The sequence below is a fragment of the Rattus norvegicus genome, chromosome 1 (genome assembly GCF_021556685.1).
Source record: "Rattus norvegicus strain SHRSP/BbbUtx chromosome 1, alternate assembly SHRSP_T2T, whole genome shotgun sequence".
NCBI lineage: Eukaryota > Metazoa > Chordata > Mammalia > Rodentia > Muridae > Rattus > Rattus norvegicus.
This window is the reverse complement of record NC_141534.1, coordinates 63,469,693-63,541,781: the sequence shown is the minus strand read 5'-3', so window position 1 is coordinate 63,541,781 and position 72,089 is coordinate 63,469,693. Positions and strand designations below refer to the sequence as shown.

Here is a 72,089-nt window from a genome sequence, read left to right as displayed (position 1 = left end):
AGCTGTACACACAGTATGCAAGCCTGACCAGGTCTAACAGGGCTTAATAAGATACAAAAAATGTGTTTATGTGTATTTCTGTACACACACACACACACACACACACACACACACACACACACACACACACACACAGAGGGGTGGTTTAGTGGTGCTGACTTTTAACCCAGGATCTGATTCAGGTGGACCTCTGTGAGTTCTAGACTAATCTGATTTACACAGCCAGTCCCAGACTAACCAGGGCTATAGAGTCAAAAGGGGGATTCTGAGAGGAATCTTTTAGAATTTGGAGGAGAGAAGTTAGGGTTGATAAGACCATATTTTACTGTATAGATGTATGGAAATTTAAATAAGTGAGAAAATACATGAAGTAACTGAGAGGAAAAAAGTACACTCAATAATGGCAACTTTTTGAACTGACTTTTGTCCAGTTACTTGGCAAAGCAGAAATAAATATGCCTTTAACTGATTTCATCTATGGCAATGCCACTTTCCTTGAGTCAAAAAACTTAACATAGATGATTGGAAATGACCTTGAAATCACAGTTACCCTCAGCATCCATGGGCTACATTGAAAATTTATAGTTCTGATTAAGAAGCTGGAAGATATTTCATAACTTTGTATTATCCACTGCGGATTATTTTATAGATCTATAGAATTCCACAACTCAGCTGTTAATTCATTCAATTCTCCCAGTAAACATCCATGATACAGGAATGATGCCCCAATCTCTTTGAACAGGTGCTCTGGTGCAGAGTTTGCCTGAGATAGCCCAACAGCTGCATCCTCTCTTGTCTCCTTCTAGAGAGCTTCATGACTCTGCTGAACAGATTATAAAGTTGGTTATTTGTTTGGATTTTACTTGGGATTTTTGTTTTTAGCCTTTTCCCTGATATCTTTCCATGATATATATTCTATTTTTCTAACTTTGATTTTAGTTCATTTCAAGCACATTATGCTACATGCAATTTTAAAATAACCCAGCACTAAGTCTGGCTAAACACAGGCATCAGAGTTTCACGCAGCCTCCATGTCTACTTCTATGCACTTGTTACTCTGCATCCTAAGGCTCGATTGCTAAGCCGATTGTGAACCAGTTTAACATAAAATACCTTGACTACTCAAGATGAAATTGCTCTTTGTTTGAGCATGTGAAAAGATAGTCTTTTTATGAGCCAAATTTAATAATAACCAATCATAAGTCTTTGCTCATGCCTTGTGAAGGATGGCATAAGGAATCTTTACCTTTCTTGTTTGGTTCTCTAGAATTTTCTAGTTCTTCAGGGTGGCTCCCTCTGCCCTTTCTGATCCAGAGAACTCTGGAAGGAGTCCAGGGCCTAATTACTTTTCCTATAAGCAGAAACATAAGGTCTTTCTCCCAAACTAGCATGTCCTTTAGCCAGTAACCAGAAAGATTTTTAGCTTGACATCTTTCCCAGAAAAATAGTACAATAACCAGAAAATTCAAAATCACACACATTTTGAAAATTAACTTCTCAACAAAGTAACTAAACCAAACAAGCACAGTAGAAACCTTACTTTCCGGCCTTTTCTAATCTGCCAGGCCAGGATATTGAACCCACTTTTGAGAGAACAGGAGCATCCTGTGAGACACTGAGACTTTCCTAGAGGATTTTATCCTCATCCAATCTCTGTTGTCTGCTTTGCAGGTTGTAGTTTTTCTGTTAGCTCAGCTTCTCCCTGCACAGCAGGAGCTCCCAGATAATCTGGGCCCATTTTCCCTGAGTTAGCTCTGAACCTCAGGAGGAATTCCCCAGGTGACTGAGGCCAAAATTGTGTCCTCTTCTATCCAATTAAACCAAATTAGCAACAACTAAACCAAACTTTATTAAAAGCAGGCACCCTTTACTTTCCCTCTCTGCCTGGAGCCATTCACTATACTGATTCTTTTTACAGGAGGAGAACTCAGAGCCTGATATGGGTCTGTCTATCCCTGTGTTTAAGATTCCCATGTGCTGGAGTCCCTTGACTCATCTCTGCTCATTCAGGAATCTAATTCTCTCATCCCTAGGACAAGAATCCTAACTCCCTAGTGAATTGTTGACTACCACACTCGACGTCATCTATTGCATGTAGTTTTAAATTAAACCCATGCTAATTCATTCTATGCTCTGGTATCAGTGGTTAGGTTCACCCTACATGGCTAGTTCTATGCAGCCATCTTGTCTTGGTTCCTGCTGTTAGTTTGCTACTTTAACCAAACAAATTTTAACTGAAGTGCCTGGAGTGCTGTTGCATTTCTCATCCCACCCACACCCTCTGGCTGGCCTGCAGAAGGCTGGGTAAAGTTCCTCTCACAGGACTTGCCTTAGTCATTTGAAATGAAAATACCAGAGGTTTATACTAACCAGATTTACATGGGTAAATCTCCAAACCAAAAACGCCCATGCAAGGAACAGAAAACTCAATAATATAACGACAAAGTGTGCGATTAGATTGGACAAATACACCTCTACAGCACTCTATTGCCCATTTATGAAATCTCTAGCTACTTGTGGCTCCTCCAGGCCACAGGGGTCTGCTCCATTTTCAACCTCTTCCTCCTCCATCTACTTCTTGCCCACATCCTCCATCTCTATTTTTCTTTCTCTCCCTTTTCCAATGCATTCTGCTCTACCTTTTCCTTCCATTGTCCAATCAGAGGAAGTAACCTTTATTTGGCTAATTACTATTTCACCTGACATCATCTGAATATGTGATCTATTGCACTACAGGTCCACCCTGTTGGGAAAGCAAAAATACAAAGAGCAATCCACAAGACATTTTGCTCATTTTGAGTTAACACATATAGTAATTTCACTACATCTTTTTCATCATTTTTATTCTATTCTTATTAAGTTATTTCTAGGGAATATTTGTAGTTTTTAACTACAATGCTTACACATAGTAAGGAGGAGTTACAACACCCTAGACCTGAGCAGAATCTCTGAGGAGGTATACTTCCACTGTCAATACAAAGCCTTAAGGACCATGGGACACAGGAGCAACGCCAAGGTCCCAATACCACACCATCAGCTCCCTGGCAGCCCCATGACCATCAAACTGCTTCTAAAGAAGCAATGGTGCCAGCCACTCATGACCAAGGCAGAGACAATGATGATGGTCGACCACCTGAACAGCATCTTATTTCCCCAAGTAAGAGCTCATTGAAGGACAACAGTTTTATGAAAACACCAGAAAATGGGGGTAAGGTAGAGGAGGATAAAGTCAGGCAAATATTTAGGCAAATTAGAGCAACTGTGAGCTAATGCCATGAGCACGGTATAGTACACAGGGAACTCAAACCATATAAGATTATGTTGGACATAAATGGGTAAGTTAAAATCATAGACTTTCTTTCGCCTTAGAACACAAGTTGAACCAGGGCAATGCTGAACTGGCACTGTAGTGCTTTGTCATTTGGAATTCCTGAACTCTTGCCCAGCAAACTTTATGATAGTCCACAAAATGACATTTGGACCTTAGTTTTACATGGTACTTAAAAAGTTAAGATCTTTACTCTGTATTCATACTAGATTTGAAAAGACTTGTGGCAATTGTATTCTGCCACCTGTTGGGTGTTAGAAGAGATGGATAACCTGCTTAGCCTCTTAATGATACTCAACATGAAATATATGATGACAGCCACTGATGTGATGATGTACCGCTGGTTAAAGGAAGACCGGAAGGCTTTCTCAAATCCCTATGAGGACTGAGCTCCATCACACAAGACCCTGTAATTGTGGACGACATGGAACATATTGAGTCCAGAGCCTAAGATATTACAATGTATAATCAACCCATGGGATCATGTTGCTTACTGTCCTGGCAAGTTCTCCAGGTGCAAGGCTGAACAACAGAGGCTCACACATTGAGTTCAGTTATTCCCTACCCTTGATGATAATGATTCATTCCCTTTGGGCTCAAGGGAGTGTGGAAGCTACCCCACCCTAAGCACACTGGTCTCATCATCCTCCAATGGCTTTCTGTTTCCCTGCGGCCATAAACTGGTCCATGATTAGACATAAGAGCCCCTGGTGCTGCCCTTCTCTCTTCAGGCCACTCCAGATGACACCCACACTGGAGAAACATGCATCCATGCCTCCAGTGTCGCCTGAATACACTAAATAATCAGCCTCACTGAGAAGAACAATGGCAATAAGAACACAGAAGCCAATCTACTCTCCTGGTATGCCTCAGTAGGGAGAAAGTCTGTCCTCAGCTAGTGCCAGTCCAGAGGTTATAGGGACAGACCAAGCAAAAGTGGTGTTCCTGACACAATGAGGTCCATTGTCAATGGAGGTCCTGGGACAGTGGATGTGCTTCAACAGTTGAGGTCCTCAGAATATAGAGTAGAAGCTATGGAGGTCCCAGGACAGGGGAAGTGCCATATCAATGGTGCTTCGACAACTGTGGAGGTGCTGCAACAGTCGAGTTCCTTCAAATTGGAAGACTTGTGACAGTGGAGTGGCTGAGTTTTTGGAGGTACTGCAAGAGTGGAGGTACTGTGACAGTTGAGGTGCTTCATCAGTTGAGGTCCTGTAACAGTGGAGTTCCTAAGACATTTCAGGTCCTTTGACAGTGGAGTAGCAGCTGGGACAGTGGATATGCTGCTACAGTGGAGGTCTTGAAAAACTTCAATTGATGCACGAGTCAGGATCTTTGACCTAGGAGGTGATGGGACAGTACAGGTGTAGGAGAGCCAGTAGAGGTGTGGCGACAATAGAAATGCTATAATAGTGAAAGCCTTGCAGCACTAGAGGTCCTGTGATAGTGGAAGTGCTTCGACAGTAGACGTACTGTGACAGAGGAGGTCCTGCCAATTCTAGTTTCAGAGGAAATAGATGTCCTGAAAAGTGGAGGTCGTTCAATAGTGGGCTTCATGTGATAGTTGAGGTGCTACCACAGTGAAAGTCCAACATCAGTGGGTGGACATGCTGTGCCAGTTGAGGTAATGGAACTTGGATTTCCTGAGTTATTGGAGGTCCTGTGACTGTGGGGTCCTGGGAGAGTAGAGGTGCTGAGACACTGCTCTGTGACATTGGATGACCTTGTGACAGTTTAGGTGCAGTGACAATGAAAGTCCAGCAACAGTACACACACTGTGACAGTAGATGTCCTGAAAATTGAGGGTCCTGACAATGCAGCCGCTGTTAGTGAGAAGGTCCTATGACACTGGAGGTCCAGTGATAGTGGAGGTACTGGGACAGAAGCCACACTGGAACAGTGGATGTCCTGCTACAGTGCACATCAAAGTGCTTGTAACGATGATGATTTTTGACCACTCTAACTTCATTTCACTACGCAAGTAATTGAGTCTGAGACAAGATAATACCTTGTCATGGTGCTACTTGAATGCCACTAGTTTTACAGTTAAGTCTGAAGGTCTAGGCTGTGACAGAGGAGGTCCTTTGACAGTGATGGCCCTGCAAAATTGGACATCCTACAACACTGGAGCTCCTGCAACAGTGGAGGTCTTGAGACTCTAGATTTACATTGACATTGCAGGTCCTGCAGCAGTGGAATTTCTCTGCGAGCTGAGGTCCTGCAACATACTAGTTGCTGAGAGAATCAATTTTCTGCAACAGTGAAGGTCCTACAATAGTTCAGGTCCTGAAAAGTTGAGACTCTGTGAGAGTAGAAGTACAGGGAAAGTGTATGTCCTGTGCCAGGAGAGGCCCTGCAATTTGGAGGCCCTGAGAATGTGGAGTTGATTTGACAACAGAGTTTCTACCACACTGGTGTTCCTGTGACAGTGTCCAACAAAGTCCTTGTATTAGAGAAGAAATAATGCCAGCCAGCAATGACCATGGAAGTGATGATGATGGTTGATCACCACAACATCATCTCGATTCTTCAAGTAATTTAGACCAAAACAATACATCTATTCATGGAGCTGGTTGAAGGGCAACAGCTTTACAAATACACCCAAAAGTATGGCTACCTAGAGCAAGGCAAGGCCAGCAAAATATTGTGTAAATAATAGCTGTGATGAGCTACTGCTATGGGCACACAATATTTCACAGGCACCTAAAGCCAAAGAATATTGTGTTGTACATCAATGGGAAAGTCAAAATTACCAACTTTGGCCTTAGTATCCCATTCCAATCAGGGTAAATGATGAACCAGCACTGCAGTACTTATACTTTTTGTGTTCCTGAACTCTTCTTTGGCAAATTTTATGACGTTCCAAAGAACTAAATTTGACGCTTATGTGGAGTTTTATATTTCATGGCAGTCAGAAAGTTTCCATTTGACTCTCTCTTCATTCTAGAGTTGAGAAGACAGGTTGTAGCAGGAGTGTGTGGTGCCTCTGGTGTGGTGTCAGAAGGACCTACTTAGCCTCCTAATGACAGTCAACCCTAGATATAGGCCAAAAGTCACTGTGGTCATGATGCAACCCTAGTTCAACTAAGGCTAGACGCAGTTCCCAAATCCCTATGAGCAACTGATCCCCCTCAGGCCAGACCCTGTAAGTATAAGAGCAATGGAATATATAGGATTCCAAGTGCTGGAAACTAAGGACACTTCAACTGAACAAAATTATAAGCAGACCATGGCATCCTACTTCCTTCTGCAAAGGCAGGAATTTCACAGGCAAGACAGCACAAAATAGGCTTGGACAGTCAGCACAGTGGAGGTGTGGGGAAAAAGCAGGTGCTAAGACAGTGGATGTCCTGCTACAGTGGCCTCCAAGTCCTTAAGAGGAAGAAGCACTTATGCCATCCAATAATGACCACGGCAATGATGACAATTGTGGTTAACCACTCCAACATCATCTTCAATAATTGAGACGAAAACAAGTAGATACCTTGTCATGGAGCTGTGTGAGGTTCAATGTCTTCATTAATGTATCTGAAAGTATGGCTACATAGTGAAAGACAAGGCATGGGAAATACTTATGCAGATATTAGCAGCCTGGATCTACTGTCAGGGGCACAGAATAAATACAGGACTTCAAAACAAATAAAATGGTGGATAAGAACAATAAAGTCAAAATCATCGACACTGGCCTTAGTACCCAAGACAAACCAGAGCAAATGCTGAACCTGTACTATGGTGCTAACACTTTTGATGCCCCTGAACTCTTCCTGGGTTATACTTATGATGGTCCAAAGAACCACATATGAATGTTAGTCTTACATTTTATGGTACCTGAAAAATTTACCTCTGTTTTCATATAAGAGCTGAAAAGACAGGTTGTGGCAGGTGTGCATCTTGACCACTGTGGGGTGTCAAGAGAGCTAGATGACCTGCTTAGCATTTAATAACAGTCAAACCCAGAAATATCAGTCATAGACATGATAATGCACCCCTGCTTCAAAGAAGATTGGGAGCGTTTCCCAAATCCCTATGAAGAAATGATACCTCTCAGGCCACACCCTGGAATTTTGGAAGTAGTGCAACATGTTCCATTCAAAACACAAGACATAAAGATTCTTTACATCAAAGAAAGTCTAAGCGGATCATGGCATCCAACTGCTTACTGGAAGGACAGGCTATTCTGATGCCTGGCTTCATACCCAGGCTCAGACAGTGAGTCTAGTAATGGCTCCATTCCCTACCCTTAATGATTATGCTGCTGTCCCTCTAGGACTGGACTGCAGAGGAGTGGAAGCCAACCCACCATTGACACATTGGACTTGTCAACCCCATGGCCTCATTTATGCCTTTGTCTATATTCTAGTCATAGAGCTTTCAGAAGAACCACTGGGACTGGCTTTCTTCACAGGTCACTACAGATGACCTGGACAAAACATACATGCCAGAGTGTCTTCTTCCTTCATTCAACAAGCAGCCTCAGGCCGAACAGAAGCATCAATAAGAACACAGAAGACAACCTATTATCTCTCTGTGCATGAGGAGAGGGCGAGTCTGTCCCCATCAGTGGCTGGCTAAGAGGATTCAAGGGATGGTCCAAGAAATTAGGAATATCCAAATGAAGAAGTGTTCCTGTGCTCAATCAAGCAAGAAAACTCTCCTGGGCAGGACAGTGTCTCTCCTGAGAAATGAGGGCTGGAGACAGCATCCAAAAAATAAGCGGCAGGCAGGCAAGGACAGGTACCTTTGTGCTTTGTTCTACCCAGTTTGCTCTGTGTTGCTTAGCTCTGTCTCTGGTATCCATTTCTGCAAAATCGTTTCTGTCTTAACTTTTTAAGTACTGTATGATTCTTCCGCCAATTCTTCTCCCTCTTCTAGATTTCTCCTCTTCCGAACAAGGACTCAATATGACTGATGTGTACCCCAGACTTCAGAGTTGTCCTGTTACCCCATGCCTTTACCAGGACGGTATCACCACCAAAAGGAAACGGTTCCCACAACGTGAGGTCTAGAGGCCTATGGATTCATGCAATCTTCTAGGGGCAACTGATCCTTGCACATATGGCAATAAATCACAAGCGATTTGGAACAAATTCTTATTTTGTCAAAAGTAACATCATTCTCCATTAAGCTTCAAAATAACCAGCAAAGCCTTGTAATAAGTGATAGTGGTGTTGATAAAACAGTGCAGCACCCGTGACATTGTAGGTCCTTCAACAGTGGAGGCACTGAGAGACATTGTAGTTCGTGCAACAGTGGAGGCACTGAGATAGCGAAGGTCCTTTTACATTCAAGATCATGCAACAGTGGAGGTCCTGAAAGAGTGGGCGTCCTGAGACATTGGAGATGGGATTGGTACAGTGGAGGTCCTGAGACAATGCAGGTGTTGCAAGAATGGATGTCCTGCAACAGTGGAGTTCCTTGCACAGTAAAGGTCCTGCAATAGGGGTTGTCTTTAGACAGAGGAGGTCCTGCTACAGTGGAATTCCTGTGATAGCTGAAGTTTTGATACAATGTCAGACCAGGCACAATGGAGATGCTGTGCCAGGAGAGGTTCTACACAAGTCGAGTTGGTGATAGAGTGGATGTTCTAAGACAGTGGAGATCTGGTGACAGTGGAGGTCCTGCACTATGGGAGGTTCTGGAACAATCGAGGTCCTGAGACAGTGCAGTTGCTCGGACATTGGAGTTTATGCACCATTGTAGGTCATGTGAGAGTGGAGGTGCTGGGACAGTAAAGGTGATGGGACAATGGAGGTCCTGTGACTGTTTTGGTGCTGCGATATTGGAGATCCTTCATCAGTTGAGGTCCTGGCACATTTGAGGTCCTGAAATATTGGATGTCCTGCATTATTGGAGGTCCTCAGTCAGTGGAGATGGGCCTGGGACAGCTGAGATCTGGTAAAAATGGGGGTGTTTCCACACTACAGGTCATGCAACAGTAAATGTCCTGATACAATGCAGTTGTTCCAACACTGTAGGTTCTGCAATAGTTGGTTTGCTAGAACAGTGAAAGTGGAGATCCTGCATCAACAGAGGTCCTTTGACAGGGAATGCCCTGCAACAGTGAACATCCTTCAACATTGGAGGTCCTGCAACAGTGGATGTCATGAGTCAGTGCCATTGAACTGACGGTGGAGGTCCAACAACAGAGGAATTATTGTGCCAGTAGAGGTCCTGCAAAAGTCTGGCTGCTAAAAGAGTGCATGTTCTAAATTGGAGGTCCTGCAACAGTTAAGGTACTGCAACAGTCTAAGTATAGATACTGTGCATATACTGTGCTAGTAGAGGTCTTGCACATTGGTGTTGCTCACCGTGAAGTTGATGAGACACTGAAGGTCCTGCCACAGTGGAGGTCCTTATAACAGTTGAGGTCCTGCAACAGTGGAAAAGCAGTGTCAATGGATAACCTGTGCCAGTAGAGTTCCTGCAGCTTGGAGGTCCTGAGAAAGTGGAAGGGCTGAGACAATGGAGGTCATTTGACAATGCAGGTCCTTATAACCGTGATATAGGAGGTCTTGCGACAATAGAGGTCCTTGAAACAGTTGAAGTGCTGTGACAGTGGATGTTCAGGGACAGTAGAATTCCTGTGCCAGTAGAGATCTTGCAGTTTGGAGGTACTGAGTCTGTGGAGTTTCCTGACAGCCGAGGTACTACCAGAGTGGATGTCCTGTGACAAGGGAGTTCTTAGGGTAGTGCAGGTTCTGGGACTGTGGAAGTACTGCTACAATGGTTATCAAAATGCATGGAAAGAAGCAGCAAGGATGCCACCCAGACCAGACCATGGCAAATATAATGAAGATATTAATCCACCCCAAATTCATATTGCTTCACCAAGGAATTGAGTCTGAGACACGTCTACCTTCTCATGGAGCTCTTTGAAGTTCTACAGCTTTACAAATTCATCTGAAAGTCTGTGATAGTGGAGGCCTTAGACAATGTAAGACCAGCCACAATGGAGATCCTGTTCCAGTAGAAGTTCTGCAAAGGTCTAGTTGGTGATAGAGTGGATGTCCTGAGACAGTGGAAGTCTGGTGACAGTGGAGGTCCTGCACCATTAGAGGTTCTGGATCATTCGAGGTCCTGAGACATGCAGGTGCTCAGACAATGGAGTTCCTGCAACAGTGTAGGTTCTGTGAGAGTGGAGGTGCTAGGAAAGTGAAGGTGATGGACAGTGTAGGTCCAGTGTAGGAATATTGTGTTCCTACAACATTGGAGGTCCTACAACAGTTGAGGCTCTCATACCGTGCAGTTCTTCCAACTTTGGAGGTCATGCAACTGAATAGGTCGTGGGAAAATTGAGGTTCTGGGACAGTAAGGGTGTTGGGACAATGGAGGTGCTATGTCACCTGAGGTCCTGGGACATTTGAGGTCCTGCAATATTGGAGGTCCTAAGACAGTGTAGATGACCTTGGAATAGTTGAAGTCTGGAATAAAGGGAGGCTCTGCACCAGTAAATGTCCTGAGACACTGGAGATCCTGCAGTTTGCCTGGACAGTGAAGGTCCTACAAAAGTGGAGGTCCTGTGACAATGGAGGTCATGAATCGGTGCATTGGCACTGACCGTAGAGAGCCAGCAGCAGTGGACTGTCTTTGCCAGTAGAGGTCCTGCAAGATTCTAGCTGTTGTGAAAGTGGATATCTTACAACATTGGAGAGCTGGCATTAGTGAATGCCCTGAGACAATGGAGATCCTGCAGGAGTTGGTTTGCTTGGACAGTGAAGGTGCTACAAAAGTGGAAGTCTTGCGTCAGTGGAGGGGCTTGGCAAAAATGGATGTGCTGCCACACTACTGGTCCAGCAACAGTGAATATCATGAGACAGTGCATTTGCAGTGACAGTGGAGCTCCAGCAACTGTGGAATTTTTGTGCCAGTAGAGGTCCTGCAAATTCTAGCTGCCGAGAGGGTCTATGTCCTGCAACCTTGTTGGTCCTGCAACAGTTGAGGTACTGCAACAGTGTAAGTCCAGCTACAGTGGATACCCTGTTATAGTAGAGGTCCTTTAAATTGGCCTTGGTGAGACAGTGGACGTCCTGTGATAGTGGAGGTCCTATGACACTGGAGGGGCTGGAACACTGGAGGTCATGCCAAAATTGCAGTTCTTGTAATGGTTGCGGTGTTGTGACAGTGGAAATCTAGCGACAGTGGACATTCTGTAGGACAGTAGAGGTCCTACTATATAAAAGTCCTTGGACAGTGGAGGTACTGACGCACTGGAGGTCCTGTGAGAACGGAGGTTCTTATAACAGCTGTGACACTGGAAGTACAGCAAATGTAAATGTCCTCTGATAGGAGAGCTCCAACAAACTGAAGTTGCTGAGAGACAGGAGGTCCTCCAACAGCAGTGGTCCTAAGACAGTAGAGATCCTGTAACAGTGGAGAGGCTGAGACCCTGGAGGTCCTTTGACAGTGGACTACTTTGTAACAATAGACGTGCTATGACAAGGGGGTTGTACAATAGTAGAGGTCCTTGTTATAGTTGAGGTACTCCAACAGTGGAAGTTTATGGACAGTGACTTCCAGTGCCCGTAAAGGTCTTGCAATTTGGAGGGTCTGAGACAGAGGAGTTGCCTGACCACAGACGCCCTACCACAATATTGGTCCTTTGACTGTGGAGGTCTTGGGATAGTTCAGGTGCCGGGACAGTGGAAGTTCTGCTACAGGGGTTATCAAAGTGCATGCAAAGAAGAAGCAATGGTGCCAGCCAAACATGACCATGGCAAATATAATGAAGTTTTTCATCCAACCCAACATCATCTTGCTTCTCCAATTGAGTCTGAGACAATTCTAATAACTTATCGTGAAACTGGTTGAAATTTTAGAGCTTTACAAATACATCTGAAAATCTTTCCACCGAGAGGAGGAAGGAGCCAAGGAAATATTTAGGCAAATGTTAGCAGTCTTTATCTATGGCTATGGGCACTGTATAAGTTCACAGTGACCTGAAACCAGATTATATTCTGTTAGAGAAGAACGGAAAAGTCAAAAGCATCGACTTTGGTCTTCAACTCAAGACAAACCTGGGCAAATGCTGAACTGGCAGCATGGTGCTTACCCTATTGGTGCACCTGATCTCTTCCTAGGACAACTTTATGATGGTGTAAAAAAATAAACAACAACAACGTATGGATCTTGGGAGTAGGCTTATATTTCACTGTTGTATTTGACTCTGTTGTCATACAACAGTTCAGAAGACAGGTTGTAGCAGGTGTGTACCCTGCTCACTGTGGGGTGTCAGAAGAGGCAGCTTAGCCTCTTAATAAAAGTCAATCCAAACTATGGGCTGACAGTCTCAGAGGTGATGATGTACCCCTGGTCAATGAAAACTGGAAGAGGTTCACAAATCCTTATGAAGAAGTGATCCCTCCCATACCAGATACTCCAAAAGAGGAAGAAACGTAATATATTGAGGTTTTAGGTAAAATATTATAGATTCATTGCATCAAAAAGGTATAACCAGAACATGGCATCCTATTGCTTAATGTAACAGCAAGTTATACACAGGAATTGCTTCACAACACAGGCTCAGCAGCTTTGTCCAGTTACGGTCCCATTCTCTACCCTTCCTGATTTCCCTCTAGGACTAAATAGGAATAGAAGTGAACACAACATAGACACATTGTTCTCCTCATCTTCCAATGGCCTAGTGTATCTCTATGATCATAAGGCTAGTCAAAGAGGAAGCAAAGAGTCATTGGGCATGCCCTTCTTCTTTTCAGGACACTCCCGACAACAGCCACAGTGAACAAAGCATACATACACACCAGAAGTGTCCTGTGTCTTCACTCAACAATCATCCACACTTAGAAGAGCTGTAGCAACGAGAAAACAGAGGACAACCTACTTTCCGGCTGTCTCTCAGCAGAGAGCAGGACATTCCCCAGCTCGGGATTTCCCAGAGGCATTAAAGGATGAACCAATTACAATGGGGAAATTCACTGATGAAGTTGTGTTGCTGCTTTCCTTCAAGATGAAACATTACAAGGGGGTGGAGGAAGAGTTTTCTCCCAGAAATGAGGCCAAGGGAGATTGTCCAGAGAACACGCAGATGGCAAAACCCACGTGCCTTTGTACTTTGTCCTTCCCAGTTTGCTCTGTGCTCATTCTTCCTCTGGCTCTGTTTTCCAGTTCCCCATAATTCTTACCTTCTTATATCCTCTAAGTATTTTATGATTCTTCCCCCAACCCAAGCCTTCTCCCTCTTCTGGATTTCTTCTCTTCCCAGCAAGGACTCAATATGATTGCTGTGTAGCACACTATAGAGCGTGGTGCAGCTGAATGAATCCATTCACCTGAAGTTTATCACACTCTAAAAACACCAGCTTCCACAAAGTGAGGTGGAGAGTGGTATGAGCTCATGAAGTCTTCCATAGGTTACTGGTCCTAGCACACACGGCATTTATCACAAGAGCTATAGAACAAATTCTTATGCTGTCAAAAGTAGCATCACATTTCATTCAGCCTCAAATCTAATAACCAGCAATGACTTTGAAAAATTGAAATTACAGTTGCTGCAACAGTGCAGATCCTGTGAAGAGGTAGGTCCTGTGACAGTGGAGGCACTGAAATAGCGCCGGTTCTGTGACAGTGAAGGTCCTTTGAAAGTGGAGGCACTGAGATCGTGGCGGTCAATCTACTTACAGGGGAGCTGCTGCACAATTGAAGGTTCTGCTACAGTGGAGGTCCTGCAAAATTGGAATTGCTGATACAGGGGTATTCCTGTCACTGTAGAGATCCTGTGGCAGTGAAGTTGCAGAATCATGGGAGATCTTGCTTCAGTTGATGTCCTGGAACACTTTAGTTGCTACGGGTGGTGCTACGACAGTGGAATTCCTGGGATAGTGGAGGTTATAGGACAGTGGGTGTCCTGAGACAGTTGTAGTGCTCCTACAGTGGAAGTCCTGCAATAGTAGTGTTGCTTGGACAGTCCAGTTCTTGGACAAAGGAGGTCCTGTGACACTTGAGATGCTGAGACTCTTGAGCTCCTGAACAGTAGAAGTGCTGTGATAGTTGAAGTGCTGAGACACTTGTGGTCCTGTAACAGTGGAGTTGACACACAGACAGTGGACTTCCTGAGGTAGTGATGGTGCTTAAACAGTGGATGTCCTGTGACAGAGGAGGTCCTGCAATAGAGGAAGAACAATATATGCTGGCTGATGACCCAGAGCTTCCAGAAAATAGACCACCAACCAATATATATCAGAGGATGGCATTATTTGAAACCAATGGGATGGAAGGCCCTTGGTCCTGTGGAGATGTGATGCTCGAACGTAGGAGGAGGCTGGAGTGGTGGGTTTCAAAAAGTTGGGTGAGTTTAGGAGCAGAATCATAGTGGCAAAATGGAGGGAGGAGGGAGAAGATGTAGGAGTGGGCATTTGTGGATTGGCACCTAGAACGTTGGACATCATTTGAGATGTTAAAAACAGTGGAAATGATAAGGTTTACATTGTCTGACCCAAACCTAAGGGATACTACATAAGGAACACAAAAACCCACAGGTGCTCACCAACAATCAGATAAAATTTGGCCTTTGGCGGTCTACTCCAAAGAAACTCTTCCAAGAACACTGTTTAGTTTTTTCAAACAAAGTTTAAAACTCTTAAGTGTACTCTCAAATCTGCCCTAATTTGCATAAATCGGTCAAAACTGTTGGCTTTGTAAATACTTCTATCTTGTCCCAATAGTCACATGCTGGTCATCCCAACAACAAGATACTTGTCAAGGTGGGAGTCAATCAACATGGGATCATTTTTCCAACTCAGCATGCAGACCCTCAGCTCACCTTCACACACACACACACACACACAAACACAAACACACACACACACACACAGAGAGAGACAGAGAGAGAGAGAGAAAGAGAGAGAGAGACAGACAGACAGACACACAGACACAGCTTCACAAACACATGCACACACACACACAGACACACACACACACCCATGAGAGAGTGATAGATCGAAAGTGAGGTAGAGAGAGAGAGAGAGAGAGAGAGAGAGAGAGAGAGAGAGAGAGAGAGAAAGAGAGTTCTTATCATCTACTTTCTAATGCATATTGTGTGCTCTTGGAGTTGAGCACAGAGACTTGCACATGTAAACCAGTCCTGTACACCTAGGAACATTTTCTAATCAGTATTTTCTCTTCTTCATGCAGTTCTTAAATTATCTTTAAGAGAGTGTAGGGCATTGACCTACCATGAAATCTTGGACCTAAAGGTACACTTTAATACAAAGCTTACATATCACTTACAGATGACTCTAGTAGGAAGTACATTAAGTTCAGAATCATTCAATCAGAAACCCTTAATGTATATACCCCATTCTAACTGCCTTCACTTAACCTCATGTTTGGACCACTGTTCCTAGCTGGAGATTCCTGTTTATCTCCCAGAATAAAAGGGAGTATCCATGCTTAAGTGGAACAGGAGATTCAAGGTGGGACTGTTGGGTGACATTACAGTGAACACCAGGGACTGCGCCACAGAGGCGGGTAGTGGCCCTTTCTTTCCTCCTGGGGAATCATTTTCTACATTGTCCTGAGAAGGGAAGGATCCTCTCATTCTAGCAGATATTCTGGATGACACAAGGAATGTGAATAGATTATGAGATCACTTTTCCACATTTCTTTCTGAGGCAGAGACCCTTGAGACCCTTGGCTCAGGAATAACAGTTCCAGATAGCAAGGTGAGGTCAGTGTGGGCCCTGTGTTGACCTATGAATAGTTATTTATGTTAATCACCAAAACTTTCAAACTTACAGCATGTGAGAGAAAAGTGTCCCAGGAATCTCAGCTAAAACTAATCAGTGAGTTTTTAAGAACAAGAACAAGTAGGAAATTTAAATTCATGTGATTGCTACAAATAAAGCAAGACACTGTCACTAGATCACCTTTGTGTAAGGGCCCTGACAACATACACAACTTAAGATGTGAAGTGCTCAGCTAGCAAGCTTCGTGGCATGAACCCAAGACACAGTTTCTCTGTGTCTCATCACCTCTGAAGCATGGTCCACAAACAATGGCAACAAACCTTCTCTTCCTCAGAGTTCAAAGTTACCTTTACTGTTAGTGATAGTTTCACAGTTAACTAACCTCTACTGGATAGACAGGTTTGACTAACCTTCTCTGAGCTTCTCCCAACCATGTACAGATGGTACATCCCTCTGCACATGAGGCCTGTTCCTCTCAGGCCTGCTGGTCTCCTTCCCAGATTAGAAACTGGATACCTTTCAAGCCCACATTCTTAAGTTCTATCAACTTTGGGTACATGATAAGCACAGCATGACATTGGGTGCCAAATAACACTTTCCTACCTGACAATGAATATGGTCCAGGGGTACCAAACATGGAAACTGGTCAGGTAAGGTCAGGTAACCCCCATGCTATCTCCATGTGGAGATGAAGATTGACACACCTTCCCAAGCACACTTTCTCAGCTGTCTCAGCCCACACAGCAGTCTTTTGCTGAGCTTCCTTACTCCCAGTGACTGATGAGAGTACATGAGAAGATGCCTGATTTCTGGAAAGCCCTGGGCCCTATGACCCACAGTAGCAGCAGCTTCTGATCACAGGTGATTTCAGGAACTGAAAATGCCTAATATTCCTGTGTTGATTTGAATATGCTCAGCCCAGGGAGTGGGACTATTTGCAGATGAGCCCTCATTGGATAGGTGTAGCCTTGATTGAGGAAGTGTGTCACTGTTGATGTGACCCTTATGTTTCTTGTCCTAGCTGCATGAAAATCAGTTTTCTAGTAGCGGCCTTCAGATGATGATGTAGATCACCCAGCTCCTCCTGTACCATGTCTGCCTAGATGCTGCATGTTCCCACCTTGATGATAATGAACCAAACTGCTGAACTTGTAAGCCAAACCCAAAGCAGTGTTCTTCTTATAAGATTTGCATTGGTCATGGTGTCTGTTAATAGCAGGAAAACACTAAGTAAGTCACTTTCTACCACAGATTACGAGGTTAATTGAGTCATGTCATCACCTGAGGAGACATGGCCTCTTATTAAGGTTCTAATCTCCTAAGTAATTGCAGGCTCTCTTCTGTCCTAGGCATTGGCTATAATATTAAACTTCCCAGTGTCTTTTTCTCTGTAAACTATACATTTTGCATTTCTATTTGCCCCATTTGCTCTTTTTCATTGAAGTCCTATAACCTCAGTATAACAGAGGCCATACTGGGCTCTCTTCAAATTTTCATTGAAGAAATTTGTTTATTACTTTTTAATTTAGCCTCAGGTAGGTTTTATGATGTGGGCGGAAGGAAGCCACATTTTTGTAAAAGCATCATACTAATTATCCCAGACCAGTTACAAATATTATTGCCTTCTGAATCCCCTTGTCCTGGGCTTCCACATTCTGGATAGGTCTTGGCACTCCTGACTCCCAAGCTCCTGCCAGTATACCCCATTAAACTCTTCTTAGAGCACTGGGCCACTTCTAGTTCAAAGTTCTGAATTCTTGCATATTTTCCAAAACAAGTAACAAGCACAAACTGGCATGGTCAGGTATCACACAGCTCTATTACATCCCCTTCTGCATTAGTTACCTTTGTATTTCTGTGACAGAAATGCCATGAGCACAGCAAACTATAAAACATGTAGGCGATTAGTGATCCTATTTCACAGACCACCTGTTACCATAGGTTAAGTTCTATGACGACAGGGCACAGTGGAAGGAGCAGGAAGCAGAGGACTCACATCTGGAATCACAAGTACAAAGCAGAGAGTGCACAGGGAGTGGTGCAGAGCACTAAAACCTCAAAGCCCAGCCCCACTGGCATTCTTTCTCCAGCAAGGGCACACCTCCTGAATCTTCCCAAACAGGGTCTACAACTGGCAAAGGAGTACTCAAATGCCAGAGACAGTGGAGGATAGCTCATGCAAAATGTCATGGTGATTCAGGAATTCGAATCAGTAACAGAGAGAACCTTTACCCTGGGTCAATGTGTGTTGCTGCAAAGCCAGTGAGCTGCTCTCCCTTCTCTTGAACATGAGATGTGGTTTAAGTAAAAATGTAAACAAGCATCTCCATGGAAAATCAACAGCGCTGTTAATCTGGTAATACTTATAGGATAAGTCCAGAAGTGCTAGATACTGAAATCACAGAAGAAGCCAACACAAACTCAAACCCTTTAGTCTATAGGAATAAATATACGACAGAAGCCAAAATGGGTAACGATATGGAGCAAACACTCACTCACTCAGCAGATAAAATTACACCTAGCCCTTACTCACAGACCTACTTCATAAACAGTGTACATTCTGCTGGTGCATACTCAACACAATCCTAAATGCTGCAATCAAACCAAATGGTTTCTTACTTTGTTGAGTATGACTTTAAAACACTAAAGTACTCTGAAGGAGGTGAATGGAATCTTCCCAGGGCCTGGGGAGGTCAGCTAAGGGAGTACAGAATAAGAAAGCAACACAACCCAATTTCCCCACCAGCAAGAAGAAACTGGCCTGATGTCAGTTGCCAATTCCTGAGGCTTTAAGAGAAGCCTACAGACTGGAAGAACTGAGGTAGGTGAGGTTAAAATACAGTTCCACTGAATGCTGGAAAGTGATGTGTGTGTGTGCGTGTGTGTGCGTGTGTGTGTGTGTGTGTGTGTGTGTGTGTGTGTGTTCCATGCATGTGTTTCTGTGTGAGTGTGGTTGTGTTGTTGCTGTTGTGTGCTTAATTTGAGACAGAGTGTCACCACAATCTGAAGCTGTCCTAAAACTCACCCTGTACACAAGGGTGGTTTGGACAGTAAGGAGACCTTCTCTCTCCTGAAAGGTGGGATTAATGATGTGTAGCACAAGCTATGTGTGAATGTAAATTTCAAAATCTGAAGATTTTATAAACCTCCTTTTTCTTGCTTTAAAAACGCTGGTGATTACAGCAATACATGGTACACTGAGGACAGATCAGAATATACAGTGTGAGTTTTGAGATGGTTCAGAGGTGAAAGGAATAGCTGATGATCTGAGTTTAGTTCCAGAGGCACTGTTAATAATCAAACACAAATGTAGCCGACTTTTATCCTGTGTAAAAATCAGTCAGGGCATCCAGTCAGAGATTAAAGTATTTTTGGTGTTGTGATGCTACACAATCATAAGACTGATTCCTGTGGAACAGGCTAGTGAAGCAGACAGTAATCAACAGGACACGAGAAAACCTACAGAGCCGGAACTAGAGAGAAAGCTCAGGATTTCAGAGTACTGGCTGCCTTTGCAGAGGACCTTCACTTATTTTCAACACTTCCAAGTCAGCTCACAGGCATGTGCAACTCAAGATCTAGAATATCTTACCCTCTTTGGATTTTGTGGGCACTACATAATACACACAGTGCACATATACTCATGTACACCCTTGTTGGATGACCATAATCCAACCACAGCAGGGACAGAGCTCGCCACCCTCAAGCTTGCCAATTTGAATGAGGAAGCCTTCTTGTTAAAAGCACTGGAGAACAGCAGGCAAAAGGACACCTGACTCACACATTCCACCGGAGATCTTGAGATGGAAGCCACACATAACTCTGGCCTTCTCACTGAAGAGAGGTCATCTTTGGATTAGGAGCTTTCATCTGATCCTGTTTCCCTTTTGGATCCCATTACAGAAAAGCATTTGTGTTTGTCCAACTCTATACAGGTTCCCAACACCCTTGCTAGTCATGTCTGACAAATCCATATGGAAACCACTGTGTAACTGGAGTCCTAGTCTATAGCATCTCTCTCCTTCACGCTACCCTCCTTTTATAATGCAGATTTCATAGGAAATCATATTCTTTGTGTACTTACAAATCCCATGTTGTTTACATGTGGCTAATATTTCTTCCTCAGCATGCTTGCCTGGAGACAGGGCTGGATGCAGGTATTCTTTAGACAAGGCAAGATGCAGGTACCGTTGTAGCCATAGGACACCAGCATCAAAGCTGTAGTTCAGTGCATGCATGGCATGCATTCACAAAGAAGACTGGAGCCCCAAGGGCAGGTACATCCACAGGGTACTAGGGAGAGGGTCCTGATTGCTACTGTTGATGTTGCATTTCCTCTTTGTTCTGACTGTTTTAACTGGAATTGCCCCATCAGAGCAAAATTCCCAAGATATCTGACAGCCACACACAGATGCACATGCAGGTAAAACACAAATGCATGTGAAATAAAAATAAATAATTTAAAACTGATGAGAGAGAGAGAGAGAGAGAGAGAGAGAGAGAGAGAGAGAATGATGTTTATAAAAGAGAAACTTACCCTCAAAACCTGTTTACTGTCCTGAAACTTCTTTCTCATGGGCAGAGGAACATAGACATGAAATTCTTTCTCTCTACACTTCTCAGTGTGTGCTGGTGTACTCTAGATAACCGGTTATTTGGTGAAATGTTGAGGGGTTTAGAAAGATGAACATCATGTTGTAAGTCAATGGTCTTTAGTCCCTCGTGAGTTCCGTGATTTCAGCTGAGGTTCTCTTGCAATGGGTTCTGTATCCAGAGTTATAATCATGAGCTGTGGAACTTCATTTGTTACATGGATACAGGGGCCCCAGTATAGTCATCTGTTACTTCCCCAACCCATGAGCATGACCCAGGCCCAGTCACAAGTCAGAATTGGGTCCTCAGAGACGCCACTAGGAATGTATGTAGACAAAAGTAAGAAGTCTGGGGAGGGTAAGGAGGAAGAGTGTCAGGTTGAAGCCTGTTTCAAATTCAGAATAGCAGAGTATGTATTTCAGTTAATTGCTTTCATATTTCCCTGGTCGGTGCAATATTAGGACTTGTTAGATTAGATCTTTGAGCCAGAGAGCTAACACCACTGAAGCCAAAACTTTATACAGACAGGCTATCAGGAGTGTCACCCATGTTTACTCTCTCTGCTTCCAGAAGAGGTGCAGACAAATATTTCCTCACTCATGGTGAGTACACCACAAAGGAAACCAGTGCATGCTCCTTACACCCCTGAGGACTTCCTAGGGTAGGGGTCCCCAACACACTGGGATCTGACAGTGAAAGTGTCTGTGATTTGACCAGGGCACGAGGGACTACTTATATCACTTTTCCAGGGATGGCACTGCAGAGATCAGACAGTAGTTAAACTTGAAAGCTCATCACATTCAACTTCTCCCTGTGCTCCTAACACACCTGATCCCCACACCCTAAGAACTGGCAGCCCCTTTAAGCTGCTGCTGTACTTTCACACCCTGCCTCCCGGGACTCTGGACTCTTCCTCCTGATGCTCTGCTCCCAACTGCCTTGCACCCAGCATTTTACTCCTTTATTTTTATTTCTTGTTCCCAAATCCTGAATGTGTTCTGAGTGGGTCAGCTATGGGTAGGATCACGAAATATGTGACTACACACACGCACGCGCGCACACACACACACACACACACACACACACACACACACACACACGTACCAATTTAAGACAAGGCAGACTGTTTATCTGCAGGGGATCCAATGCCGTCAAGAACTGGGACCCTGAAAAAAGAGCACTACACTTCAAAACAAAAATCCAAGGAAAATAAACAACTGGAGTGTCAGTGGAGGTTGTGTAAGAAGAGTGTCAGAAGAGCCTGTGAGAAGGTGAAGGGCACACTGAACACCCAGCCAAACTGGAAACGTCTGAACCTGAACTGTTCAGCATGCACCCTGCACTGTGGCATGCTGTGGGGATGTCTGAGAAACCATATCTCATCACCTGAGTTTGCACGTATTTAGACCAAGTCTTTGGGTGTTGGAGGTGACTACTATATCTATAGATTGGTTAAAATTAATTTGGATGAATTCATCATGCATAAACAGTACAACAAAGTTGTCCAGACCCAACTGTTGGATGTATCATTAATGGATTATTCCTTAAATACTTCTGAGCATGAGGATGAAAAATTTAGGATTAATATATGTTCCACTAGTGGATGACTCATTAAATGTGCACCACACTGGAGGGGACCAACCATCAAAGGATAGCTACCGTTCTTTTAATCTTTTGCAACTGCAGTAGCCCATGCAAAGCAAACACTCACATGTGTCTCATCAGTCAATCAGTCTACAGGACAGAGATTACCTATGCCAATCTCAGGGACAGAACAGCATTTTCTGTTTCCAATTCAACTACCTTTTTTTCTTTAACCTGCAGCCAGGATCCAAAAAAAAATGATTCAAAACAGCATTTACCTGCCCACACTGAAACACCATTAATGAACAGAGAACAAGAAATGGTAGAAACAGTCTCAGCAAGGAGAAAGTCAACAGTCAGGTTGTGAAGACTCCTTCACATACTGCAGAGACAAGAAAAGTCAGCCTCAGCAAGGCCTGGCCGGCTACCCACACACACCCCATGGCTCTGAGCCCATCAGCTCCAGACCTGAGGACTACCAGGGATGCAAGCTTGACACTCGAGACTCTTTTATCTTTCGGTCAGTAAGGTGCCGTGGAAAGTACCTGGGAAGCAGGGTAGCAGGGTTTACAGAGAAAGTCATAGAAACATTTCAGCCTTAAAAATCAAAATCTCATCCCTTCAAAGCCAGGTGTGTGAGTGTGTGTGTGTGTGTGTGTGTGTGTGTGTGTGTGTGTGTGTGTGTGTGTAGGTGCTCATAAGACGTAGGTAGTCTTGGAAAATCAAGGAGAGGAAGGATTTATTGAGAAGCTGAGATGGTGGTCAATGAAGGGTGGATATTGGAAGGAAGCTAGAGCATGGTGGGATTTTAATAGCCAAAGAAGTGAAATTCATATTTAATTCCCTTTGACAACTGGTCCAGGTGCAGTGTTCCTGGTGGTGGCTCAGTGCTCCAGCTGTGGATTCAGGGAACTCAGAACATCATACTGAAAATAATCTAGCAGACTACAGAGTCAAATTCCTGCTGGTGCTCCAGTCCCATCAGAGAAGAAATTAAGTCCCTCCTCCTATGGATCCTCTCATTTTTGTCATTCTCTCCTGCAGGAGATTCAGTCCTTCCTCTGAGGGGGCTACTCATACCTGCAGGAGATTCAGACCCTCTTGAAGGGAATTCTGTCTCCAGATTGGGATGCAGACCCTCCTGTTAGAGAATTAACTCTCTAAATCTTCTCACAGAGTATGTGTGACTACATGGAGACAGCATTATCTGCACTTCTAAACTCTGATTGGTAAAGAGAACCTACGATATGAGTTTGAAAACCTCTGAGTTATATACTGAGTAATGAAAACCTACAAGTTATATACTGTTGATTTCTAAATGTATTCAGTTGATTATGAGTTATTCTGCAATATTTTGATGAAATTTACTTACTTCCTAGATTTCAAACAAAAATAGAAGCTATAGTTAAAAGTTTAGTGTGTGTTTGGCCAAATTATTTACAAAATATTTTTGGTTTTTATAAAAGTTGGTGTACGACATAAAAATTTTCCCCTATTTTGTTTTGTTTACTGCTAGGATATAGAAATGCTTTATTTCTGCTGACAGAGCTTACATTCATTGGTCTTGTATAACTCACTGTTCAGTGCTAAACTTTAGCAGATTCCTTAGGGTCTCTGCCATTTATAACAGGATTCCATCTACAAGTCTACTGCCTTGTTCTTCCTTTCTGATGAGATGCCTTTTGTTCAGTTTTCCCCCGTAAATGACAGAGCTATACTGTGAGAACAATGATGGACAGCAGTGCCAGAAAGACCTGGGACACATTTACAAAGTCTGGTCCAATTAGAATGGGGCATGGTGAGATAGTTCTGTCAGGTTTGCTCTGACCCTATGAGTCTCTCTTCACTACCTTCACTTGGACAAGTTGTAACCCAATTAATATGGTGAAGGATGAAGTCCCTGACACTTAGTAGGTGACAATGCCTTCCACGTGATCCATTCAAGGAAACCAGAAAGGTGGGCTCTCTTGTAATGACATTGCTGTCTTTATGAAAGGGACCCTAAAGTCACAGACACATGAAGGGTGCAGAGAGAGACCACAGGGCACCAAGAGGAACCAGCTACCTACAAACGGAGGAGAACTGGAGCCAACTCTTGGACCCCAGTCCTCCAAACGGAAGCCAACAGAAACCTCTGCTCAGTTCTGCCTGCAGCCCACAAACACTAGAGTGTGCATTCTTGGTGTGCTCCAGAGCCTGAAAGTCGCTGCTCTAACCCCAGCTCTGTCGTGGGGTGGATGGAAGTCTTGTCTATCTTGGGGTGGATGGAAGTCTATCTCTCAAGGTGAGGTAAAGTGGTCCTGAGTTAGGTGCCAAGGTCCAGTCCCAGGGGGAAGCTTCCCGATAGCTAAGCTTGAGCTTGAAGCAGGCAGAGCTGTGCTCTCCTTAAGGAATGTAGCACTAGTTGCCAGAATAGAGGTTTCTTCTTTCAATGTACACTTAGGCAAATTTGCAAAGATCCAAAATGCTGGCTGTGGTTCTCACCAGTTTCCTTGGAGTATGCCCACAGAGTTCCTTGTCTGCTCCTGGGAATCCAAGCCTTGTCCTCGAAGGGGCTGCTCATGCACTCATCTGACTCCTTTGGCCAGGAAGCACACCTGCTAAAAACTGAATTTTAAGAGGCAGATAAGATCAGAGAAAGGACTAAAAGAGCTCGAAGGGGCTCGAGACCCCATATGAACAACAATGCCAAGCAACCAGAGCTTCCAGGGACTAAGCCACTTCCCAAAGACTATACATGGACTGACCCTGGGCTCCAACCTCATAGGTAGCAATGGATAGCCTAGTAAGAGCACCAGTGGAAAGGGAAGCCCTTGGTCCTGCCAAGACTAAACCCCCCAGTGAATGTGATTGTTGTGGGGAGGGTGGTAATGGTGGAGGATGGGGAGGGGAACACCCATAGATAAGGGGAGTGGGAGGGCTTGGGGGGATGTTGGCTTGGAAACCGGGAAAGGGAATAACAATCGAAATGTAAATAAGAAATACTCAAGTTAATAAAAAAAAAGACATAGAGACAGGAGGAACTGCATCCTGACCTTTTGTGTAGGAAGTTTGGCTTGGACTGATCAAGTATTAGAAGGACCATGAATTCCCTATGGCCAAATTAGCTAGGGCTAAGTTTATACCAAGAGAGCTCCTTGAAATACCTGATCTGCAGTTTGTGCTCCCTTCTACAAGCAACTACTCAATTGAATATAAGTGACTACATCCAGGTTACTTAGTTGGCTGCTAAGTGTAAATCTACTTTTACCTGTATTTAAACATACGGTTCATATCCCCATTAAATGGAAAAGCCCCAGTGGTATTAGTTTTAAAGGTGCTCACATAATAAGTTTTTGCCAAGAAATTTTCAGTAATTTATGTAGAAATCTATATGGAGAATGCAGTATAGTACAGTCAAATCACAGGCTTTATAATCCTATATTTAAAGTTTGATATGATTACAAATATTAAAGCAGGACTATTTTAAATAGTCTAATATATTTAATTTAGAATTAATCTGTTTTCCCATGCACCAATCAGCCATAATGTAGGTTAGCTTGTTTCCTAAGTCATGTGTTTTAAGAGGCGTATCAGTCTACCAGCTAAATTTGAAACACCTTTTACAGGATTGTATTATTTAGGTACCAGGAATATTAAGAAGATGAAAAGAATAGGAAAGTTAAAATGATTTAGTAAGCATTAAGATTTATGGATGCATAACAGCTTAAATCTTGATGAGATATGTGTAAGAAAACTAGTAGGGGGAGCATAAGTAAAGGAATGATCCTATCAGTGCCTCTAAACCATAAAATGCATTCCTACAGTTATCTGAACTCCATTGACTACGGAAGTCAAGGTAAAACACACACACACACACACAAACAAAAGAGGCAGATCAGATCATCTTTCTGATTATGTTCACAACATAGACTTCTTTGTTTATTTGTCTGTTTTTGTTTTTTAATTTTTTATTAGATACATTTCTTTACTTACACTTCAAATGTCATTCCCCTTCCCGGTTTCCTGTTCATAAATCTTAGGTGGGGCTGCTGTAAGGTTCAGATTCTCTGCTTGGGAGCCATTACCACACATGATGTTTATATTTTTGTTCACTTTTATCAATCTATTTTTCTGCGGTGTGCTCTAAGAGGGCAACGAGTACGGTTACATAATTATTGGTATTAACAGCTGTACTCCCAAATCCTGCTCAGTATGGAGTCTGCTGATGTTCAGCATAAGGAGGTGCCAAGTCAGGGAACCTTCATGTGCTGATGCAGCAAATGAGAGTCCAGAGAAGCCCCAAGCGGGAGATGGAGGAAGGAGCCATAAGGACAGTTGGGAGAAAACGGGTCAACTTCCCTAAGATTCGGAAAAGAAGCAGTTGGTCTCCATCCCGAGGGAACTCAAGCTAAGACTCACAAAATAGTGCTACTAAGCCAACCCAAATTCTCTTATTTTCCCCACATCCCTGAGAGCAGAAAGGAGTGGTTTCAAACTCCATGGGCTCCCCTCATACTCACTGGAATTGGATGGTGAAACTGCCATAACCTCTGTTCTGAAAAATCCCCTCAGGATCTAATGAAGGGCGTGGCTAAGTCCGAGAGAGGAGGGCCGGGTATTGTTCATTGGCCACTCATGCGTGCTCATGAGCTCTATGCCCATACACTGAAGTTTTCCAGGCTACCTTTCAATATCCTTCGCATTTACAGTGCTTGTAAAATACAAATCAATTTACTGTGGCATTGAATACCCATCTCACCTAGAGGCATCACTTTCCCAGCCCACTGGCGATCCTGCCCCCTGAGACTTGTAATGGAGGAGGCCCTTCCCCTTCCACTCTACCATCTCAGGAGAGTCTACCACACAGACAATGTCTTATAGGGTCCTTCAATCAGGCCCCGCAGGTTCTGTGTTCATTTCTCACACTTTAACATTTATCCACACCTGTGGTCTGCTGATGTCTCCTGATCCCCCATCCTGTTCTGTATGTGACTGCCTGGGATCACAGGGCGAGTAGGGGCAGTACTATCTACATACTGTTTAAAACGTTTAGGCAATCTCAAGACTGGCACTTACCTCCCAGCACTGTGAGTGAACAGGTTGAAAAAAATTCTTATACAAACACAATCACCTGACACTTTAGGAGATGAAAATTTCTTCTGCCAAGTCAATCAACCACCCTATTCTGCTTAATTGTATAATAAATTCATGAGTATAACTGTTTCTGAAATCACTTTATTACCTGGGAATGGGCAAAGGAAGACTCATGTAGGATTTGGCAGAAAATGAAGTGGTACAGAGACCAGGGGCCACAGTAGGCCTGAGCCACAAATCCCACACAGGACAGGGAGCACAAGAAGACATGGTCCTGGGTCAGCACCAAATCTAGTTTCTAAGGGATGTCTCTACAGATTAAAAAAAATAAATTAAAATATAGAAATACAAACACTAATTCCAACATATAAGTTCTGTTCTTCCAAAAAAGTTCCCCACAAGCTTTTTAATCCCTCAAACATGCTTCCCCTTTCTTAAAGTTCCTTTGCATTATTTATAGGACACTGCTGAGTGTCATAGGCTACAGGTAACAGTACTCAAAGTCATTCCCTGTTCATCTGAACTTTACATCCTTTGACCAGCAACTTCCCAACTCCATCATTACATTTCACCCAAACCCTGAGATTTGGACACTGTCCTGCTCCCCGTGCTAAAGCACAGTAGTCATGAGGGTGAGGGGACACAACATCCCACTGACCCTTCAGCCTGCTGGAACGGATCAGTGTATCCTGTGCCATGATAATAAAACATACCTTCCTTCCATCAGTACTGAGCGGCCACTTACATTTGAAACGTGAATGACCAGAAGACCTTTAAGGCAATGGGCTTATCAGTGTGTAGTTTGGGGAGTCCAGGCCTTAGGAAAACATTTCCCAACAGTAGTGTATGCTATTCAATGTGCTCTTGCAACACTTATTCACATCTGACCTCACTGTCCAGGGATGGCCAAGTCTACTTCTCTACAGGTCTCACAAACACACATGCAGTGTTTTCAGATGCTTGCAGGTTCTTGAGTGCATCTGTCTTCCCATGCACTAGGGACAGCAGGTACCTGCTCTTCTTTGGGAGGTATCAAAGGCTTCTTTTTATGCTATCAAAGGCTCCCTATGTGCTGCAGACACAAGGAGAATGCACTTCCTGGGCAAGACAAGTGTGCAAATCCTTCATCAGCTCTCTGGGACATTCTATTCTCTTACAGAGGAAAAAACAAAGACATGCTTTCAAATAGGAAACTTGATAAACGTAAAAAATACTAATGGTTGTATTTCAACAATTGATCGTACAGCTCTTATTAAAAAGAATTTTTGGGTTTCAAATGCTTCCGTTTTATTTAAAATTGTGATTATTTCCCTGATGCACAGATTTCTATGGAACAGAAAGTTCTTCTGAAACCATATTAGAGACTCTGAAAAAGAAAATGTGTTGAAATCATAAAGTCACCTTTCACACAAAATAAGCAAACAGGCCTTTCTCCCATAGCTCAACTGAGGAGTGAGGATGCAAAATTCAGGAATTAAAATTAAATAAATCTGTTACGCTGAGAAAGAGATGCAGACTCAACTGACACAAGTGTTCTTATAGCACTTAAGTCACAGGGGGCACAGCAACACGCTTCTTCCTTTCCTGACAGAGTTTATAAATCTCTTTACTAAATTTACAACTTCTGAGATAGCTGTGTTTGACAGCCACCCATGAGCTCCCATTTATCTCGGACGTCTTTGCTCCTGCTTGCAAGAATGCTGTGTAATGCTGTGAGAGCTCTACAGCCTTTGGAACCACTGAAGTATTAGTTAACTCTAATAGAACTGTCACCTTTGCTTTCCACTAATGATTAGTATTCTGGTGATTTGAATTGATAAAAATAAAATCCCTAGCATCAAATCTGAAACCTTTCTCTAGAATTTTGGAAATTAAATTATGAATTAGATATTCAATCTCAAACATTTACATTGGATCAGGAGGCTCACATTTTAGATGAATGATGTGTTGTGCACCTTACATTAACAACTCCTTGCAGCCAACTCATGCAAATTAAAGAACGTACAGGCAACATTTCACCTGCCCTAAGAGACCTGTCTCCTGCATACAGGGTCCCCAATGACACAGGAATGCCCTAGGCTGAGAGGCCTGTCTCCTGCAGACAAGAGCAATTCTCAAATTCATCTAGAATGAAAAAAAACACAGGATAGGGAAAATATTATCAACAATAAAAGAAATTCTGGGAGAATCAGCATTCCAGAGACACAGTAGTGCTCTGAAATTTTCGGCGATCACTGTCTGGTAGGAAAATGGAGGTTTTAGAAAGAACAAAAAGATAATGTCTAGGCCTACTGCCCTTGGAATGACAATGGAAAAGGTAGGGTAGAGGAAACACCCTGTCATCTTTAAAGCCCTTCATTCTGCCTTCTGGGTCCAAGAGTGCCAATGCTAACTAGAACGGGTAACTTCACCTTTGTCAGATCTCTAAGAACTAGGCAGGATTTTTCTTGGTAAAGTAAGACAAAATTTCTTGGATGTGGAACATCTCTCAATTGCAACCATTTCAGAAAAAGAAATTAAACATCACTTAGAAGGACATTTGTTCCTTCCTCTTCAGGCCCACCCCACAAATCGACTGCCAAGGTGAGACCTGCTTGAGTACAGGTGACCTCTCTCTTCTCACTTAGTGTTCAGTTCATTCTCAAGCTCTGTTACTTTACGAGAAGCTTCCACTTTGTCAGACATATCATGACTTTTTGAGAAGTTGTGTGGACGCTCTTTAAACATCAGGTTTTCATGATCTCCAGAACTGCCAGATAAGTGTGCATCTTGGCTGGACAAGAGAACACAAAAGATTATGCATAAAAATACAACTAACTAGTCTAACTAAATTTTCATCTAAATTTTAATGTTTCAGTGGGAGCTGTTCATATTTGCACATTATTTCAGTTATTTTATGTATTGTGGCTGAAACAAACTATACCTACTCTACGGTCTGAGCAGAACTTTAAAATCCAATCTTTGCTCATCAACTACATGTCAGTTCAAAGAAAAGGGCAGGATTTGTGGCATAACCCTATAACCAACCTTGCCAAAAAGGTATGAGTACAACTTAAAATATATCAAAAGAGTAATAAACCAATAAAGAATTCCATGCAGAAAAGGGGCAAAATAAACTCTTGACTGTGACTTTCAAAAATAAATATGTGCAGTACTGATGGCTCAGTGATCAACTGAAGATTACATAAATGCTAGGAAGAACAGGCAGCCAGCTTAGCCATTGAGAGACTCTCTTTCATTGAGCAAGGGAGAGTAATTAGAGGATAATTTCTGTCAACATCAGGGCAAGCCTCCACACGCACCTATATACACAGATGTATATGGTGGTACAACATACCCACACTTATAAGGAAGAAAGAAAATAACAAACCAAGGGTGCTCAATTTCATTAAGCATCAGAATTTAAATGTTTTGGCCATGTAAACAAGCTTAACTATGGGGGTAGTTTAAAAGTACACCATTTCCACAAACTTTCCCCCATATAATATTGAGAACCAGAACAACCCTGATTACTGTAATTCAGTGTTACAAGGGCAGAGGACATATAAACTGAATATATATATATATATATATATATATATATATATATATATATATATATTTGTTCATACACATTTATACTTACGTAAATATGTAACCATATACAACTAACAGCCAATACCAAACAAAATGTAGAGAAACTTGAAGCAATCCCAATAAAATCAGGAACAAGGCAAGCCTGCCCACTCTGCCCCTATCTATACAATATATTACGAGAATTTATAGACAGAGCAATTAGATAACAAAAAGAGAGCAAAGGGATAGAAATTGGGAAGGAGGAAGTTAAGATATCACTATTTGTGGATGAAATGATAGTATAAACATGTGACCAGAAAAAACTGTACCAGAACTCCTCCAGCTGATAAACAACTTAAGCAAAGTAGCTGGATAGAAAATTCACTCTACCAAATCAGCAGTATTCCCCTACTCAAAGAAATAATGGGCTGAGAAAAATTAGGGAAACAGCACCCTTCACATTAGACACATATACTATAAAATACGTCAGCGTGACTCTAACCAAGCAAGTGAAAGATCTGTACAACAGGGACAAGTCTCTGATGAAAGAAATTGGAGAAGACCGCAGAAGATGGAAAGATCTCCCATGCTCTTGGATCAGCAGGATAAACATAGTAAAATGGCCATCTTACCAAAGGCAGTCTATAGATTCAATGCAATCCCCATCAAAATTCCAACTCAATTCATCATAGAATTAGAGCAATTCTCAAATTCATCTAGAATGACAAAAAACACAGGATAGGGAAAATATTCTCAACCATAAAAGAAATCTGGGAGAATCAGCATGCCTGACTTCAACCTGTACTACAGAGAAATAATTTTAAAAAACGCAGTTATTTATACAGGGACAGGAAGGTAGATCAAGGTAATACAATGTACAACCCAGAAAATAACCCTACACACAGATGGGCAATTAATCTGTGACAAAGAAGCCAAATCCATCCAGCATAACAAAACAGCATTTTCAACCAAAGGTGTTGGTTGAACTGTCGGTGAGCATGAAAAGAGTGCAAATTTACCTATTCTCCACTCCTTGTACAATGTTCAATTCCAAGTTGATGAAGAACCTCCATACAAAACCAGATACGCTGAATATACCATGGGGAAGAGACTCAAACACATTGGCACAGGGGAAATTTCTTGATTAGAATGCCAATGGCTTATGTTCTAAAATCACCATTCGACAAATGGGACCTCATAAAATTGAAAAGTATCTGTAAGGCAAAGGTCTTAGTCATTAGGAGAAAATGGCAATCCCGAGATTGGAAAAAGGTCTCTATTGATCCTACATTTGATAGAGAGCTAATATAAAAAATAGACAAAAATTCAGAAGTTAGTCTCCAAAAATCCAAAAACAATATTTTTCAAATGGTGTACAGAGCTAAACAAAGAATTCTCAACTAAGGAGCCTTGAAAGGATGAGAGGCACTTAAAGAAGTGTTCAACATCCTTCCTCATCAGGGATGTGTAAGTCAAAATGACCCTCACAATCCACAGCACACCAATGACTAAGATCAAAACCACAGGCGACAGGAGATGCTGGCAAAGATGTGGAGAAAGAGCAACACTCCTCTACTGCTGGTAGAACTACAAGCTGGTAAAATCACTTTAGAAATCAATGCAGTGCTTCCTCGGAAAATTAAAAATAGTTCTACATGAACAACTAGCTATAACACTACTAGACATAAATCCTCAAAGATGCTCCAACATATAACAAGGCCCCATGCTCCCTTATGTTTATATAAATCTTATTTATAATATCCACACGTTGTAACTAAGCCACATGTACCTCAATGGAAGAATGGATATAGAAATTGAGATGCATTTGCACATTAGAGTATACCAAGTTATTATAAACAATGACTTCACAAAATTTCAGGGAAATTAATAGATCTAGAATCTATCAACTTGAGAGAGGTAACCCAGACACAAAAGAACACACAAGCTGTGTACAAACTGATAAGTTATTATTACCCCCAAAAGCTCAATATGCCACAATAAAGCTCACAAACCATATGGAGCTTAAGAAGAAGGAAGACCAAAGTGTGGATGTTCATTCCCACATAGTACAGGGAACAAAATAATCACAGGAGGTAGAGAAAGGCAGGGACCTGGGAGCAAGAGAGAAGGGGAAGATAAATAAATATGCAGGGTTGTGGGGAGGACAGGATCAGGTGATAGAAAAGACATGAGAGAATTAGAGTTTCAGGAAATTGATTAAAAGTATGTAGCAGTGGGGAATGATGAACAGGGTGTAGCCACTACAAAGTCCCAGATGTTAAGGAAGTGAGAGTCCCCCAGGATGCAAACGGTTGACTTTATCTGAGTATGCAACAAGGGGGACCTACAACCTGTATAGACACCTCCACTAGATAGACACAGCCCCAAATCGGCGATGGGGCCACAGAATCATCTCAAAATTTTTACGTAGATATGTTCAAGTCCAAAGTACAGACAGCAATAAAAAATGGAACAGACACTAAAGGAAAGGCCATACAGAAACTATTCCACCTAGGATTCCATCCCATGAGCAGATACGAAACTGAGACACTGTTACTGATGTCAAGATGTGCTTACTGACAGAAGCCTGCTATTGCTATTCCCTGAGAGGTTGTACCAGCACTTGACCCATACAGCTGTAGATACTTACAGCCAACAATCAGACTGTGCCTGGGGACCCCACTGGAAGAGCTAGGTGAAGGACTGAAGGACCTGAGGGAATTCAGCCCCATAAGAAAAACATTATCAGTTTACTGGACACCCAGAGCTCCGAAGAACAAAGCAAAAACTAAAGAATACACATGGAGGGAACCATGGCTCCAGATACATGGCTTTCACTGACATCAATGGGAGAGGAGGCCCCTGGTCCTGTGGAGGTTTGATGTGCCAGCATAGGGGGATGTTAGAGTGGTCAGGCGGGAGTAGGGGAGAGAGTGGAGGAGCTCCCTCATAGACGCCAAGCTGAGGGGCATGGGGAGGATGGAATGGGTGATTGCGGAGGGGCAACAAGGAAGTGGATATCATTTGAAATTAAATGAATAAATTGATTAATTTAAAAAAATCTCATGATCATCTCAGTAGATTCTGAAAAGGCCTTTGGCAAAACGTGACAGTCCATCATGTGAACCTTACAGAGAGAGAAGGATACAGAAGAATACATGAACACAAAGTAATATACAGCAGTCCACTAGCCAACGTCAAACTAAATAGAGAGAAACTTAAAATAATTCCCATAAACTCTGGGGCAGGGCATGGCTGGCCACCCTCCCCCTAACATTTCAATATAGTTCTTGAAGTTCAGGCTAGAGCAATAAGACAACTAAATGTGAAAAACGAGATATGCATTGGAAGGGAAGAAGATATCATATTGGCATTTGTGATGATATCATAGTATGTACAAGAGCCCCCAAAAATTCTATCACAGAACTCCTACATTTGATAAATACCTTCAGTAAAGTGGGTGGATACAACATAAACTAAAAAAAATCAGTACCATTCTTTTAAACAAACAATGAAGGGGCTGACAAATAAATTAGGGAAACATTGCTCTTTACAATAGCAACAAATAATATAAATGTCTTAGTGTAACTCTAAGAAAGTGAAAGATCTGTATGACAAAAATTTTAAATGTCTGAAAATAGCAATTGAAAGATATCAGAAAGTGAATGCAATACCCATTAAAATACCAAAACAAGTCTTTACAGACCTTAACGTGAAATTCTCAACTTCAAGTGAAAGATTTAATAAACCCAGGATAGCTAAAACATTCCCGAACAATAACAGAATTTCGGGAGGAATCACCATCTCTCATTTACTGCTGTCCTACAGAACTATAGCAATAAAACTACAGTATTGGTATAGGAACAGGCAGGCTGATCAATAAAATGAAATCCAAGACCCTGAAATAAACCCACACAAGTATGGATGCTTATTGTCAATAAAGTGGGCAAAATCATATGACAAAAAATAAGAAAGCATCTTGAACAGGTGGTGCTGGTTTAATTGGATATAGGCATAGGGAAGAATGCAATGAGCCTTATCTATAAACCTGTGCAAAACACATGTCCAAGTGGATCAAAGACCTCAAAATAAAATTTTATACATCAAATCTGATACAAGAAAAAGTGAGAAATAGGCTTGAGCACATTGGTACAGGAGACAACTTCCTGAGCAGAACACCAATGGCGCTCAGATATTGAGATCAACAATTAATAAATGAAACTTGATGAAACTGAAAAGCTTCTGTAAGTAAAACAAAACACTTAATAGAAATGTCTGCATACAGGTTGGAAGAGGATCTTCACCAACCCTATAGTGCACAAAAGGCTAATATTAAAATTACATAAATAACAATTGAAACTACAAGAGACCAAATATCCTAACCTAATAATGTGGTGCAGAGATAAATTCATCAGCAGAACTTTGAATGGCCAAGAGCCACTTAAAGAACTGGTCACCATCCTTGGTCATCAGGTATATCCAAATCAAAAGCACCCTGGGATTCCAACTTATGTGCATCAGTATGGATAAAATAAAAATCTAAAGTGACATCCAGCACATGCTAATGAGGATGTGGAATACTGGGAACACTCCTCCATTGCTGCTTGGATTGAAAACTTGTACATCCATTTTCGAAATCATATTGGCAGTTTCTCAGAAAACTGGGAATCAGTTTTCATCTGGACTTAGCAAAACAACCCTGGGACATATAATCAAATGGTGACCCACCATCCCACAAGGACACTTGATGAACTATGTTAATAGTGGTTTTATCTGTAATGTCCAAGAACTGAAAACAACCTGTATGTCCCCCTACTGAAGAATGGATACAGGAAATATTGTATATCTACACAATGGAATACTCGTCAGCTATTAAGAATAAATACATTATGAATTTTGTAGGCAAATGGATGAACTTGAGAATGTTATCCTGAGTGAGGTAACCCAGAACCACAGAAAAATGTATGTCATTTATAAGTGGACATTAACCATAAAGTGCAGGATAACAGGTTGATAGGCATGAAGGAAGAAGGAGGGCCTGAGTGAGGAGGTGTGGATCTCACAAGAAGGAGAAACAAAATAGTCTAAGAAGGATGAAGTGATGGAACAGGGTAAGAGAAGAGGCAGGAAAGGAGATGGAAATGCTGGTCAGGTCTAGGGAGAGTGGTTTGGAAGAGGGCTAGGAGTGAGATTACAAATTGTCTGGGCAGGAGTGTCCAGGGATCTCTGGTGACTTGCTGGATGCCTGGTAAGGGAGAGGATGGGGGAGTCTATGGGGGTGACTCTAGCTTAGATTCCTACTGGAGCAGAAGATGGAAATGGCCACCTCCTGTAGCAAGAAAGAACTTCTAGAAGAGGAAGAGGACATCAATGCACTCACAACACCTTCAACTCAAAATCTGTTTTGCCAATAAGTGTGCAGGGATAAAGGTAAAGCAGATATTGAGGGACCAACCAATCAATGACTGCCCCAAAGTGAGATCCATCTCATGTGACAGAGACAACCTCTGACAGTACTTACGTTACTCTGATTTACTTGCAGACAGAAAAGTAGCACACCTGTCTCTGGAGAGGCTTCACTCAGCAGCTGAAGGCCACAGCCAGTCCTCAGATGGAGCTTGGGAAGTCTTGTGGAAGAGTGGGGGAGAGTGGTGAGCAGACTAGAGGGGTTAAAAACACTACAAGAAGTACCCTATAGTCAGATACCTTGGACCATGGAGTATGCTAGAGCCTGGGCAACCAACCCCAGGGCCAGGTGTAGCTATCTGCAGTTGGTCTCCATGTGGGTCATCTGACAAGTAGATCCAGGACTGTTTCAGTCTCTCTTGCCTGCCATGGGAACCCTTCCCCATACCCGGGCAGCCTGATTGTAAATCTGTGGGACAGGGGGTGCTTCATACTGTTGGGAGTAGATGCCCCAGGGCGGGGTGGTACCTAGGGAGTCTGCCCTTCTACAGAGAAGGGAGAGCATTATGATGAGAAGGATTTGTAAGGTGGCACTGGGAAAGGAGGAGGGAGAGTGGCTGGGATCAGGATGTAACCTAAATAATGAATACAGTACTGGAATTAAGAAAGTTAGACTGGAAATTGGAAAGATTGCTCAGTGTTAAGAGAACTGATTGCTCTTCCAGAAGTCCTGAGTTCAAATGCCAGCAACCACATTGTGGCTCACAAATATCTCTGATGAGATTTGATGCCCTCTCTGGTATTTCTAAAGACAGCGACATTGTATATATGTATACAGACACACACACACACACACACACACACACACACACACACACACACACACACACACATATATATATATCAAATGAATAAATGAATAAATAAACAAACAAACGTAGGAATTACCTGGTCTTAGATTCAGAGCAGGGAATAAAGTGTAATGAGATTATATTCAAACCCATGTCATGTACTGCCTGGATCTTTCAGATCTGCAGGAACTATCACAAGGAAGAGGCTGGAAAGGGGGTTGATCCCTGCAGCTCCTCAGTGTCCACTAGCATAGCACTTGCCCTTGGGAGATGATGTCATTCATTCTTCCCGATGTTGCATCAATCAAAATTACATGCTCTGTGGATGAACCTGTAAAAGAGGACAGTTGCTTTTGGGGCAATATGGGGGCTCCTTTCCTCTCAGCAAGCTCACTGCTGCCTTTTGAGGTCTCTGGATGGTGAGCAAAATGAAGACACACAGAGTAGCCTCAAGTTGAGTCAGCCAGGCCCAGGGGGCTCAGTGGTGTCTCTCAGATTCCCAGGCCCTCCCTGAGATTGAACACTCTACACAGTGTAAGAGGATTAGGGGATAACCAGGAAATGCAGTTGCTCAGGTGTCTGGCTCTGTAGGAGGGAAATAAATCACAGTGGGATGCTTCAGGACAGTCAGGTGACCTGAGCCCTCCACAGAGTCTAAGTCCAGACTCACAGACATTCATCTGTCCACAAGTCTCCTAAACACAGGCCTTGACTGACCTGCAGTCCAGAGTATGTTATTATACAGTGTCGCTTAGAGAGAGGACATACTTTCCAATTAGGCTTTTTCTGTGTCACACTGAGACTGGGTTTATGGTACAGCTGATGCAGATGGGGACTGGCCACAAGTGGCAGTCTATCGCAGACCATGAAATAAATAAATAAATAAATAAATAAATAAATAAATAAATAAATAAATAAATAAATATCCACTTATCTCACTGCCTGCAATCCTCATTGTCACCACAAGGGAGCGCTGCTTTGACCTTCTCAGAAATAAAAGCTGACTTCCCTCAGGGAAATGGATGGAGGGATGGATGGATGGATGGATGGATGGATGGATGGGTGGGTGGATGGATGGACAGACAGAGAAGTGATTTGACTTAATCAGTTTCTTCAAGTCCTACTTTTCAGGTTGAAAACACACTGAACATGTCTGCTGCAATTGCTTGTTCTTCATTTCTGCTTTCTTTGGCTGTTCATTCAAGGCAGCTCCCTTAGAATCTGCTCATCTCAATAAAGGTCCATCTGTGGAATGTATAGCTTCTCAGTTAGGAGCTAAGGGATTCTTGGAAGGAGTTCCCAAAATCCCGTCTGGGGCAGATGCCAGTGTTCTCTACTTCAGACAGCAGCTGCATGAAGCAAACACACACCTGTCTGAACATTCCAGCTTGGGTGCACGTCACAGTGCACCTGCCCCAGGGTCCCTGCCAGTTGCACATGCCACAGGGCCACAACTACAAGATCCCTTCCCCAGGACTCATGCCCCCTTGCATCTCCCCCAGGATTCCTGCTCTGTTGTAACTGAACCAGGGTCCCTGCCCGGTTGTTCCTGGCTCACGTTTCCTACTCAGTTTTACCTGCCCCAACGACCCTGTCCCACTGCAGCAGCCTCAGGGATCCTGTCCCATAGTGCACACCACGCTGCACCTTCCTGAGAGTTCCTACTAACTGTTCCTAGGTGGCATTTTTCAAAATCTAATTCAAAGATCTTGCCAGTCAGAACCCATTGTCTTTAGTAACACCAAGTAGATATTTGCAGGGCTTCCTCACCTACACTTAATCAATCCCTTCTCTCAGTTGTCCATGTGGAAGCAAAGAAACTAGCAGCAGAACATGGATTATTCATCCAGGATATCAGCAGCCCTAGAATTCTCATGAGATGGGCTGCTGTGACTGTGATACAGGGGTGGCAGGGAGGCTTTGACACTGAACAAGCCCAGAGTGCTGCCTCTGCTCACATTGTGCCAGCACCTTAGCCTAACTCTAGATGTCCTAAACTCTGAGAGGAGGAAGGAGATCTTCCTACATAGAAGATGTTCTCTGAATCTGTGCTGGCCAAGGTCAAGCCAGAGTGTTTGAACATTCCAGTTCCAGCCCCTGAGGGTTCTCTGCCTGCCTGGTGTTTTGTTGTGCTTTATGTCTGGCAAGGTGAAGATGTGGCCCATACTAGGAATATCTTTGAAGACAACTGCCCTGGGTTCCCATGCTAAAATTCAATTAGGGACTGACAGGGACCTAAATAACAACAAGACAGTGCCAAGACCATGAGTTCCAAAATCAAGAGCAAATGGGACTTTGATGGTATCCTGTGCTGATCTGACAGGAGTCAGCACACACAATTCTCCTGCACATCCAATGCCCCTTGGAAAAATCCTCTGTCAAGGGTAAGTGATGCCTCATGAGAATGAACTGTCAGCGTAGGACAAGACACTTGGGACTACTGTCCTGAACTCACCAGTCTCAGATGAATGGGCTTTGAAAAGTATTCAGGACACAGAATAGGGGTGTGTAAGCAAGTGCAGGTAATCCTTGGGAAACACATAGTTCCTGAGGAGGTTCTGAGATATGTTGGATCCACTCCTGGAAAAGGCAGCATTGTGTTCAGGGGGGTAAGAAAGCAGGAGCCTGCTGATGTTTTCACAGTATTGCATGGAAACAGTAACAATGCCCTTAGGAGCAGGATGTCCTAACACTCTCAGATCAAGCAGACAGCCTAGAGCCTAAGGGCCAATATCCCAAGAGAATACCGGTCATGTGTGAAGCTTCTATAGCCAGGAAGCTGGAGCAGGGAACATTGACATTGTCTCAGTTAGGGGTTTACTGCTGAGAACAGACACACCATGACCAATGCAGCTCTTATGAGGACAACATTAATGGACACAGGATTGCAGGTTCAGAGACTCAGTCCAGTATCATCAAGCTGGGAGCATGGCAGCATCCAGGCAGTCATGGTGCCAGAGTAAGTGAGAGGTCTACATATTCATCTGAAGGCTGCTTGGGGAAGACTGGATTGCATGTGGATAGGAAAAGTGTTTTAAAGCCCATGCCCACAGTGACACACCTACTTTAACAAGACCACGCCTCCTAATATTGCCACTCCCTGAGCTAAGCATATACAAACCATCATAGACATCTTGCAGGAGGGTGGTACTGTTCTATCAGAGAGAAGCCTCTGCTCCAGTTAATATACTGAGGTCAACCCTGGGTAGGGCACAGAGCCCTCCACACATCCTGGGACTCAGGGAGGCATCCTATGAAAGAGCTTTTTCCTAGAAGGACACATGGGTGTAGGCCTCCCTTCCAGCCAGGCTGTAGGGAGTCTCCAATGCTAAACTCTGTCTTTTTGCAGAAGTGAAACAATGAAAATTCACCCTTCACAGTACAGTGAATAGCAAAAATGGTGAAAGGTATAAAAAAGAACCAATTAGTACCTGAGCATGAGGATTGGTTTTATATGAAATGTGGGTGGGTGCAGTGCAGTATCCTCCTCCATGTACCCACATGTTCAGTAACTACCCTGTTCGATGCAGCTTTACACATAACCATCTGGAATCCATTCACTGAGTGACTCCATCCCTGGACTGGAAGCTACAGGTTGGACTTTTGTATCCAGGTCTCCCAGCGCAGGGACAGGGATGCATGGATAAAGTGGAGAGAAGCAGACTGGAATGGTGCAGAGGTTATCCTGCCAACAACCCCAAGCCCCCAGCTGCATGACAATGTAGAACAGCGAGCAGTTTCCCAGCCAGCCTCACTCCCCATAGACAGACTTCTTCCAGTCCCTCCTTATGCCAAGGAAAGAAAAGCAAAAAAAGTAGGGGCAGGGAAAGAAAAATTGCTCTACTCCCAGGAGCCAAGGACAAGCCCCCTCCAATCCTCTGATCTGACCCCATAACCAGCCACAGCCAAGTCCTGGGCTCATCTCTAGAGGCACATGGACCCAGGCAGATGAGCCCTTGAATCACAATCGGCTCCTCAAAAGCATCCTATGGGTGTCAGTCCTAAGTCCATGAATCGGAGGTGCTCTGCACAGCTATTCAGAGAAGCCTTCTCTTGATCTCTGTGAAGATCTCTCTGTTGGATGTCAGAGGAGAGTGTCCATCCAGCATCAGTCCTGGGACTGTGGCCCTCTAATGTGTTAGCCCATGTGAACCTCCCCACAGAGCCCCACCTGTCCTTGTGCAACTCCTCCTTGATCGCTTTTATAGGAAGATATTTAGAGTCCCTTGCAGGAGGCAGGGAAAATGGCACACAGCTGAGGGTGGTAGACAAACCTGGGAACACATCAAATATTGAGTTGGTGTGAGGCTCCCTAAGCCATGCTTGGGCAGGTCTGTGCCAGCGATCCCATAAGACCCTTTGATTCTCCCCATGTACACAGCAGGAACCAATTGCCAGTCCTACCCTCTGCCCAGAGCAAAGGGAGATTGGAACTTGGATTCCAAACCTGGCCATTCCTATAATACCTGACCTTGTAGCCCTTGCTCCCTTTGGGGCTCAACAGTCCCCCTCAAATGTAGACAACAATGTCTAGATGGCGTTCACAGCTTTTCTTGCCTGAAACTGTGCTTTGTTTGATACTACAAACCAGGAAGTAGGGACTTAAACTTGAGATCACTGACTCAGGCTAGGGAGGACTCCAGGGCACCTGAGCTCAGCTGCAAAGGCAGACGCTGAACCACAGTGAGCAGAGGTGGCACATTTTGCTGTTTCTTTCCTTTTCTGCTCTCAGGCCTTTCAGTGAACTCTACAGATGAGGATCTTTCCTCCCAGGCTTAGTGTCTGCAGCCATGAGAGTCCTCTACAGGGGACTCCAAACCCCAGAAGAGTCTTCAGAAGGAAAGCGCTACACACTGCACTGCCCCCAGCACTCTGAGAAACAGAGACCCTTTCTGGGCTTGGGCCAGTCAGTGCTCAATAGTTAGCTTCTGGCTGCACTGGCTGCTCACAAATAACACAGCAGACTGGGTCCTGTGACCTGGCTGTCACAGACTGTGATTGAGAATTCATTTCAACTGTGTCAGCATAGCCACTCTGTTCCTTCTGGTCCCAGGTTGCACAGAGCTCCTTGTCCTCATACATGCCTGTTCCATCACTGGACCTTAATATTTAAAGTGAGCCCTACACTCAGGATGGACTTGGTTTTCTATACATCATGCCAACCTCTGTGTGATAGGAAGTGTCTGCCTGTATATGCATACCCCCTTATGTGCCTAGGTGTCCATGCATACCACTACCCCATGTCCTGTCAGAGGCCATCCTCTGGACAGGTCCTCACGCCTGCATGTCGGACCACCTGTCTTCAAGCCCCAACCCCTCCCCACTCCACAGATGCTGAGCTTATGGGCTTTGCTGATGCACCCAACATTCGTGGGGGTTTTGGGGGATTGAAACTCAATTCCTTACCCTTGGGAGGCAAGTGCTCTGCCTATCCCTGCATCTTTGTCTCAGGTGTTTGATGATAACCTAGAGCCTTTCCTAGGATTTATGAAATCAGTGTCATCTTGATCGGTCAGTTTAGAAACACAGCTTTGTTTTTTTTTAATTTTTTTTAACAGTGTACCATTAGTTTGAGGCTAATCATTCAGAATTCAATGAAAAAGTGACACCCTGAGTGTAGACATGACGACTTTGAAGCAGGAGGCATAGAAATCATTCAAAACAGAGAACTGAGGAGAGATAAACATCTTACAGGCTTTGATTTCTAAAAGCCTTAAAATTCTCCATAGCCCAAGAAGCCAGAGCCTTGAAGCCCTTCCCAACCATGTCATGACAGGTCCTATTGTGACCTCATGAGGAGCGACTGTGAGGCGTCCCAACCAACAGATGTTAAGCTGTTGCCAGGCCTGGATTTCTTTGAGTGCTTTGAGAGGAGGTGTGGAGTGGAGCCCTCTGCGACATGTTTGTATCTTGTGAGCTGTGTGTGGTTGTATTGGATTTTACTGTACTGTGTATATGTGTATGTATCAGTGTGTGTAAGAGAGTGTGTGCTAACAGATTTGCCTGTGTGTGAGTTGTGTGTACACTTTCGCTTGTGTGTTTGTCAGTATATGTAGGAGTGTGTGAGTTTACAGGTTTGTTTGTGTGTATGTTTGTATGTGTGTACCACCTCTTTTGTGTGTGTGTGTGTCCCTGTGTGTGTGTGTGTGTTTGTCTGTGATGTGCATTTTTCCAGGTTTACTTGTGTGTAAGTATGTGTGTGCCTGTTCCTACGTGATTGTGTTTTGTATGAATCTGGGCGTTTGTCTGTGTGTGTGCCTGTGTGTGTGTGTGTGTGTGTGTGTGTGTGTTTGTGTGTGCACGCACGTGCCCATCCCCTTTTGCCCCTTGTATCTATATTACCTGCACCTCAGTGCAAAAGAGTGTAGAGGCTATAAGTCACCCCGGCTCCTGTTCTTGAGGAAGGTCCTCAACCTCATTTTCAAGACAGGCTCCCTCACTGGCCTGCAGCTGCCCAAGTACCTGTCTTGGGTCTCCAGTGGCTCCCAGGAATTTGATATGCCGACCCCATAATATCAGATTAAAGGCCTACGTAGACTGCTGGCTGCTTATTTATGGATTGATATTTTTTCTATGTGTTTAAGAGATAGAATTAGGCCATATATTCTCAAGACCACTGACTATTTCCTTATTGTGGTTTTGTTTTATTTATTTATTTATTTATTTATTTATTTATTTATTTATTTATTTATTTATTATGGATTGCTGGATTCATTTTGGTGGTGGTTTTTATGTTCTCACATGCTATATTATTGCTTTGATTATTTACGGTTCTGCAGTCGGATGATTCACTCTATCTCCATTTTCAATGTCCTGCAGTTTCATCCTTTTACATTATTTCTGTTTCTCTATTTATTGAGTACAAGCAATCATTGGATTAGACTTGATACAAATTTGCCCTTTGTGACACCTTGACTCTTTTTTTGTTTAAGGTTGACTGTTCACTGATATTTAACTGCCTTATTCCTTATGGTTGGTTAATTTTAATTTTCAGTATTTTGCTCTGGAGAGTTGTGGATTTTTGTGGATCACTAGGTCCTGAAATTCAATGGAGTTTTCCCTTAAGTGTTGGCTTTTTACATTTGTTTGTTTTGTCTTATACTCAGTCTTTCTCCTCTCATTTCTTTTATCTGACCTTTTTCTTCAAACAATCCATTCACAGTATTGATCAGCTTTGGCCGCCCAATCCTATTGTAGTATAACGATTTTTATTTTCATCATTACATTTAGTATTTGTGTGCTCTTGGCTTTCTCTTTTGGGGATGGTTATTTGGGTGGCTTTTACTTATGATTCTTCATATTTCCCCCTGTTCATAATTTTACTCTATTTTTCTAGTCTAGTCTTTTCTTTGTTATTATTTTTTTCTTTTTGTTTCATTTGTTTCTTTTAGGTTCCACATGTGTAATTTTAGTTCCTGAATTGCTCCAGCTTTTTCATTATTTGATTCCATTTGTTTGTTATTTTTAGGTAGCATTAGTACTGATAAAATGCCTACAGAGACTGAGGAGGAGTTACCACCTTCTAGTCCCGATCCCAGTATCTCTCAGGAGGGAAACTTTCATTCCCAATATAAAGTACTGAAGACTATTGGAAAAGGAAGCTATGCCAAGGTCCTCCTGGCCCACCACCAGTTCACAGGAACCCCAGTGGCGGTCAAAGTTCTCCGAAAGAACAAGCAGTGGTTCCGGCCAGCCATGACAGAAGAAAACATAATGAGAAAGATCAACCACCCCAACATTGTTTCTCTCTTACAAGTCATTGAAAACAAAACTAGAATATACCTCATAATGGAGCTTGTGGAAGGCCAACAACTCTACCAGTACATCAGAGAGTCAGGGCAAGTAGAGGAGGATGAGGCCCGGCAAATATTTGAACAGATATTATCAGCAGTGAGCTACTGCCATGGAAAGGGGATTGTTCACCGAGACCTGAAAGTGGACAATATAATGATTGGTAAAAACAAAAAGGTCAAAGTCATCGACTTTGGGCTTATCACCGAAACACAACCTGGACAAATGCTAAACCAGCAGTGTGGTGCGTATTCTTTTGGTTTCCCCGAACGCTTCCTTGGTCTTCTGTATGACGGGATGAAGAATGATATGTGGACAATAGGAGTGGTCTTGTATTATATGGTAGTGGGAAAGCTCCCATTTGATTCTGTGATCATCCAAGAATTACAAAAACAAGTTGTTGCAGGGGTGTATCCTGCCCCCTGTGGGGTTTCAGAAGACCTGGAGAACCTCCTTAGTCAATTACTAACAGTAAATCCAATGTATAGACCAACAGCCAGCGAGGTGATGAAACACGCCTGGTTCAAAGAACACGGGAAGGGGTTCACAGTTCGTTGTGAAGAACTGCTTCCCCTCAGGCCAGACCCTGAAATTTTGGTGCGATGAAATGCATGGGATTTCAAGCCTCTGTAATAAAATACTCCCTAATAAAAAGAAAATATAATGAGGAAATGGCAACTTATTGCTTCCTACAACAGCAGGCTCTCCCGGGGTATGGCTGCACAGCCCAGGCACAGCAAGTGAGTCCCATTGCAGCCCCATTTCCTAGCCTTGACCCTGCTGCTGCTTTTAGATTACAAAGAAAGAGGAGTGGAAGCCTGCCAGTCCTAGGCTCCTTGCAGGTGTCATTCTCCCAAGGTCACGTATCTCATTATGGCCAGAAGGTTCATCCAAAAGGAGGAAGAAGGTCCACTGTGGCTGGTCGTCTCAGGCCACTACCGATGACACCTACACAGGACCACTATCACAAATGTGCCACGAGTGTCCCATACATTCAAACAACAAGCATCTTCAGTGAGAAGAGTAGCAACAAGGAAATAAAAGAAGATAATCTACTCTCCCACAGAGCCCCATTAGAGGATAAGCCCATCTCCAGCAGGGTCGGGCACAGAGGTTTTAAGGGGTGGACCAGGAATATAGCAAATGCCCTGATAAAGCTTTGTTGCTGTTTGCCAAGGAGAAAGAAACCTCGCCTGGGGCAGAACAGAATCTCACCCCAGAAATGAGCCACAGGGAGAGTCCAGATAACAAGCAGCAGGCACAGCCCAGGTACCTTCGTGCTTTGTCCTTTCTAGTTTGCTCTATGCTGGTCCTTCCTCTTGTCTCTGGTTTCCATTTTCCCCACAATTCTTACCTTGTATCTTCTCTAAGTTCTTTTATGAGGTTTCCGCAACACCAAGCCTTCTCCCTCTTCTTGATTTCTCCTCTTCCCAGCAGGGACTCAATATGAATTCCCCACTCTACAGAGTTTTCTTGTTGACCCATCCCTTCAGATGGACTCCAACTCCCCCTTAGGCCAATAGCTCCCACAGGGTGAGGACTAGAGATTCATGGGCTCATGGACTCATCCATGGGCTACTGGTTCTAGCACATGTGGTCATCAATCACAAGTGCTGCAGAACAGAGTCTTATGTTTTCAAATGTAACATCCCACTCCAGTAAGCCTTAAAATTAATAACAAGGTTTGTCACTGAATAAGTATCAACAACCTAGTTTGTGGGTTATTGTTGATGGTCAGAATCCTGCATGCATGCATATTGTTTTGCATACTGATTTTTTCATTCCTAAGACCTAGCAATTAATATATATTGTTACATATATATATACATATATATATATATATATATGTAACATTTCTAAAAGATTTCTTTCAAACATCTTAACTGAGAAGTAGAAGAGAAGATTTAATAAAATAATAAGGCAATCAAAGCTCCAAATGGTAATCTAAGTATTCTACCGCATAAGATTTTTGCTTAGAATAAATTGACTTTTTTTCCTCTCACAGTGCCATCTTGAAATTCTGTCATGTCCTGAGAATAAACAGGAGGTGATTTTAGACACATGGCCAACGAAAAGACACCAGCAGAAGCTACAGCACCAACAGGAGAAACAGCAATAGCACCAGCAGCATTAGCAGCAGAAGGAGGAGGAGGAGGAGAAAGATGAGGAAGAGGAGGATTCCCCAACACCAATCTCCTCCCTCCTCTTGATATCTCCTCTTCCCAGCAGGGACCCAATATGAATGATGAGTTCCCCACTCTACAGAGTTGTCTTGTTGACCCATCCCTTCAGATGGACTCCATCTCCCCCTTAGGCCAATAGCTCCACAGGGTGAGAACTAGAGGGTCATGGGATCATGGACTCTTCCATGGGCTACTAATCCATAGAGAAACGGGCCTGTAATACCAGACACTCAAGACACACAGTAGGTAGGGGGATCAGAACTTCAAGGCTAGCCTGGTCTACATCATGAGTTTAAGATCAGCTTGGACAACTTAGTGACACCCTTTTTCTAGAGGTGAGGAGGGCTAAGGCTACCAACTCAGTGGTAGAGTACTCGTGGGGAAACAGACTGCTGTCCATTGACACCTCTCCTTCCTTGCTCGGAAATACACAATGGTATTAGAAGAGTCAAAGGTTCCTGGCCTAGCATCCACTATTCTATTTGCTACATCATTAAGGGTGCAGTTTTTGGGGTGGAGTTTTTGGTATTTTGGTCAGGGATCAAATCTATGAAATAAAACTTAAGCAATACTCTCATTGCTGTCATAGTGGGAGGTGGATGATAAATGCTTGCCCACCTGCATCAGTACAAAGCTGGTTCCTTGGACTCCCTGCAAACACATCACTGCTAACTGTGTGCCTGGTATAGGCTTTTCCAGGACTATCCATAGCTTGAAAACCTTCCCTGCTATGGACCCTTGAGTGGGCATCCTGCCTTTCTCAGTCTCAGAATGGAGCAAAGATCCCCTGCTCACCTCTAGGTTCACAGGTCAGGGGCCTCTTCCATACCATAATGAACAAGACTGGCACAGCTGCACACACCTTGGAAAAAGAATGTATTGGCAACCCTTAACAAAAAAGATGGTTCTTACTTTCGATTATGGCATTCTATAAAATACGGGTATTTCCTGGTATAATTACACATGTCATTGATTGTGTGTGTGCGTATGTTTTTGAGGTTGGAGGGGGATAATTCATTTCTCTAAGCCCCTTCCTCAATGCTGGGTGAAAAACATTGACTCTCATATAGATTTTAATAATTATACATTTATTTATATATTTTTAAGATTCGTTTATTTTTCCAACTTTTGTAGCTCTTTCTGTGTGTGTGTGTGTGTGTGTGTGTGTGTGTGTGTGTGTGTGTGTGTGTAATTAGATATAATACTCAGGGTCAGTAATCCTACCCTTGAGCTACCTTATAACTTTTTATGTTTTAAACAGCTTTATTATGATATCTTTGATATATAAAGCTGATATGTGCTAGAGGTGAGCATCTTGATGTTCTTAAAGACATGTTCTTCCTCAGATACAGAACGCGAGCTGGCTAAAATCCTTGCTACTCCTGCAGATTAACCTTGTCATGCACTGAAGCAATGGGGCACATACTAAGCACACTCCCTGAGCTGCTTCCTAGGTTGGTAGCACTGGCTCCATCCCAGGCACAGCTGGAGTGGGCAGCTGTAAGGTTGAGGACCTGCACTCAGGACACTGGGCCCCAGGAGCACCTCACCTGCTGGTCATCCTGTGTACCTCTGAATGTCACTCCTGGGTTCTCACTGCCTGGCACTTAACCATAGACACCACTGTAGAACTGTCTAAGGCCAGAAGGGCAAAAACATTGTTGTTATAAATTTCTACTATGGAAACATTAAATGTTGTGCTTCTTGAACAGTTTTATGAAATGAACCTGGGAGAAACGCAAGAAATATGGCCTGAAGTCTCTTCTGGAACTGCCACTCCAGCATAAGCGTCCACAGGCAGTCAGTCTCCTCTGCACTACCGTCCCCCTTGTTTTGCAACTCATGGATCTCCTTGCTTAGCATATGCACAAGGTGCATTTGCTGTTGCTTCTCCAGCTTCTTCCTGACATCTTATTTTTATGGGTCTGGAGACAGACTCCCCAGAGGACAGTACCTCTTTTCTGATAGTTATGAACTGCAGATCCCTGTGCTCAATAGTGGGGGGCTGCTGCAGGGACTACAACACCAGAATGACTGTTTCTTGGGGCCTCTGCAGTGTGGAAGGTTTTCCTGGTTTGGTCGGTGTGGTCAAAGATGAGAAGGAAGCAAGTTCAGGGAATGAGAGTGCATCTGTCGCCCTTTCCTCTCCTGCTCCCTGTGCTTCCTCTCTGCTTCCTTGTCCAGACAGGCCTTCTATATCTCAGACCACCACTGCTGCTCCTCACTCTTTTTTCCCAGCCACCTGTGCAGACTTGGATGCTGCCTTGTTTGCAGAAGGAGGGGGGAGTGGCAAATCCACTGAAATGCCACCAATATCTGGTGTAGTGGACCTGTGGTAGAGGAGGTGGTGGAGGGAGGTCTGTTCATATGGGCTGGGAGACAGTCACAGGGGTGGGCAGCACCTCTGCTGGGGTTTCCCAATGGCCAGGACCACTCTTGGTCAGAGTGGAAGCAGGGGCAACTGACTTGGAGGAAGAGTTCAGGTGCTCCTGGCTGCATGTGCTAGATTCCACTGAGGACCTCTGGATCCACATATCACTGTCACACTAGAGACCCTTGCCAGCCTCTACTCAATGGAGCTCAAGTAGGTAAAACTTCCTGAAGCTCTTCCTTGGAAGGGGTAAGAGGCTGAGAAAAGAAAAGAGGAAGCTATACTACTTCAGGGACTCACCAGAGATATTAGCAAAATTTCATGCATGTTTCTTCCTCACAGAGGAGGTAACAAAAACTGGGGAATGGTTATATAACCAGACCTGACACTGCTTTATGGCTCACTGGCCAAGTAGCCAGCTGTTCCTGTGTCTACAAAGGAATAAAAAGATTTTTTCTATACACTGATGCATACTGTTTGTGGCATTGTCACTCCTGAAATTTAGCTCCTAACTTCAGGTCTAGGTAGAGGGGTCTGTTCTTGTGAAATGTAAAGAAGTAAACAATCAGATGCTTAAAACTGCATAAAAGGCATACTTTTTCCTCAGGTATCTGTTTTACAATCTTTTAAAAAGCATTCATGGGAGTTGACACCCTGAAACAAGCTTTGCCATTTCAGGAAAAGTGTGATGGAGGGAAGATTTGTACAGTGGGTTACTGGGAAGACAGGATTGTAAAGGAAATAAATAAATGGTTTTCTAAAAAGCATGTATTTTAAATGCCATGCTAAAAATTATAATTTTGACACTATGCTTTCAATAAAAAACATTTCACATTTTATTTACTAATTTAAACTAATTCTCATTTTCCCAGATTCATTAATTTAGTATTAATTTACTTGAGTAGCGTAATAAAAATAAAACTGAAAAAAATAAAAAGTAAAAATAAAAGCTGAGTCAGGGGCAGAAGAGGATTCACAATACTGCACCTAACAGACTGTGAATATATCTAGTAAACCGTACCATCAGATCTGATCTGTATCATGATCCAGAAGTATTTCTCAGCATCATGCACTCAGTCTCAACTAACTTCTTCCTTGAAAAGCTGAGCAACAGCTGTGGTAGGAGCTACTACATGGGACTTTTAGGGTCTCACTTTATAAAAATAATTTATGTGTATGAGTGTTTGCCCAGCATGTGTGCACATGAATGCTTGACTGGTGTCTAAAGAACTTAGAAGAAGTTTTCAAATCCCCTGAAATTAGAGGTTTAGGCAGTTGTGAGCTAACACTGGTGTTGTAAAATACTGAACCATCTTTCCAGCCCCAGATTTTGATAACTTTTAGGAGGAGCCATATCTCAATACAGGATTACTATATGTTGGCTAACCTGGCTTGAGTCACTAGCTCTTACCTCTCTGCACCATGGAGGACAATGGCTGGGTAAGACAGGTGGACAGGCAGTGAGAGAGGATGCCTTGATTTGCAACTTCCAGTGTAACCATGGATCTGGTTGTAGTCATGAGTTCTGCTGCCCTAGGAAGAAAATATAAAGAAACAGCGGTCACTGTCATAGAGGAGTCTATGTTCAGAATACTTGTGCTTAAGTTCCTCAGCCTGGTTGCTGTTTGGGGAAATAAACCAGACTTTCAGAAGATTATGTCCTGTCCACATTACTTATGATAATTAATTATAAAACAGGTAAATATAGTCTATTCTATAACATTAACATTAAGATATTTAAAGATTTTACAAGCTCTAACTATATGTGTACATATTTATATAATTATTTAATAAAATGTTCTATACTAATATACATTCTTATGAGTGAACCCAAAATGAGATTCATGTGCTCTAAGAAATAGGGTTATAGTGAAGGTAAGCTTTTACCTTCACAAAGAGCTTTTACATCACTTCTTTTTGAATTCAAATTTCAAAATTAAATGCAAACTATCACTTCAGTACACTAAAACTAACCAATTAGTTGATGCGTTTAAGTGACCAATTAGTCATACCTTTCCAGAGAAAATCCAACCAGACTAAATTCATCCACAATGAGGAGTTGGTCATGGGCACCTAGTTGTCCAACCTGAGCCACCAGAAGGGTGTAGGGAGAAAAGAAAAAAGGCAGCGTCACTGGTTGCTGCCGCTGCGGAGAGCTCATAGGCAGCACCCCACGAGCAAACTTGAGCCTCAGGACCACAGGTAAGACCAACTTTTCTGCTGCAAGAGACCTGCCTGGTGAACTCAGGACACACAGAGGCAAAAATCCTCCAGGACCAGGCATTTCCAGGGTTTACCGAGAGTCCCAAACCCGCAGATCCCGAAACGCAGCAGCTCTCTGCTCCCAAACCCTGTGGGAGAGAGACCTCACTGCCTGGTCAGGTTGGCACTCCTGAGGCTTCAGAGCAGAAGAGACCACCAACACTGCTCACCTCTGCCCACATCCCTGGCCCAATAGGAAACTGTTTAAGGCCTCTGGGTTCCCGCAGAGGAGGGCCCAGGTTCAGCAGGACCGCTGCATCTGACACACCACCAGAACCTGAAGGGACAGACGGGATAAACAGTTCTCTGCACCCAAATCCCGTGGGAGGGAGAGCTAAACCTTCAGAGAGGCAGACATGCCTGGGAAACCAGAAGAGACTGCACTCTGCACATATCTCTGACGCCAGAGGAAAACACCAAACTCCATTTGGAACCCTGGTGCACGGAAGCTCCCAGAAAGGGCAGCGCAGATCTTCCTGGTTGCTGCCGCCGCAGAGAGCTCATAAGCAACACCCCACGAGCAAACTTGAGCCCCAGGACCACAGGTAAGACCAACTTTTCTGCTGCAAGTGACCTGCCTGGTGAACTCCAGACACAGGCCCACAGGAACAGCTGAAGACCTATAGATAGGAAAAACTACACGCCCGAAGGCAGAACACTCTGTCCCCATAACTGGCTGAAAGAAAACAGGAAAACAGGTCTACAGCACTCCTGACACACAGGCTTATAGGACAGTCTAGCCACTGTCAGAAATAGCAGAACAAAGTAACACTAGAGATAAACTGATGGCGAGAGGCAAGCACAGGAACCCAAGCACCAGAAACCAAGACTACATGGCACCATCGGAGCCCAATTCTCCTATCAAAACAAACATGGAATATCCAAACACACCAGAAAAGCAAGATCTAGTTTCAAAATCATATTTGATCATGATGCTGGAGGACTTCAAGAAAGACGTGAAGAACTCCCTTAGAGAAACACAGGAAAACATTAATAAACAAGTAGAAGCCTACAGAGAGGAATCGCAAAAATCCCTGAAAGAATTCCAGGAAAATATAAATAAACAAGTAGAAGCCCATAGAGAGGAGTCACAAAAATCCCTGAAAGAATTCCAGGAAAACACAATCAAACAGTTGAAGGAATTAAAAATGGAAATAGAAACAATCAAGAAAGAACACATGGAAACAACCCTGGATATAGAAAACCAAAAGAAGAGACAAGGAGCTGTAGATACAAGCTTCACCAACAGAATACAAGAGATGGAAGGGAGAATCTCAGGAGCAGAAGATTCCATAGAAATCATTGACTCAACTGTCAAAGATAATGTAAAGCGGAAAAAGCTACTGGTCCAAAACATACAGGAAATCCAGGACTCAATGAGAAGATCAAACCTAAGGAAAATAGGTATAGAAGAGAATGAAGACTCCCAGCACAAAGGACCAGTAAATATCTTCAACAAAATCATAGAAGAAAACTTCCCTAACCTAAACAGATACCCATAGGCATACAAGAAGCCTACAGAACTCCAAATGGATTGGACCAGAAAAGAAACACCTCCCGTCACATAATAGTCAAAACACCAAACACACAACATAAAGAAAGAATATTAAAAGCAGTAAGGGAAAAAGGTCAAGTAACACATAAAGGCAGACCTATCAGAATCACACCAGACTTTTCACCAGAAACTATGAAAGCCAGAAGATCCTGGACAGATGTCATACAGACCCTAAGAGAACACAAATGTCAGCCCAGGTTACTGTATCCTGCAAAACTCCCACTTAACATAGATTGAGAAACCAAGATATTCCAGGACAAAAACAAATTTACACAATATCTTTCTACAAATCCAGCACTACAAAGGATAATAAATGGTAAAGCCCAACATAAGGAGGCAAGCTATACCCTAGAAGAAGCAAGAAACTAATCGTCTTGGCAACAAAACAAAGAGAAGAAAAGCACAAAAACATAACCTCATATCCAAATATAAATATAACAGGAAGCAATAATCACTATTCATTAATATCTCTCAACATCAGTGGCCTCAACTCCCCAATAAAAAGGCATAGATTAACAAACTGGATACGCAACGAGGACCCTGCATTCTGCTGCCTACAGGAAACACACCTCAGAGACAAAGACAGACACTACCTTAGAGTGAAAGGCTGGAAAACAACTTTCCAAGCAAATGGTCGGAAGAAGCAAGGTGGCGTAGCCATTCTAATATCACATACAATCAATTTTCAACTAAAAGTCATCAAAAAAGATAAGGAAGGACACTTCATATTCATCAAAGAAAAAATCCACCAAGATGAACTCTCAATCCTAAATATCTGGGCCCCAAATACAAGGGCACCTACATACGTAAAAGAAACCTTACTAAAGCTCAAAACACACATTGCACCTCACACAATAATAGGAGATTTCAACACCCCCACTCTCATCAATGGACAGATCATGGAAACAGAAATTAAACAGAGACGTAGACAGACTAAGAGAAGTCATGAGCCAAATGGACTTAACAGATATTTATAGAACATTCTATCCTAAAGCAAAAGGATGTACCTTCTTCTCAGCTCCTCATGGCACTTCCTCCAAAACTGACCATATAATTGGTCAAAAAACGGACCTCAACAGGTACAGAAAGATAGAAATAATCCCATGCGTGCTATCGGACCACCACGGCCTAAAACTGGTCTTCAATAACAATAAAGGAAGAATGCCCACATATACGTGGAAATTGAACAATGCTCTATTCAATGATAACCTTGTCAAGGAAGAAATAAAGAAAGAAATTAAAGACTTTTTAGAATTTAATGAAAATGAAGGTACAACATACCCAAACTTATGGGACACAATGAAAGCTGTGGTATAGAGGAAAACTCATAGCGCTGAGTGCCTGCAGAAAGAAACAGGAAAGAGCATATGTCAGCAGCTTGACAGCACACCTAAAAGCTCTAGAACAAAAAGAAGCAAATACACCCAGGAGGAGTAGAAGGCAGGAAATAATCAAGCTCAGAGCTGAAATCAACCAAATAGAAACAAAAAGGACCATAGAAAGAATCAACAGAACCAAAAGTTGGTTCTTTGAGAAAATCAGCAAGATAGATAAACCCTTAGCCAGACTAACGAGAGGACACAGAGAGTGTGTCCAAATTAACAAAATCAGAAATGAAAAGGGAGACATAACTACAGATTCAGAGGAAATTCTAAAAATCATCAGATGTTATTATAAAAGCCTATATTCAACAAAACTTGAAAATCAGCCGGAAATGGACAATTTCCTAGACAGATACCAGGTACCGAAGTTAAATCAGGAACAGATAAACCAGTTAAACAACCCCATAACGCCTAAGGAAATAGAAGCAGTCATTAAAGGTCTCCCAACCAAAAAGAGCCCAGGTCCAGACGGGTTTAGTGCAGAATTCTATCAGACCTTCATAGAAGACCTCATACCAATATTATCCAAACTATTCCACAAAATTGAAACAGATGGATCACTACCGAATTCCTTCTATGAAGCCACAATTACTCTTATACCTAAACCACACAAAGTCCAACAAAGAAAGAGAACTTCAGACCAATTTCCCTTATGAATATCGACACAAGAATACTCAATAAAATTCTGGCAAACCGAATCCAAGAGCACATTAAAACAATCATCCACCATGATCAAGTAGGCTTCATCCCAGGCATGCAGGGATGGTTTAATATACGGAAAACCATCAACGTGATCCATTATATAAACAAACTGAAAGAACAAAACCACATGATCATTTCATTAGATGCTGAGAAAGCATTTGACAAAATTCAACACCCCTTCATGATAAAAGTCCTGGAAAGAATAGGAATTCAAGGCCCATACCTAAACATAGTAAAAGCCATATACAGCAAACCAGTTGCTAACATTAAACTAAATGGAGAGAATCTTGAAGCAATCCCACTAAAATCAGGGACTAGACAAGGCTGCCCACTCTCTCCCTACTTATTCAATATAGTTCTTGAAGTTCTAGCCAGAGCAATCAGACAACAAGAGGAGGTCAAGGGATACAGGTTGGAAAAGAAGAAGTCAAAATATCACTATTTGCAGATGACATGATAGTATATTTAAGTGATCCCAAAAGTTCCACCAGAGAACTACTAAAGCTGATAAACAACTTCAGCAAAGCGGCTGGGTATAAAATTAACTCAAATAAATCAGTAGCCTTCCTCTACACAAAAGAGAAACAAGCCGAGAAAGAAATTAGGGAAACACCACCCTTCATAATAGACCCAAATACCAAAGTAACTCGGTGTGACTTTAACCAAGCAAGTAAAAGATTTGTACAATAAGAACTTCAAGACTCTGAAGAAAGAAATTGAAGAAGACCACAGAAGATGGAAAGATCTCCCATGCTCATGGATTGGCAGGATTAATATAGTAAAAATTGCCATTTTACCAAAAGCGATCTACAGATTCAATGCAATCCCCATCAAAATACCAATCCAATTCTTCAAAGAGTTAGACAGAACAATTTTCAAATTCATCTGGAATAACAAAAAACCCAGGATAGCTAAATTATCATCAACAATAAAAGGACTTCAGGGGGAATCACTATCTCTGAACTCAAGCAGTATTACAGAGCAATAGTGATAAAAACTGCATGGTATTGGTACAGAGACAGACAGATACACCAATGGAACAGATTTGAAGAACCAGAAATGAACCCGCACACCTATGGGCACTTGATTTTTGACAAGGGAGCCAAAACCATCCAATGGAAAAAAGATAGCATTTCCAGCAAATGGTGCTGGTTCACCTGGAGGTCAACATGTAGAAGAATGCAGATCGATCCATGCTTATCACCCTGTACAAAGCTTAAGTCCAAGTGGATCAAGGACCTCCATATCAAACCAGACACACTCAAACTAATAGAAGAAAAACTAGGGAAGCATCTGGAACACATGGGCACTGGAAAAAATTTCCTGAACAAAACACCAATGGATTATGCTCTAAGATCAAGAATCGACAAATGGGATCTCATAAAACTGCAAAGCTTCTGTAAGGCAAAGGACACTGTGGTTAGGACAAAACGGCAACCAACAGATTGGGAAAAGATCTTTACCAATCCTACAACAGATAGGGGCCTTATATCCAAAATATACAAAGAACTCAAGAAATTAGACCGCAGGGAGACAAATAACCCTATTAAAAATGGGGTTCAGAGCTAAACAAAGAATTCACAGTTGAGGAATGCCGAATGGCTGAGAAACACCTAAAAAATGTTCAAAATTTTAGTCATAAGGGAAACGCAAATCAAAACAACCCCGAGATTTCACCTCACACCAGTGAGAATGGCTAAGATCAAAAACTCAGGTGACAGCAGATGCTGGCGAGGATGTGGAGAAAGAGGAACACTCCTCCATTGTTGGTGGGATTGCACACTGGTACAATCATTCTGGAAATCAGTCTGGAGGTTCCTCAGAAAATTGGACATTGAACTGCCTGAGGATCCAGCTATACCTCTCTTGGGCATATACCCCAAAAATGCCCCAACATATAAAAAAGACACGTGCTCCACTATGTTCATCGCAGCCTTTATTTATAATAGCCAGAAGCTGGAAAGAACCCAGATGCCCTTCTACAGAGGAACGGATACAGAAACGTGGTACATCTACACAATGGAATATCACTCAGCTATCAAAAACAATGACTTTATGAAATTCGTAGGCAAACGGGTGTAACTGGAAAATATCATCCTGAGTGAGGTAACCCAATCACAGAAAAACACACATGGTATGCACTCACTGAGAAGTGGCTATTAGCCCAAATGCTTGAATTACCCTAGATGGCTAGAACAAATGAAACTCAAGACAGATGATCAAAATGTGAATGCTTCACTCCTTCTTTAAAAGGGGAACAAGAATACACTTGACAGGGAATAGAGAGACAAAGATTAAAACAGACACAGAAGGAACACCCATTCAGAGCCTGTCCCACATGTGGCCCATACATATACAGCCATCCAATTAGACAAGATGGATGAAGCAAAGAAGTGCAGACTGACAGGAGCCGGATGTAGATCGCTCCTGAGAGACACAGCCAGAATACAGCAAACACAGAGGCGAATGCCAGCAGCAAACCACTGAACTGAGTATAGGACCCCCGTTGAAGGAATCAGAGAAAGAATTGGAAGAGCTTGAAGTGGCTCGAGACCCCATATGAACAACAATGCCAAACAACTAGAGCTTCCAGGGACTAAGCCACTACCTAAATACTATACATGGACTGACCCTGGACTCTGACCTCATAGGTAGCAATGAATATCCTAGTAAGAGCACCAGTGGAAGAGGAAGCCCTGGGTCCTGCTAAGACTGAACCCCCAGTGAACTAGATTGTTGGGGGAGGGTGGCAATGTGGGGAGGATGGGGAGGGGAACACCAATAAAGAAGGGGAGGAGGGAGGGGGATGTTTGCCCGGAAACCGGGAAAGGGAATAACACTCGAAATGTAAATAAGGAATACTCAAGTTAATAAAAAAAAAAAAAAAACAGTGGGGAAAAAAGGCAGCATCAATGCACAGCAGCATTCCTCACACCACACAGTCAGTGCAGCAGCATCCCTCACACCACACAGTCAGTAGACAGCAGCATTCCTCACACCACACAGTCAGTGCACAGCCGCATTCCTCACACCACACAGTCAGTACACAGCAGCATTCCTCACACCACACAGTCAGTGCACAGCCGCATTCCTCACACCACACAGTCAGTGCACAGCAGCATTCCTCACACCACACAGTCAGTGCACAGCAGCATTCCTCACACCACACAGTCAGTGCACAGCAGCATTCCTCACACCACACAGTCAGTGCACTGCAGCATTCCTCAGACCATATTCAATGAACTGCAGTGTTCTTCACACCACACAGCATCCACAGCCATGAGCATCTGCACACTTTTTCACAAAGCTCGAGTGCAGAATGCCCTTCACTGATTCCTTTAAAACAAATACTGGCCACATCTGCAACACTGCCTTGGACAACGACTTAACATACATTTCCAGTTTATACCGGCCAGCACCCTATGCAAAAACAAGGTCAGAACAGCACAATGAAATCACACAGCAGGAAATGAGCAAAATCCTACCCACATATACCCTGGAATCTTGACTAGTTAGGAAAATTTCTATTTTATGGTTCCAAACTTCTAAGAAAAATACTCCTGTAAAATGGACAATTGGGTCAGAAAATGCCTATGGACTTGGAATACTCAAAATGATTATTTATAAAGTCTAAAACAGCTACAAATCTAAAGGAATGAGAAACATAACAAGTGACCAGCCCTTACCCACATCAGGACAGAAAACCAGCTTGGTACTAAATAATCCAGCATCTGCCTTCTCTATCTTCCATTTAAACATAATTTATAAATTTTAAAACAAGAAATTAACTTCTTGGAGGAAGCAGTTAACAGCATTTTGTAAGGAACTATTATCCAGAAAGTACTCTACTGGAATTCATACCCTGGAACTGAACAGTCAAATGCACTTACAATAGCATTCTATGGAAAGCTAATGAAATGTTTGAGAAAAAACTTAGGTATGGTATATAATTTCAGGATCATCAATATTCTGCTTAGAGATCATAATATAACAACAAAAGAGTTTTGGATCACATAGGGAAATATTATACAATGCAGTCATGTGCATGAAGACTTACCCGGACATTACTGGAATTAGCACAACATTATGTGTATACTTTTGTACTAACAATAAAAATAACTTACCATAATAACTGTGAGATAGTATATCATATAATAATGTATCATAAAAAGTGACTTCAAGAAATGAAGAAAAATTTCTAAAGAAGGAATCAAGAAGATGTTATTTTATATGCACACCATCTGTATTTCCACCCAGTAGTTAACATTTTAGTTTACCTTTTTCATTGGTGAGACTGGTCCATTTTCTCCCCTGCAGTAGGGAGTAGGGACAAGGCAGCAGTCATCAAGTATGCAGTGTGTTACTGTTTCATAGGCATACAACCTGTGTTTTATTTATATATAAATATATGGATGTATGTAATAAAATTATGAATAAAATAATAAATTACATTGTACATTAATATATAAATAGAAATTATATATTATAAAAGAGAATTGTCTTATATAGGGTTCTTTAGAGTCACAGAACTTATGGGTAATCTCTGTACAGAGAGACAATTTGTTGATGACTTGCAGTCTGTAGTCCAACTCCCCAACCATGATCAGCAGCAGGTATGAATGGGAGTCCAAGGATCTAGCAGTGGCTCAGTCCCACAAGGCAGGCAGACAGGCAGGTGAAAAAGAGAGACTCTTCCTTCTTCCAATGTCCTCATGTAAATCCCCAGCAGAAGGTGTGTCCCAGGTTAAAGGTGCATACAACCACAGCTGGATCTGGGACTTGCTTTGTCCCAGGTGACCTTGAACACAGAGACCTCCTTGCCTTAAGCTCCTGAGATTCCTAGCCACTTTGCCTCATGATCTCCATGCCAAGATGCAGTTCAGAAACTTGTATCTCCCAGCCTCAACATCAGGATCAAAGGTGAGCTTTACAATTCTGGGTTGTAGTTCATTCCACTTATAGTCAAGTTCACAACCAGGAATAGCCACTACGAGTATATACGATGTGTCATTATACATGCACAATATATATACATACATATATATATACATATAAATTTGAAAACACAACATTTTATTAGTATATATTAACCGAGTAAAGTGACAGATGTGGCATTTGTCTGCACATCATGCATGGGTGGGAGAAGTAATTATAAGCCCTTGCATCAAATGAGGAGCTGCAGTTAACAGCAGCTGATAGAAATTCATTCTTCCTTGGGGGAAGGCCATTGGTACGACTCCCAGTGAACAGCTGTACACACAGTATGCAAGCCTGACCAGGTCTAACAGGGCTTAATGAGATACAAAAAAATGTGTTTATGTGTATTTCTGTACACACACACACACACACACACACACACACACACACACACACACACACAGAGGGGTGGTTTAGTGGTGCTGACTTTTAACCCAGGATCTGATTCAGGCGGACCTCTGTGAGTTCTAGACTAATCTGATTTACACAGCCAGTCCCAGACTAACCAGGGCTATAGAGTCAAAAGGGGGATTCTGAGAGGAATCTTTTAGAATTTGGAGGAGAGAAGTTAGGGTTGATAAGACCATATTTTACTGTATAGATGTATGGAAATTTAAATAAGTGAGAAAATACATGAAGTAACTGAGAGGAAAAAAGTACACTCAATAATGGCAACTTTTTGAACTGACTTTTGTCCAGTTACTTGGCAAAGCAGAAATAAATATGCCTTTAACTGATTTCATCTATGGCAATGCCACTTTCCTTGAGTCAAAACACTTAACATAGATGATTGGAAATGACCTTGAAATCACAGTTACCCTCAGCATCCATGGGCTACATTGAAAATTTATAGTTCTGATTAAGAAGCTGGAAGATATTTCATAACTTTGTATTATCCACTGCGGATTATTTTATAGATCTATAAATTCCACAACTCAGCTGTTAATTCATTCAATTCTCCCAGTAAACATCCATGGTACAGTAATGATGCCCTAATCTCTTTGAACAGGTGCTCTGGTGCAGAGTTTGCCTGAGATAGCCCAACAGCTGCATCCTCTCTTGTCTCCTTCTAGAGAGCTTCATGACTCTGCTGAACAGATTATAAAGTTGGTTATTTGTTTGGATTTTACTTGGGATTTTTGTTTTTAGCCTTTTCCCTGATATCTTTCCATGATATATATTCTATTTTTCTCACTTTGATTTTAGTTCATTTCAAGCACATTATGCTACATGCAATTTTAAAATAACCCAGCACTAAGTCTGGCTAAACACAGGCATCAGAGTTTCACGCAGCCTTCATGGCTACTTCTATGCACTTGTTACTCTGCATCCTAAGGCTCGATTGCTAAGCCGATTGTGAACCAGTTTAACATAAAATACCTTGACTACTCAAGATGAAATTGCTCTTTGTTTGAGCATGTGAAAAGATAGTCTTTTTATGAGCCAAATTTAATAATAACCAATCCTAAGTCTTTGCTCATGCCTTGTGAAGGATGGCATAAGGAATCTTTACCTTTCTTGTTTGGTTCTCTAGAATTTTCTAGTTCTTCAGGGTGGCTCCCTCTGCCCTTTCTGACCCAGAGATCTCTGGAAGGAGTCCAGGGCCTAATTACTTTTCCTATAAGCAGAAACATAAGGTCTTTCTCCCAAACTAGCATGTCCTTTAGCCAGTAACCAGAAAGATTTTTAGCTTGACATCTTTCCCAGAAAAATAGTAAAATAACCAGAAAATTCAAAATCACACACATTTTGAAAATTAACTTCTCAACAAAGTAACTAAACCAAACAAGCACAGTAGAAACCTTTCTTTCCGGCCTTTTCTAATCTGCCAGGCCAGGATATTGAACCCACTTTTGAGAGAACAGGAGCATCCTGTGAGACACTGAGACTTTCCTAGAGGATTTTATCCTCATCCAATCTCTGTTGTCTGCTTTGCAGGTTGTAGTTTTTCTGTTAGCTCAGCTTCTCCCTGCACAGCAGGAGCTCCCAGATAATCTGGGCCCATTTTCCCTGAGTTAGCTCTGAACCTCAGGAGGAATTCCCCAGGTGACTGAGGCCAAAATTGTGTCCTCTTCTATCCAATTAAATCAAATTAGCAACAACTAAACCAAACTTTATTAAAAGCAGGCACCCTTTACTTTCCCTCTCTGCCTGGAGCCATTCATTATACTGATTCTTTTTACAGGAGGAGAACTCAGAGCCTGATATGGGTCTGTCTATCCCTGTGTTTAAGATTCCCATGTGCTGGAGTCCCTTGACTCATCTCTGCTCATTCAGGAATCTAATTCTCTCATCCCTAGGACAAGAATCCTAACTCCCTAGTGGATTGTTGACTACCACACTCGACGTCATCTATTGCATGTAGTTTTAAATTAAACCCATGCTAATTCATTCTATGCTCTGGTATCAGTGGTTAGGTTCACCCTCCATGGCTAGTTCTATGCAGCCATCTTGTCTTGGTTCCTGCTGTTAGTTTGCTACTTTAACCAAACAAATTTTAACTAAAGTGCCTGGAGTGCTGTTGCATTTCTCATCCCACCCACACCCTCTGGCTGGCCTGCAGAAGGCTGGGTAAAGTTCCTCTCACAGGACTTGCCTTCGTCATTTGAAATGAAAATACCAGAGGTTTATACTAACCAGATTTACATGGGTAAATCTCCAAACCAAAAACGCCAATGGAAGGAACAGAAAACTCAAAAATATAACGACAAAGTGTACGATTAGATTGGACAAATACACCTCTACACTACTCTGTTGCCCATTTATGAAATCTCTAGCTATTTGTGGCTCCTCCAGGCCACAGGGGTCTGCTCCATTTTCAACCTCTTCCTCCTCCATCTCCTTCTTGCCCACATCCTCCATCTCTATTTTTTTCTCTCCCTTTTCCAATGCATTCTGCTCTACCTTTTCCTTCCATTGTCCAATCAGAGGAAGTAACCTTTATTTGGCTAATTACTATTTCACCTGACATCATCTGAATATGTGATCTATTGCACTACAGGTCCACCCTGTTGGGAAAGCAAAAATACAAAGAGCAATCCACAAGACATTTTGCTCATTTTGAGTTAACACATATAGTAATTTCACTACATCTTTTTCATCATTTTTATTCTATTGTTATTAAGTTATTTCTAGGGAATATTTGTAGTTTTTAACTACAATGCTTACACATAGTAAGGAGGAGTTACAACACCCTAGACCTGAGCAGAATCTCTGAGGAGGTATACTTCCACTGTCAATACAAAGACTTAAGGACCATGGGACACAGGAGCAACACCAAGGTCCCAATACCACACCATCAGCTCCCTGGCAGCCCCATGACCATCAAACTGCTTCTAAAGAAGCAATGGTGCCAGCCACTCATGACCAAGGCAGAGACAATGATGATGGTCGACCACCTGAACAGCATCTTATTTCCCCAAGTAAGAGCTCATTGAAGGACAACAATTTTATGAAAACACCAGAAAATGGGGGTAAGGTAGAGGAGGATAAAGTCAGGCAAATATTTAGGCAAATTAGAGCAACTGTGAGCTAATGCCATGAGCACGGTATAGTACACAGGGAACTCAAACCATATAAGATTATGTTGGACATAAATGGATAAGTTAAAATCATAGACTTTCTTTCGCCTTAGAACACAAGTTGAACCAGGGCAATGCTGAACTGGCACTGTGGTGCTTTGTCTTTTGGAACTCCTGAACTCTTGCCCAGCAAACTTTATGATAGTCCACAAAATGACATTTGGACCTTAGTTTTACATGGTACTTAAAAAGTTAAAATCTTTACTCTGTATTCATACTAGATTTGAAAAGACTTGTTGTGGCAATTGTATTCTGCCACCTGTTGGGTGTTAGAAGAGATGGATAACCTGCTTAGCCTCTTAATGATACTCAACATGAAATATAGGATGACAGTCACTGATGTGATGATGTACCGCTGGTTAAAGGAAGACTGGAAGGCTTTCTCAAATCCCTATGAGGACTGAGCTCCATCACACAAGACCCTGTAATTGTGGACAACATGGAACATATTGAGTCCAGAGCCTAAGATATTACAATGTATAATCAACCCATGGGATCATGTTGCTTACTGTCCTGGCAAGTTCTCCAGGTGCAAGGCTGAACAACAGAGGCTCACACATTGAGTTCAGTTATTCCCTACCCTTGATGATAATGATTCATTCCCTTTGGGCTCAAGAGGAGTGGAAGCTACCCCACCCTAAGCACACTGGTCTCATCATCCTCCAATGGCTTTCTGTTTCCCTGCGGCCATAAACTGGTCCATGATTAGGCATAAGAGCACCTGGTGCTGCCCTTCTCTCTTCAGGCCAACCCAGATGACACCCACACTGGAGAAACATGCACCCATGCCTCCAGTGTCACCTGAATACACGAAATAATCAGCCTCACTGAGAAGAACAATGGCAATAAGAACACAGACGCCAATCTACTCTCCTGGTATGCCTCAGTAGGGAGAAAGTCTGTCCTCAGCTAGTGCCAGCCCAGAGGTTATAGGGACAGACCAAGCAAAAGTGGTGTTCCTGACACAATGAGGTCCATTGTCAATGGAGGTCCTGGGACAGTGGATGTGCTTCAACAGTTGTGGTCCTCAGAATATAGAGTAGAAGCTATGTAGGTCCCAGTGCCATATCAATGGTGCTTCGACAACTGTGGAGGTGCTGCAACAGTCGAGTTCCTTCAAATTGGAAGACTTGTGACAGTGGAGTGGCTGAGTTTTTGGAGGTACTGCAAGAGTGGAGGTACTGTGACAGTTGAAGTGCTTCATCAGTTGAGGTCCTATAACAGTGGAGTTCCTAAGACATTTCAGGTCCTTTGACAGTGGAGTAGCAGCTGGGACAGTGGATATGCTGCTACAGTGGAGGTCTTGAAAAACTTCAATTGATGCACGAGTCAGGATCTTTGACCTAGGAGGTGATGGGACAGTACAGGTGTAGGAGAGCCAGTAGAGGTGTGGCGACAATAGAAATGCTATAATAGTGAAAGCCTTGCAGCACTAGAGGTCCTGTGATAGTGGAAGTGCTTCGACAGTAGACGTACTGTGACAGAGGAGGTCCTGCCAATTCTAGTTTCAGAGGAAATAGATGTCCTGAAAAGTGGAGGTCGTTCAATAGTGGGCTTCATGTGATAGTTGAGTTGCTACCACAGTGAAACTCCAACATCAGTGGGTGGACATGCTGTGCCAGTTGAGGTAATGGAACTTGGATTTCCTGAGTTATTGGAGGTCCTGTGACTGTGGTGTCCTGGGAGAGTAGAGGTGCTGAGACACTGCTCTGTGACATTGGATGACCTTGTGACAGTTTAGGTGCAGTGACAATGAAAGTCCAGCAACAGTACACATACTGTGACAGTAGATGTCCTGAAAATTGAGGGTCCTGACAATGCAGCCGCTGTTAGTGAGAAGGTCCTATGACACTGGAGGTCCAGTGATAGTGGAGGTACTGGGACAGAAGCCACACTGGAACAGTGGATGTCCTGCTACAGTGCACATCAAAGTGCCTGTAACGATGATGATTTTTGACCACTCTAACTTCATTTCACTACGCAAGGAATTGAGTCTGAGACAAGATAGTACCTTGTCATGGTGCTACTTGAATGCCACTAGTTTTAGAGTTAAGTCTGAAGGTCTAGGCTGTGACAGAGGAGGTCCTTTGACAGTGATGGCCCTGCAAATTTGGACATCCTACAACACTGGAGCTCCTGCAACAGTGGAGGTCTTGAGACTCTAGATTTACATTGACATTGCAGGTCCTGCGGCAGTGGAATTTCTCTGCAAGCTGAGGTCCTGCAACATACTAGTTGCTGAGAGAATCAATTTTCTGCAACAGTGAAGGTCCTACAATAGTTCAGGTCCTGAAAAGTTGAGACTCTGTGAGAGTAGAAGTACAGGGAAAGTGTATGTCCTGTGCCAGGAGAGGCCCTGCATTTGGAGGCCCTGAGAATGTGGAGTTGATTTGACAACAGAGTTTCTACCACACTGGTGTTCCTGTGACAGTGTCCATAAAGTCCTTGTATTAGAGAAGAAATAATGCCAGCCAGCAATGACCATGGAAGTGATGATGATGGTTGATCAGCCCAACATCATCTCGATTCTTCAAGTAATTTAGACCAAAACAATACATCTAATCATGGAGCTGGTTGAAGGGCAACAGCTTTACAAATACACCCAAAAGTATGGCTACCTTGCAAGGCAAGGCCAGCAAAATATTGTGTAAATAATAGCTGTGATGAGCTACTGCTTTGGGCACACAATATTTCACAGGCACCTAAAGCCAAAGAATATTGTGTTGTACATCAATGGGAAAGTCAAAATTACCAACTTTGGCCTTAGTATCCCATTCCAATCAGGGTAAATGATGAACCAGCACTGCAGTACTTATACTTTTTGTGTTCCTGAACTCTTCTTTGGCAAATTTTATGACGTTCCAAAGAACTAAATTTGACGCTTAGGTGGAGTTTTATATTTCATGGCAGTCAGTTTCCATTTGACTCTCTCTTCATTCTAGAGTTGAGAAGACAGGTTGTAGCAGGAGTGTGTGGTGCCTCTGGTGTAGTGTCAGAAGGACCTACTTAGCCTCGTAATGACAGTCAACCCTAGATATAGGCCAAAAGTCACTGTGGTCATGATGCAACCCTAGTTCAACTAAGGCTAGACGCAGTTCCCAAATCCCTATGAGCAACCGATCCCCCTCAGGCCAGACCCTGTAAGTATAAGAGCAATGGAATATATAGGATTCCAAGTGCTGGAAACTAAGGACACTTCAACTGAACAAAATTATAACCAGACCATGGCATCCTACTTCCTTCTGCAAAGGCAGGAAGTTCCCAGGCAAGACAGCACAAAATAGGCTTGGACAGTCAGCACAGTGGAGGTGTGGGGAAAAGCAGGTGCTAAGACAGTGGATGTCCTGCTACAGTGGCCTCCAAGTCCTTGTGAGGAAGAAGCACTTATGCCATCCAATAATGACCATGGCAATGATGACAATTGTGGTTAACCACTCCAACATCACCTTCAATAATTGAGACGAAAACAAGTAGATACCTTGTCATGGAGCTGTGTGAGGCTCAATGTCTTCATAAATGTATCTGAAAGTATGGCTACATAGTGAAAGACAAGGCATGGGAAATACTTATGCAGATATTAGCAGCCTGGATCTACTGTCAGGGGCACAGAATAAATACAGGACTTCAAAACAAATAAAATGGTGGATAAGAACAATAAAGTCAAAATCATCGACATTGGCTTAGTACCCAAGACAAACCAGAGCAAATGCTGAACCTGTACTACAGTGCTAACACTTTTGATGCCCCTGAACTCTTCCAGGGTTATACTTATGATGGTCCAAAGAACCACATATGAATGTTAGTCTTACATTTTATGGTAGCTGAAAAAGTTACCTCTGTTTTAATATAAGAGCTGAAAAGACAGGTTGTGGCAGGTGTACATCTTGACCACTGTGGGGTTTCAAGAGAGCTAGATGACCTGCTTAGCATTTAATAACAGTCAAACCCAGAAATATCAGTCACAGACATGATAATGCACCCCTGTTTCAAAGAAGATTGGGAGCGTTTCCCAAATCCCTATGAAGAAATGATACCTCTCAGGCCACACCCTGGAATTTTGGATGTAGTGCAACATGTTCCATTCAAAACACAAGAGAAAGATTCTTTACATCAAAGAAAGTCTAAGCAGATCATGGCATCCAACTGCTTACTGGAAGGACAGGCTATTCTGATGCCGGGCTTCATACCCAGGCTCAGACTGTGAGTCTAGTAATGGCTCCATTCCCTACCCTTAATGATTATGCTGCTGTCCCTCTAGGACTGGACTGCAGAGGAGTGGAAACCAACCCACCATTGACACATTGGACTTGTCAACCCCATGGTCTCATTTATGCCTTTGTCCATATTCTAGTCATAGAGCTTTCTGAAGAACCACTGGGACTGGCTTTCTTCTCAGGCCACTACAGATGACCTGGACAAAACATACATGACAGAGTGTCTTCTTCTTTCATTCAACAAGCAGCCTCAGGCCGAAAAGAAGCATCAATGAGAACACAGAAGACAACCTATTATCTCTCTGTGCATGAGGAGAGGGTGAGTCTGTCCCCATCAGTGGCTGGCTAAGAGGATTCAAGGGATGGTCCAAGAAATTAGGAATATCCAAATGAAGCAGTGTTCCTGTGCTCAATCAAGCAAGAAAACTCTCCTGGGACAGGACAGTATCTCTCCTGAGAAATGAGGGCTGGAGACAGCATCCAAAAAATAAGCGGCAGGCAGGCAAGGACAGGTACCTTTGTGCTTTGTTCTACCCAGTTTGCTCTGTGTTGCTTAGCTCTGTCTCTGGTATCCATTTCTGCAAAATCGTTTCTGTCTTAACTTTTTAAGTACTGTATGATTCTTCCGCCAATTCTTCTCCCTCTTCTAGATTTCTCCTCTTCCGAACAAGGACTCAATATGACTGATGTGTACCCCAGACTTCAGAGTTGTCCTGTACCCCATGCCTTTACCAGGACGGTATCACCACCAAAAGGAAACGGTTCCCACAAGGTGAGGTCTAGAGGCCTATGGATTCATGCAATCTTCTAGGGGCAACTGATCCTTGCACATATGGCAATTAATCACAAGCGGTTTGAAACAAATTCTTATTTTGTCAAAAGTAACATCATTCTCCATTAAGCTTCAAAATAAATAACCAGCAAAGCCTTGTAATAAGTGATAGTGGTGTTGATAAAACAGTGCAGCACCCGTGACATTGTAGGTCCTTCAACAGTGGAGGCACTGAGAGACATTGTAGTTCGTGCAACAGTGGAGGCACTGAGATAGCGAAGGTCCTTTTACATTCAAGATCATGCAACAGTGGAGGTCCAGAAAGAGTGGGCGTCCTGAGACATTGGAGATGGGATTGGTACAGTGGAGGTCCTGAGACAATGCAGGTGTTGCAAGAATGGATGTCCTGCAACAGTGGAGTTCCTTGCACAGTAAAGGTCCTGCAATAGGGGTTGTCTTTAGACAGAGGAGGTCCTGCTACAGTGGAATTCCTGTGATAGCTGAAGTTTTGATACAATGTCAGACCAGGCACAATGGAGATGCTGTGCCAGGAGAGGTTCTACACAAGTCGAGTTGGTGATAGAGTGGATGTTCTAAGACAGTGAAGATCTGGTGACAGTGGAGGTCCTGCACTATTGGAGGTTCTGGAACAATCGAGGTCCTGAGACAGTGCAGTTGCTCGGACATTGGGGTTTATGCACCATTGTAGGTCATGTGAGAGTGGAGGTGCTGGGACAGTAAAGGTGATGGGACAATGGAGGTCCTGTGACTGTTTTGGTGCTGCGATATTGGAGATCCTTCATCAGTTGAGGTCCTGGCACATTTGAGGTCCTGAAATATTGGATGTCCTGCATTATTGGAGGTCCTCAGTCAGTGGAGATGGGCCTGGGACAGCTGAGATCTGGTAAAAATGGGGGTGTTTCCACACTACAGGTCATGCAACAGTAAATTTCCTGATACAATGCAGTTGTTCCAACACTGTAGGTTCTGCAATAGTTGGTTTGCTAGAACAGTGAAAGTGGAGATCCTGCATCAACAGAGGTCCTTTGACAGGGAATGCCCTGCAACAGTGAACATCCTTCAACATTGGAGGTCCTGCAACAGTGGATGTCATTGAGTCAGTGCCATTGAACTGACGGTGGAGGTCCAACAACAGAGGAATTATTGTGCCAGTAGAGGTCCTGCAAAAGTCTGGCTGCTAAAAGAGTGCATGTTCTAAATTGGAGGTCCTGCAACAGTTAAGGTACTGCAACAGTCTAAGTATAGATACTGTGCATATACTGTGCTAGTAGAGGTCTTGCACATTGGTGTTGCTCACCGTGAAGTTGATGAGACACTGAAGGTCCTGCCACAGTGGAGGTCCTTATAACAGTTGAGGTCCTGCAACAGTGGAAAAGCAGTGTAAATGGATAACCTGTGCCAGTAGAGTTCCTGCAGCTTGGAGGTCCTGAGAAAGTGGAAGGGCTGAGACAATGGAGGTCTTTTGACAATGCAGGTCCTTATAACCGTGATATAGGAGGTCTTGCGACAATAGAGGTCCTTGAAACAGTTGAAGTGCTGTGACAGTGGATGTTCAGGGACAGTAGAATTCCTGTGCCAGTAGAGATCTTGCAGTTTGGAGGTACTGAGTCTGTGGAGTTTCCTGACAGCCGAGGTACTACCACAGTGGATGTCCTGTGACAAGGGAGGTCTTAGGGTAGTGCAGGTTCTGGGACAGTGGAAGTACTGCTACAATGGTTATCAAAATGCATGGAAAGAAGCAGCAAGGATGCCACCCAGACCAGACCATGGCAAATATAATGAAGATATTAATCCACCCCAACATCATATTGCTTCACCAAGGAATTGAGTCTGAGACACGTCTACCTTCTCATGGAGCTCTTTGAAGTTCTACAGCTTTACAAATTCATCTGAAAGTCTGTGATAGTGGAGGCCTTAGACAATGTAAGACCAGCCACAATGGAGATCCTGTTCCAGTAGAAGTTCTGCAAAAGTCTAGTTGGTGATAGAGTGGATGTCCTGAGACAGTGGAAGTCTGGTGACAGTGGAGGTCCTGCACCATTAGAGGTTCTGGATCATTCGAGGTCCTGAGACATGCAGGTGCTCAGACAATGGAGTTCCTGCAACAGTGTAGGTTCTGGGAGAGTGGAGGTGCTAGGAAAGTGAAGGTGATGGACAGTGTAGGTCAAGTGTAGGAATATTGTGTTCCTACAACATTGGAGGTCCTACAACAGTTGAGGCTCTCATACCGTGCAGTTCTTCCAACTTTGGAGGTCATGCAACTGAATAGGTCGTGGGAAAATTGAGGTTCTGGGACAGTAAGGGTGTTGGGACAATGGAGGTGCTATGTCACCTGAGGTCCTGGGACATTTGAGGTCCTGCAATATTGGAGGTCCTAAGACAGTGTAGATGACCTTGGAATAGTTGAAGTCTGGAATAAAGGGAGGCTCTGCACCAGTAAATGTCCTGAGACACTGGAGATCCTGCAGTTTGCCTGGACAGTGAAGGTCCTACAAAAGTGGAGGTCCTGTGACAATGGAGGTCATGAATCGGTGCATTGGCACTGACCGTAGAGAGCCAGCAGCAGTGGACTGTCTTTGCCAGTAGAGGTCCTGCTAAGATTCTAGCTGTTGTGAAAGTGGATATCTTACAACATTGGAGAGCTGGCATTAGTGAATGCCCTGAGACAATGGAGATCCTGCAGGAGTTGGTTTGCTTGGACAATGAAGGTGCTACAAAAGTGGAAGTCTTGCGTCAGTGGAGAGGCTTGGCAAAAATGGATGTGCTGCCACACTACTGGTCCAGCAACAGTGAATATCATGAGACAGTGCATTTGCAGTGACAGTGGAGCTCCAGCAACTGTGGAATTTTTGTGCCAGTAGAGGTCCTGCAAATTCTAGCTGCTGAGAGGGTCTATGTCCTGCAACCTTGTTGGTCCTGCAGCAGTTGAGGTACTGCAACAATGTAAGTCCAGCTACAGTGGATATCCTGTTATAGTAGAGGTCCTTTAAATTGGCCTTGGTGAGACAGTGGACGTCCTGTGATAGTGGAGGTCCTATGACACTGGGGGGGCTGGAACACTGGAGGTCATGCCAAAATTGCAGTTCTTGTAATGGTTGCGGTGTTGTGACAGTGGAAATCTAGCGACAGTGGACATTCTGTAGGACAGTAGAGGTCCTACTATATAAAAGTCCTTGGATAGAGG

At 43.1% G+C, this 72,089-nt stretch overlaps 1 long non-coding RNA gene and 1 pseudogene across 1 annotated transcript; one reads left to right on the top strand and one right to left on the bottom strand.

Annotated features, from left to right (window-relative positions):
* Positions 1 to 12,448: 12,448 nt before the first annotated feature.
* Positions 12,449 to 26,800, bottom strand: LOC102546709 (uncharacterized). The gene is made up of 3 exons (XR_015646215.1): positions 26,709 to 26,800; positions 24,691 to 24,813; positions 12,449 to 14,445 (listed from the first exon to the last, which is right to left on the bottom strand). It is a non-coding gene; the product is annotated as an uncharacterized LOC102546709 (long non-coding RNA).
* A 17,768-nt stretch (positions 26,801 to 44,568) lies between these two features.
* On the top strand, positions 44,569 to 47,975 carry LOC148007118 (sperm motility kinase Y pseudogene; annotated as a pseudogene).
* Positions 47,976 to 72,089: the final 24,114 nt, after the last annotated feature.